At 46.0% G+C, this 57057-nt stretch overlaps 2 protein-coding genes across 2 annotated transcripts; both read right to left on the reverse strand.

Moving 5' to 3' along the window:
- Window positions 1-41418: 41418 nt before the first annotated feature.
- LOC119403544 (uncharacterized) lies at window positions 41419-42934 on the reverse strand. The gene is made up of 3 exons (XM_037670474.1): window positions 42761-42934; window positions 42038-42706; window positions 41419-41937 (listed from the first exon to the last, which is right to left on the reverse strand). The coding sequence occupies exons 1-3, from the start codon at window positions 42932-42934 to the stop codon at window positions 41419-41421; spliced, it is 1362 nt and encodes a 453-aa protein (XP_037526402.1).
- Window positions 42935-44061: 1127 nt separating this feature from the next.
- On the reverse strand, window positions 44062-56588 carry LOC119403545 (uncharacterized). Its single transcript, XM_037670475.1, has 2 exons — window positions 56568-56588; window positions 44062-45210 (listed from the first exon to the last, which is right to left on the reverse strand). The coding sequence occupies exons 1-2, from the start codon at window positions 56586-56588 to the stop codon at window positions 44062-44064; spliced, it is 1170 nt and encodes a 389-aa protein (XP_037526403.1).
- Window positions 56589-57057: the final 469 nt, after the last annotated feature.

Raw genomic sequence — 57057 nt, forward strand, 5'->3', positions numbered from 1 at the left:
GCGATCTGCCGACCTAACCACAGAACACCCACACAAAACAACCAGCGAAATAACGATGTCGGCAATGTCGACGCTGGCTTGGCTGGCTCGCTTATTGGCTAAAAAAGTTACTATGGCTTTGTCGCTCATCTCTAAATATGGCGCTAAATTGCAGACGATATCGTCTGTTTCGCAACTTTAAAACTAAACGCTTCACTTTTCTTTTATTTTTTTGTTGTTGCATTAACAATTTCAGATACAAAATACTATTTAATTGCACGTTTCTTTGCATCTTATGTCCCCTTCACGTCACGCTTCGCAAGCATTTCATGCGTTTGCGTCATCATTGTGTACACGTCACGCCTACGTCAAATTTGACAGAAAATGGCGGAAGTCCAGAATAGCACCCCAGCTGGACACCTTGTTGACGCTGTGACTGATGATGATGAAGAATTGTGGCTGATTCTTTTGTAATATTTGGGAAGCTTTAAACCACCCACTCGTTACGAAATTCATATTGACGCTATTCCGCGCCCGACATGACGCCTTTATCGGGTATTTTTGCAAAGACATTTCAAGCACCGGCATGGCTCTGTGGTAGGATACTTGCCGCGCTCTACTTATATTTAGGTGCACGTTAAAGAACCCCAGGCGGTCTGAATTTCCGGAGCCCTCCACTATAGCGGCCCTCATAATCATATCGTCATCTTGATACGTTAGACCCCAATAATATTTATTATTATTGGCTGCCGCACAGAGTACCTAAACTTAAACCCAGCTCGAACCCCGTTTTCTTTTCTTTTTTTCATCGTGCGTGATAGCAGCGACGGGCGGCAGCGGACAACTTCGCCACAAAAATGGGCTATGGTTGTGAACTCATAACAGCCTACTCTAAAAGAACTCACAAAGTCCCTTACGCATTCAACAAACATGACTCGAAGGCGAGAGCCATGCGGTGTGGGTATCGTGCCGTGCGCTTTACATCGACGTCCAACGTTCACTAATTAACTTTCACTAATTAACTCAGCACTAAGCTAATTTAACTCTATCATCATGTAAATAACTTTCACTAAAGAAATAAGCTGGTTCGCTGATCACACCTTGCTTGGCAATGCGAGTGCACAGTAAGTCATTAAAAGTGTGCCTCACAAGCAGAAGCACAAACCTACATTTTCCTTCTACACCGCGCCTCGTAAGCTCCAATACCTACCTCATTTCGCGTCCAATCACTCTGCCTCATCAGGCCAAATAATTGAAGGGCTATCACTAATCCCCTGGGTCATCCTAAGATACAAATTATGGTGTATATAACTACAAACACGAAAAGCCAAAAGCGGTTTAATCCTAGCTTACGTAAGTATTAGGAAATGAAGGAAATGAGTGTGTCCAAATGAGATTCTTTCTAGCTTCAGGATCATTTTCCCCGCACAGCAAGCAGAGAGAGGGCTATTTCAATCCTCAACAATGACCTAGCTTGTAATCCTGTGCGAAAGGATAGCTGTGTCCGTTGAATTCCGGTGGGAATCAACGCGGTGGTTTTGTAAAGACGGGGAAAATGATGCCGTCACACGGGAAGTTGAATGGTCAAAAAGACGTTGTTTTGCGCGGAGGTAGCACATATTGCCTTCAGTCATAGCGTTCACGCTTGGATGCGCGACTTCTTTATCTTTCTATTTTTGGCTCGTGTCTAGTACTGGCAAGAGAGGTGATAACACCGGCTTACGCGATAAATGATGACTTACGTACAGTGTGACCCCAGTCCTCTTCAGAAGGCAGTATATTAGTCAATAGCTGGGAATTTTAGGGAATACATTATCACGTTTGACGATATGAAATTTTGCATTCTCAACGCGGCCTCATTCATTGCGCAGTAAAAAGATATGTCATTTTAAGTTAGAAGAATAGAATATTGTGCGAGTTGGTAGGTTGTTAGAAAATAAATCGCGAAAAAACGAGCGACAAAAAAAATTTATCGCCCTTTCACTCGTTCCACGGTTTCAGCGCTTTCTTTTATAATAGTTAATTAATTTGTAATTATTATTAATCACTCACTACAAAGTGCACAAAGCGTAATCGTATGACTTTGATTGGTTACATGTGCAACATATAGAGCATTGGAGAAAAGACTGATAAAATGACAACCATTTATCGCCAGTTCCTCGTAATCCGTGACTGCAGAGGATGTATTTTAGTCTTACAACAACAATCCGAAACCACGAAAGTTACGGAGACTTAATATGAAAAGTAAATTATTAATATTATTAAACTACCTGTACTGTTGACCACTCCCGGGAGAAAAAAGCAAGTGAAAGCGATACATCTCGGTGCGGGTAACAAATCTCTTGAAATATTGTAAGAGATACGGCTTGTTGCGCACTAAAACTATGAAGTTACGATGTTTATAAGAGCCGACAGCACAATCTCACGTTGAGGTAAGTCGTAGCGAGGGACAGCGGATGTATCCAGACCCGACATTTTTTAAAATGTGCGCCTATATTTAAGCGCACGAATATTTTCGTACTTCGCTTCCACCGAAATGCAGCTTCCCTGGTGGGAACCAAACCCACGACCTCAAGAGAGAAAGAGAGAGATAAGAAGGACAAGGAGGTTAACTGGTTGAGGTCCTTAATTGGCTACCCTGTACCTTGGAAGGGGAGAGGAGACTGTTCATTTTTCTTTTTGGGTAACCACTTCATTTTTTCGCTGCAGAACTTATAGAAATATAATAGTAGAGGTGATATAAACATCAAGCTCTTTACAGAAAGCCAGTTAGAACATAACATAAACCAACACAACACAACACAACACAACACAACACAACATAATAATAATAATAATAATAATAATAATAATAATAATAATAATAATAATAATATCTGGGGTTTAACGTACAAAAACCATGATATGATTATGAGAGCCGCCGTAGTGGAGGGCTCCGGAAATTTCGACCACCTGGGGATCTTTAACGTGCACATAAATCTAAGTACACGGGACTCAAGCATCATAATCGAACATAACATAACATAACATAACATAACATAACATAACATAACATAACATAACATAACATAACATAACATAACATAACATAACATAACATACATAATATAACAAGACATGACATGACATAGCATAACATAACATAGCAGCAATGCCATAGACTCACTGGCAGGGGCTGACTGGCAGTTGTCTGACTAGGCGGAGCCAACCTTACCGCTACCGAAGTGTGATGTAACAAAGGATAATAATGATAAACGCTATAAACAGAACACGCGTATACGCACAACCACAATAAAACACTTGCACATAGATGGGCAAAACTTGCCAACCTGTAACAATACCTTGATTTGGGCGAGTTGTTCCGTCTTTAGAGGGCACTTGAAAAGCGCAGATGACGAAGACGAAAGAAGCATACATCAGGACTGGCGCTGTAACCTGGTGCTAATCTGGTTAGTTGCTAACCTGGTTAGTTAATGTCGACTGGTAATACAATTTGGCAGAACACGAAAATGGCATAACTAGCTCCACATTAGGCATGCGTGCATAAAGGCTAACACGCTGGAATAGATAGCGTGCTCGCTTAGGATTGCCACCAAAAAGGGGGGCCACAACGCATGCCGGCTCTATAGTATTACTGCATTCTGCTCCCAAAGCGAGCCACAGTTACGAATCGTGTTTTCCACGCGCTACTTCCCCGCTATTCGCCAAGCGCCGCCACGCTTACCTACAAAAAGAGCTGCGGAGAAGCCGACTCTATGGGTGCTGTGTACGCGACGCGGTTTATCTCTCGAGTCTCGCAAATTCTAGCGCTATCGCCTTTGGTTCCTGTGTTTGGGCACGCGCGACAGTTTTTGTACACACGCGTATGGTGCGCTGTGCGAGTCGCCTAACATCCTGCTGTGCTGTGTCAGTGCGTCGGTGGCCAGCACGACAGGGTGCGGTGTACAGTAGTGGCGTAAACGCATTAGGAAAAGTGGGAAGGCGTTTTAGTTAATATCGTGTACGTGTCGAGCCGTCCATTGCCGATTGCAACGGCTTTTGCGAATGGGAATCGAAAGTGTTATCTCCGAGAAATGCAACAATACGACAAGTCTGATAACCCCTGAAATATAGCGGGCTTCTTTCTGTTTGCTAAAGTATGTATTTGGTTGCAATAGTTTTTATACTAGTAATTGTATGGGTTTTACGCCCCGAAACCACGATATGATTTTGAGAGACGCCGTAGTGGAGGGCTCCAGAAATTTTGACCGCTTGGGGTTCTTTGAGGTTGGCCTAAGTCCAGGCACGCGGGACTATTGCATTTTGCGTCCATCGAAATGCGACCATGCGGCCGCAGGGGCCGGGATTCGACCTCGCGACCTTCGGGTGAAGCCGTAAAACACCATAAACACTACAACACCACGAATGTTGTTGTAATCGTTTTTAAGCTTGGCAGAAGTAGAAGAATGCAATAGAAAATCCCATATTCGACCAGCTTGCGTCTACTTCGTGGCTTGCTTTCGTTTAAGTTCACAGTGTCGTTGCCCTATATTGCGTTTGTTGCATCATATAGTTTCCTATAATGTTTACTAGAGGGAACTCTGCCGCTGCGATCGTTCAGCCACCATGGGAATGATGGGTAGTATACGGATTTGCCCAATCTTCGTGCTTACGGTTTCCAACGCACTTGTGGCTTCGTTTATTGCTGTGTTTTGGCGTTCGTTTCGCATAAAATAATGGAGAGTTGTGAACTTCATGACCCGATTTCAATTGGTCAGCATAAAAGGTAAAGGTGGTGAAGTGGAACTGCTGAACGTTTGCTGAACTTCGTCTTGCGACAAAGCGGCTGCAGGCCACGCGGAGCCAAACGGAGCCGAAAGAACGAAGCTTAGACAAATCCGTGTACTACCCATCATTCCTATGCTGGCTGAAGCGCCGTGCGTTGCAGCTCCCATAGACACTAGCGCTAGAGTTCCCTCTAGTCAGGCTCGTAGCCAGGAATTTTTTTTCGGGGGGGCTTGCTGAAAGCCTTGACCATTTGACGAAAACGCCAATTTTCATGATTTATTTTCGATAAAACACCATGTGTCAACAAAATTTCGGGGGAGGGGCGACCCCCCTGCCCCCCCCCCCCCTGGCTACGGGCCTGCCTCTAGTGCATTATTAGGAAGCTCTATGGTTGAAGTAGTTACGATTTCTGCAACGCTGCTTAGTGGCGATAAAATCAGTTTGACGGTAGCGCCGCCTTGAGTGTAGGCTCTGTGTGTATGAAGGGTAGCTTTAATGGCACTAGATGGGATCGGAAACTGTCGACTTATGCGCTACTCTGGCTCCTTTTGGGAACCATACACCGTAACTATAGCAGGTTCCATGTAGTAGCCAATATCATGCATTTACGGTAACTATAGCGGGCTCTCTATAGTAGCCAATATCATGCATTTGGTCAGTTCCTCCTGTAGTGGCCCGACATATTTTGAAGAACGTCGTCAAAACTACCTGTACGTATTCTGTGCAGTTAAGAATAACCTGTATGTACCATGTATATATTCTGGACATCCTGTATGTGTTCGGAAAGATTATCGGCAAAGCGGAATGCAAATCCAGAGGAGCACAAATGTAACAAAGCACTCAATAGCAAGACATTACATTAAATAATAATACCTTATTCATATTTGGCACAGTAACAATGTGATACAAAATTGGCCTGTATCCCTTCAAGCCTCATTGGCCTGCCCTTCAAGCCTCATTGGGCTTGAAGGGCAGAGCCGGCAGACAACAGACAACAAGAATTCATTTGTCTATAGGACCACTTAAATGCAGACACCTTTTTTTTTATCTTTTCGCGCATACATACAAACAATAGACGCGCGTGTACAGCAGTGCACGAAGAAATGAAACTAATGGTAATACATATAACGTCACCTAGCCTTACATGAGTTGACCATGAGTTGCATGAGTTGACCAAAGATAATTTAAAAATAAGATCATTTGGGAAGTTAATACCCAGCGCCAAAACATGGTCAGAGATATCAGCAAGAGAACAACGCCAAATGGTGAGAATATCAAAAAGATCGACAGAACGTTTCGGATCGCTGTTATTAGAAAATTGGACGCGATCCACGCGTGAAAAAAGTTTACTTTTTTTACGTATATCTCAGTTCCTGTCAAAAAAATTGCTTTTCATGGAACGGAACAGCATGCCGGCGCTTATCTATTCCCTTCAGAGCTGATAGCGATTCTTAACGAAGTTGCAGATTGGCTCGAGCAAGAAAAGCCATCTCCTGAGAAATTGCTTCTAGTGAGAGGATACTCCGAACGCGTTTCGTAACACGGTTAGCTTGAGAGGGCTAGGATGTTATCACTCTCGGGAATTTCTTCTTTTTTATATCTTGGTGCAATCGTGAAAAATTGGTATTCTTCATTGTTCTTGCCCTTGGCGCCAATTTCTGCCACTTCGTAGCCACGCTCGTTCACCCGCTGTACGGCTAACAAGGAAGAGTTGTGAAAGCGTACCAAAAAAAAAAATACAAGTTCGCTGGCGCAAAAAAAAAAAAAACACATATCACATAAGAATACGATCCCTCTTCGTCATGTTATTATTACAGGGAGCTCGCGGGGCTTTTGTAACAAAAAGTAAGAACCATGCAGTTTGAATTACCGAAGTGTCTGACGCAGTTATTGTGACGAGCATCGAAAATATGCAACAGCAGATTTCTCCGTTGCCCGGCTGTTGACCTCTGCACGCTGAAAGACGTTAGAAACGCTGCGCTAATGTAGACAGACCACCATCGGGCCCCAATATCCTTTCTTTATTGAGTGCATGTGTTAACGAGGTTAGGGGAAAAAAATATGCAGCCAGCTCCACGCTGTGAAAGCCGTCAAAACAGCAAAGCTGAGCCCCCTTTCATCAGGCTTCTTTCTAAGTGTTTTCTTGTTTTTTTTTATTTTGCAAGTATTTCTGTTTTGAAACTTGTTTCTAAGTGTTTGTGCGTTGTAGCATTGCTCTGCATTGGACACTCTAGCTTCAGTTACACTCTTAAAATAAGAGAGTCAAAAGGGAGTCACGTCTCCTTGACTCTCTTTGTGGCAGCCGATTACCACCTTTTTTTCTAAGGGGAGTCACAATGCTCTGGTCGACGCTCCTGAATGAAATAGATGACTCCCTTGCTCCAAGGGAGTCAGTGATGGTTCTGCATATACAGGGTGGGTTTTTTTTAAAAAGAAAGCTTCACTGGCTGCGACCAAGATACAGTTCGCTGCTTTGGCTTGTGGTATACCGAAAAATTTTGGTTGAGAATATATAACATGGATTCGTAAAATGTGGAATTACGCACGTATTGTGTTATGGCTTCAGTTACGATATTGCTGAAACGGCGCTTCGAAAACGTCTACAAGTAAACAGGGTTCTTAAAAATCTTGCCCCCAAGCGAAACATTCAGAGTTATGACAACGTTTAACAATGGCAGCGCTGACAAATTTGCGAATCTTCGCACGTTTGCAAGCGAGGTTTGTAGATTCCTACGACAGCATGTATGGCAGAAAACATACATTTATTAGTGAAATGGACGTGCATGGTGTTGAACGCACTGGCGATCGGGAACACATCTAACTCGACGGCCGTAAAAACATGTGCCGCAAAGCTGGCATGATAACCGCGCAGACCGGTTATCAAGGCGACGCTTTACCGCGTCTCCTAAAGAGCGACAATACTACCAGAATTATAGCTCGCGTGGTCATCATTTCTGCCCGCCACAGCTAAACTATATCTTCACGATAATCCGCGCGAGCCACCAAATCGCTCAGCAAACGTTGAGCACAGCTAGGCACGCACACACGGCCTCACCGCACTCTCCCTAGCCCCTAGAGCAGGGGATGCACGTTCACCTGCGCCCCCTCCCACCGTACAGCCCTTACAGACACACACAGGGCACGCTTCGCCTCCTCCACCCTGATATTATTCAATAGAGCTTTAACTATGCATGGATGTGTGTTCTATAGCACCAAAACAAAACCGAAACCATTTAGGCGTTCGTGGAGGCTACTTTAATCCAAAGCCGAAGCTCCGAAGCCATCAATACGAGACAGCCATTTTGGCCTGGCGTCGTGAGACGGCATTGTTCGTGATCCGTCTCGTTGTGGTCGTTATTTAGTCCGCCAGAATAATCTGTGTCGTCAGGCGTGATTGCAAGTGATTGTTTTGCGTGACTTTCTTCGTGCTATGCATTCGTGGCGTAGTATCGTATCGTCGGCTCGCTCTTGCCGTGTCTGGCTGATCGTTTTGCGTGACTTTCCTTCCGTGCTATGCATTCGTGGCGTAGTATCGTGTCGTCGGCTCACGCTTGCCGTGACTGGCTGAAGCAGTGTCACTCAGTGTTTGGGAAAAGCAGCCTCCGGACGGAGAAGTCCCTGCAGTAAGCTTCGTTTCGTCGTGAACTTGCCTGAGCAAGATGGCAGCGCATGACGGATCCCAGTGGCACCGACAGACGAAGCCTGTGGACGACGCTCCTACGGTCGTTATAGATTTCAGGTGAGTTCTGCCGGCTTCTGCCTACAACTCTTTTATTCGCTTCACACGTAGCTTTGCCACTTGTCTTTCTGATGTTCCAGTTGCACGGATTTTGCTATCGTGTTTCAATGCTTGGCAACGACGAAACCGCACTGGACTATCCAGTAGCGGGTAAAACGGAGTGGTGCGCGCCAATATCGTGTTTCCTTATTCCATACCTGCCAGAAAAACATGAAATTGCGAGTTGAAATCTCGGTTGCAAGTCGAGTGTGGTGACACGTAGAGCAACGTTGCACCGATATATATTTGAAGGGTAAGTAATATCAGCTGATCAAAATCAATCTAATGCACCCGGCCCGAACATGCCTGATATCCAGATCATGATTTTGGCTCGTGAAACTCTAGAATTTAGTGTTTCTTTCCTTTGCTACCCAGACGTTGAAACACGTTTAATACGTATTTATTCGCTGCATATTCGAACTTCTCGCCGCGTTTGCTTGTTTGTTTGTTTGTGTGTGTGTGTGCGTGTGTGTGTGCGTGTGTGTGCGCGTGCGTGCGCGCGCGTCCGTGCGTAACTGCTATAAAACTTTGATGCAATAGCTTTTGTAGCACGGTTTCATTTAATTGAAACAGTGGTGACTTGATCTTATGATGCTAAAAAATATCATGCAACAAAGGTAAATGTGAGTTCACTTCAAAGTTGTAGTTTTTTTTTTTTTTTTTCCACAAACTGCATACGAGCATAACCTCATCCTCCTGTGATACTTGCTTTGTCTAATGTGGTGTGGTGCTAGTACCTAATAGTAAACACAACACCGGCTAGTAATAATGGCAGTAAACATACTGCTCAAACGCTGTGTTTCGTGGATATTGGATGCCTTTGTTATACCAGCCGTGGTTCAGTTCGGTATTATTTTCAACACAAAGATACAGTCTACAGTGATGTTGTGGGCAGTGGACAAAAATCCCTTAAAATGGACTTGGAAGCGTTACGCTGCGAAGCCCAAGGACGCGGGTTCTATTCCTGACCCCGGCAGCTGCATTTAGAAGGGGGCGAGATACAGAAACTCCCATGCCCTCTGATTTGTGCACGTTGAAGAACTCCAGGTAGTTGAAATTTATCCGTGATCTCCCACTATGTAGCACTGCTTAATCGCATTGTGCTTTTCGCTCATAAATCTCTAGCAATTATTGCTTCGTCATTATACCTCGAAACACTCGCTGTATCCTATTTGAATTCTATTCGCCATAGTCTGCAATGAATATTTAGCACTTTTACAGCAGGGTACCTCATTTGACATTCTTTTACAATGCACCTTAATTGTCCCAATTTCGTGCCATAATCAGCTGTTGTTTTTAATATGTATATAAGTCACTTCAGCACTGTTCCTTTTTGTTTGACCGCTTCTCATCACCTCGATTGTTTGAGGTTTGAGGTGATGTTTGTGCTGCACAGTTTGCCCGAGTTTGCTCCCAACCCTCTATACTGGTCAACGCTGGCTGGTGGGTTGTCCTTCCAGACAAACGGAAAAACGAGACCTTTGCCTGTTGATATAGATCTGAAGAAAAAATGGCACATTAGGCCTTTAGAATAGCTGAACCTTCGTGCAGCTGTTCTGAAGCCAGGCACTAGAAGGGCACGCTCACAATGATGCGACAGATAGAAGGCAGTGAAGGCAAGCCTAGTCTTGTCGTACATTCGCCATATTTCGTGTAGCTGTATACACATTTTGCCGTTTTCTTCGTTAAACTAATAATAACATTTGGCGTTTAACATCCCAAAACCACGATATGATTGAGAGACGCCGTAGTAGAGGGCTCTGGAAATTTCGACTACCTGGGGTTCTTTAACGTGCAGCTAAATCTAAGTACACGGGCCTCAAACATTTTCGCCTCCAACGAAAATGCAGCCGCCGAGGCCGGGACTCGATCCCGCGACCTACAGGTCTTCGTTAAAATACTGCTAGTCTAGTGGTTATGGTGCTCTACTGCTGACCCGCAGGTTGCGGGATCGAATCCTGGCCGCCGCGGCCGCATTTTCGATGGAGGCGAAAATGGTTTAGACCCGTGTGCTTAGATTTAGGTGCACGTTAAAGAACTCCAGGTGGTCGAAACTTCCGAAGCCCTCCACTACGGCGTCTCTCATAATCTTATCGTGGTTTTGGGACGTCAAACCCCAACAATTATTATTATTATTAAAATACTGCTGCCATGCTATACAGGGTGATTTTTTTTCAGACAGTACATATCTTTTATAAAAAAACTCTATGACAGTCACGCTCCAGTAGTACTCTAGTTCGAGGCGGAAATATTCTGCCGCAACAAAAATGCGTTGACGGGACTAATTAACAAAAACCCGTTAACTAATTTTTATTTATTGACTTGAGGGCAGTTGTTTATATTAGAAATTTGTAGTGCGTGCCGCTTTATGGTATACCCATTTTTCAGAAATCATGAAAGTTTTACGTAACTCGAGATATTTATTGTGAAATTTTAAGGGCTAAATCAAAACTGATCGTGTCCGGCACACAGAAAACGCGGTTTTTCTGTTACGTCAGACCGGAGCTGCCCGCGACAAGGGAGTGACGAAATTTGAATGAAGGCGCGTCGTGGTCGTACCTTTTCGTGAAAACTGGCAAGTCATCTAACTTGCGTCAGCGGATCGCCTTACCTTTGCATGTGGCGTTTGGTGCTCATTTGTTTCTTTCGAGATGCGCGCATCCGAAACGGCAGTAATATCAACCTTTTCTTTCTATGTTTACAGATAAGTACCACACATCGCACCCAAATAATAAGCTGTTTACTTGTGTATTTCTGAATGCTTGCAGATTTTCCTGATCACATTCTGCTTCGGCCCACCTTCATTAAACTATCATCACCTTCTTTTCACGTGTAGCTCCGAGCTTACATAACAGAGAAGCGACGTTTCCTGCACGTCAGGCGCTATCAGTTTCGATTTCGTCCTTGAAATTCAAGCATGAATATCACGAATTACGTGTAACTTTCGCGATTAAAAAAAATGTGTATGCCATAAATTGGCACGCGATACAACTTTCTAATATAAACAACTACCTCCAGGTCAGGAATTAAAAGTTAATTAATGAGTTTTTGTTAATTAATCTCTTCATTGCCATTTTAGTTGCAGCAAACTATTTCCTTCTTGACATAGAGTGTGTGCGCGAAAACATCTTGAGCATGACTATTATACAATTTTGATAAGAAATATGCGTTCTCTAAAAAAACATCCTTCTAATTGTACGGAGGTCATGCAGCGGAAACAATTGCAGCTGGCTAAGGGAGTAACAGACCCTCAAAGTACAGCAAAGTTAATGAGTATCCCTGGTTTTGTTCATTGCCATGACACTTCATGGAATCTGGTGTGTGAGCGCTGCCCTTGTCAGATTAAAAGGTGATCGATCTGTCTGTCATCATGTGTTTATTTTTGTGCACTTGACTATTTCAGGTTGCTTCAAGACTGCACATTGAAGCTCTACAGCTGCATTTGACCAGGAAGCCTCCTTGGAAACTTCCGTGTCTCGAGGTAGTCAAGACGTGTCCAAGAATTCGGAATAGCCACGCTTAAGGTCTGGCCGTGAGTGGTCTCGAATCAGTGCAACCTGCTGTCCTTTTCGCCAGAATGCCACCTGACCCTGACATGGTCTGGGAACACGACACTGCCAAGCTCATGCACGCAAGCTGTGTCACCTATTGGGGTCCTGTATCTCAGATGACTACATGAGAATCCTGTACTACATGAGAACTACACATGTTGCATGTTTTGCGCTGTATGCCACATAAAATATGTAATGGATGTCGCAAAGAAGTGCTTGATGGCTGGCCATTGATTCCTATTCATAAAAACTGACTGCTGGCTATGCTAATGTTTATGCCAGGTCTAGTATATTGCCGCATTTGACAGTAATGAACGATGTTAGCGAAACTATTGCTTTTCATATCTCACTCATTCTGACAGTAATGTGTCTCGCTGTATTTCAAATTCAAATTCAAATTCTTTATTTTTTCCAAATACATTTGGAATGGGTTCCAGGGCTAAAAGCTGCGGTCTGCAGCTTGACAGAGGCCCGGAAACCAAAAAACACAAGGCAGGGCTTGACATCGAGGCACACGTGGCGCCCGTCCTTGGTGCACATACTAAATCTTGAACAGAAAACATGTCAGTAGCTGACATCGTTGAAGTAATATGACATCAGCATAGTTAACAGCGAAATGTGTGAATAGCGAACAAAACGTTGAGCAGCATTGTTTTTAAATAGAAAACAGCAACGTTACAGTAATAAATATAGGACTAAAGGTGATACTGAAATGTAGCTTATTTATACAAAAGAAGAAAAAAACATATTGAAAAAGGAAAAAATATCCACAGTTTGCATCTATATAAACACATGCGCATGCATACATATGCACATATACACATCTCTACAAATTTAGATACACATGTACGATACATAGGGAAAAAATATTCACTGCATGAAACATGCATGCATGCACATATATGCACACATGCACATCTGTACAAACATAGATGCACATGTACAATATATAGGAAAAAATATTCACGGCATGAAACACAACATGAAGCACAAATGAAAACTGAGCGAGTTAGCTACTAAATTTATGCCGAACATAATATATATATTTCATTAGAAATGTTTTCGCTTGTTGCTTAATAATGAAGTACTCATATTGATGATTTTAAAATTATTTGACGTAGTGAAGTTAACGTGGGTTTCCCTATATCTTTGTATCGATTAAGAATTGATGGCAGGTGTGTTTAAGGACTGCAGTTTATAAAAGGTACGGAAAAGTGGTATTAACCATAAGTCAGTGGAGCGTGTGCGAGGATTGCTGTACTGCTGAAGCGATGCAATTGAGGTGATAAAATGCTGATAGCGGGCGAAGACCAATAAAATTGAACGCATAATACGGAAATGCATACATCTGATTATTTTCATGATGTTGTACGACTCGACATAATGTTCTGTGGAAGACAAGTAATCAATATTGGCGATGTTGCGAACAGCTTTCTTTTTGTAATATGTAAATTCTCGCAATGTTTCGTTGTGTAGTGGTCAGCCATACCAGACTGCATAATTAATATGCGATGCGAAGAGTGCATGATAAATTTGCATTTTCACTTGCAGTGGAAGAATAGTGCGACAACGCGACATAGCTCCTGTGCTCACTGAAAGCTTTTTGCACAATTGTCAACGTGAGTGTCCCATGAGAGATTCGAGTTAAATGTAACGCCAAGAATTTTATATTCATTAACAACTTCAATCATGTGTCCGTCGCAGTAAATAACTTGCTCTAACTTAATTGATTTATTTTGGCACGGAAAAAGAGTACTTTGGTTTTAGTTGGATTAATTTTAAGGCAGTTAGAATGTGACCAGAATACTAGCTTTTCAAGGACGTGATTACACTTTGACGCTAGAGCCTTTTTCATCAGGGCCAGAGAGCAGGATAGTGCTGTCATCCGCATATACAATAAATTTTGAGCTTGCATCAATACTGACTATATCGTTAATATATACGTTAAAGAAAAGAGGACCCAAAATACTACCTTGCGGCACGCCGTGTTTTATAAAAAGGGGTGATGAGCGATAATTGCCAATACACACACACTGACTCCTGCTTGTGAGATATGAACGGAATAATTCGAGCTGCTTACCGCGAACCCCGTAATCTGATAGTTTTAGTAGAAGGATGTTATGGTTCAGTGAATCGAAAGCTTACATAATCAACAAAGAGACCGAGAATTAGAAGCTTATTTTCAATGTTATGTAGCACAACATCTCTTCAGCGTTAATAAAGCTGTTTCAGTGGAACGCCCTTTCCTAAAACCGAACTGTGCGTCAGAAAGCAATGTATTTTGTCAAAGAAGTTAGTCAGTCGAGAAAACATATTTTTTCTAAGCCTTTCGAAAAAACCTGGAATCACAGATATCGGTCTATATTTTTCGCGTCATTCTTATTACCACCTTTGTCATTCGTTATTACCACCTACTGGACGGTGTTTCTGTATTTCAGTTCTGTACAGAACTCTCCATACCACCGCTAAATATATATATTTTATATATATCATACCTTATATATATAAGGTACTTGACACACGACGTACGTTTTAGCATTAGCATAGTGCTAAAACGTACGTCGTGTGTCAAATGCCTTCTACAGTATCAGGACCTCGTGATCTTTCCTGTAGCTCTTATATTTTAAGGGTCATTCCATGACAAGTGTCCCAGACGTGGCGCTCGCACATCGCAGCTTTTGCTGATAAAATTTGTGCCTTTTCCTGTGCCACATGGAGTATTGTTGGCAAAACATTCTTGCTCGAAAAAATTTTTGACGGTCCTGGCACCCCCTCGAATTTCGCTTCTGTTTATTAAACTGTACCTAATAGAAAAATGTGTATAAAATCTACTTTTGTGTGTTGAGCTTCTAAACTGCGCTTGCGCTATCGCAGAGGTTCTGTTTAGTTGTCCCATTCATTATTTCCGAATTTTTGTGTTTCACTACCAGCTACGTAGCTTCAAAAACTACAAAAATCTTCAAAGTTCGTGAATTTTTCTTGAGCTATCTGGAACTCACCCTAACCAATATTAATAATGCCTGATTTCCAGGAAAGTGTATTTTAGTACAGAAATGTTTAGGGGTAAAATAGACTTCAGATCTTTCCGAAAAAAAATTGTGAAATTAGAGAAATGTACGATTTGTTGCATGTTTGCACCATATTTTTCATACTGATGCGGTCAAAGTAAAAATCCTCGTCATACGGCGTTTGATAAAAGACTTCATCGTTAAGTAATGAAAAAAGTCTTATCAAATCATTTTTTTCTTTTAAGGAAGAAAATAATTTTGAATTTGGCCCTCCGAACGCGCAGTGCATTTCATTTTGTTGCCACTTCGCCGCAAAGCACGTGGTAGCCCTTGCAGCTGACACTCATCACAGGCAACGGCCAGATGCGAGATGTATGTCAGTGGCTCGTGAGTGGTCGAAAGTCTTGTCACGTTGATGTCAGGGCGACGAGTAATGAATTCGCGTTACAATGTAGCTTGCCTTGGCGGCCCAATGGAAGTATGGACGCCCGAGAGCAGCCTATGGCGTCGTTGGCACATTGTGCTAGAGGCCGTCTGTACAACATGTATACCCTGAGAAAGAAGTGTGTACAGTGTGAATTATTTCTTTCAGTATGTGTATGCTAGTTGTGCAGACGTCCCTCGAGGACATTGTGCCACGACTCCACATGCTGCTCTCGGGCGTCCATATTTCCCATTGGGCCCGCCTAGCAAATGCTCATTGTAACGCAAAATTCATTACTCGTCGCCCTGACAGCGCGACAAGACTTTCGACCACTCACGAGCCAGCTGACATACATCTCGCATCTGGCCGCTGCCTGTGGACGAGTGTCAGCTGTAAGGGCGACCACGTGCTTTGCGGCGAGCAGTGGCAGCAAAAATGAAATGCACTGCGCGATCGGAGGGCCAAATTCAAAAATTATTTTCTTCCTTAAAACAAAAAAAATGATTTGATTAGACTTTCTTCGTTACTTAACGATGAAGTCTTCTATCAAACGCCACATGACGAGGATTTTTACTTTGACCGCATCAGTATGAAAAATACGGTCAAACATGTACCAAATCGTACATTTTCTCAAATATCACAATTTTTTTCGGAAAGATTTGAAGCTCTATTTTTACCACTAAAGATTTCTGTACTAAAATACACTTTCCTGGAAATCAGGCTATGATTAATATTGGTTAGGGTGAGTTGCAAATAGCTCAAGAAAATTCACGAACATTGAAGATTTTTGTAGTTTTTGAAAGCTACGTAGCTGGTAGTGAAACACAAAAAAAATCGGAAATAATGAATGGGAACAACTAAACAAGAACCTCTGTGATAGCGCAAGCGCGGTTTCGTAGCTCAACACACAAAATAGATTTATACACATTTTTCTATTAGGTACAGTTTAATAAATAGAAGCGAATTTCGAAGGGGGTGCCATGATTGTCAAAATTTTTTTCGACCAAAAGTGTTTTGCCACAATACTCCATGTGGCACAGGAAAAAGGCACAAATTTTATCAGCAAAAATCTGTGATGTGCGAGCGCCACGTCTGGGACACTTGGCATCGGAATGACACACACACACACACACACACACACACACACACCACACACACACACACACACACCACACACACACACAACACACACACACACACCACACCACACATATATATATATATATATATATTGAGAGAGCGTAGGCATCGGCAAGTTGGTAATTATGTTTGACTTTTTGAGCGCGCAAAAGAACAGGGACGAAAAACGACGCAGACACAGCGCTGACTTCCAACATATGCTTTATTTTCTACAGTGGTACATATCATATAGACAACAAAAAGCAACGCACGCAGGCGCATTGTGCAGGAAGGCTTCATGTAAAACCACAAATAAGTATGCATGATAAGCAATCAAACAACCTGATACCGGATTTTTTTCTTCTTTAAGAGATCAAGCGGTCATTCCTGACTACCACTATCGTCTAGTCCCCCTGTGGGCCTTGCTTAGAAAGTCTAGTTCTTTTTGGATAGGTCAATTGAAGGTGCACTAATGCACATGTCTCCCAACTTGAAATCTTCGCCGCTTCAATTATCTCACGTGTTGTTTGTGCCTGGCTCCTTCCTGTCGCAGTGCACTGCGAATACATGGGATCGCACCCACACTTCCTGCAGTGGAAAGCCAAATGTCCCACACCTCCAGTTCGCACGTTATTTGCGTGCTCACGCAGCCTGTCATTGGCACACCGTCCGTCTGCCCTATGTATTTCTTGCCACAGGACAGCAGTAACTCATAAACGATGTTGTTCTCACATTTAACAAAGCTTTCTTTGTGCTTTTTTTGGCACCTGGGTTTTTCAGAACCACTGTAGGAGGCCTTGCACAGATTATAAAGCTTGTTTGGTGCTGAAAGGACGACTCTTACGTTGGCGTTGTTTCCTATATTTTTCAGCCTATGTGAGACATCGTGAAGGTACGGTATGACGGCGCATTTCTGCTTGACAGGCGCCGTTTCTGGTGAAGCCTGCTCCTCGCCCTCGCGAGCATGTTGACAGTCTTGAGAAGGCCCCTCCGCCACAGATGTGACGACATACTGAGGAAACCCCGCCTTTTTCAGGCAGTCAGCTTGCGCCTGGAAACTACACGAACACTTGTGAGGACATGAGCGGCGAAGCGCATTCATTAGGGTTAATTTTGCAATACCCCTTTTAACTAGCTTGGAGTGGCCCGAAGAAAACGGCAGAAGCGGCTTATTGGCCCTAGGCTCGTACGACCAGCAGACCTGGTCTCGCTCGAAGAACATTCGTAAGTCAAGAAAACGCAAGGCGTTGTTTTGCGGCATTTCATGCGTGACTGCGAGCGGTTGCAGGAAACGCGTGAACAGATCAAGTACGTTTGAAGAATCATTGCCAAATTCGCCTGGACTTGATTCTAGAAAGACAACGTAGTCGTCTACATATCTAAACACCTTCTTTACATTTGTGCCTGTTACTAGAAACTAGAAACAGAGCTAACAGGCACAAATGTAAAGAAGGTGTTTAGATATGTAGACGACTACGTTGTCTTTCTAGAATCAAGTCCAGGCGAATTTGGCACCTTCTTTACATTTGTGCCTGTTACTAGAAACTAGAAACAGAGCTAACAGGCACAAATCTAAAGAAGGTGTTTAGATATGTAGACGACTACGTTGTCTTTCTAGAATCAAGTCCAGGCGAATTTGGCAATGATTCTTCAAACGTACTTGATCTGTTCACGCGTTTCCTGCAACCGCTCGCAGTCACGCATGAAATGCCGCAAAACAACGCCTTGCGTTTTCTTGACTTACGAATGTTCTTCGAGCGAGACCAGGTCTGCTGGTCGTACGAGCTAGGGCCAATAAGCCGCTTCTGCCGTTTTCTTCGGGCCACTCCAAGCTAGTTAAAAGGGGTATTGCAAATTAACCCTAATGAATGCGCTTCGCCGCTCATGTCCTCACAAGTGTTCGTGTAGTTTCCAGGCGCAAGCTGACTGCCTGAAAAAGGCGGGGTTTCCTCAGTATGTCCGTCACGTCTGTGGCGGAGGGTCTTCTCAAAACTGTCAAACATGCTCGCGAGGGTGAGGAGCAGGCTTCACCAGAAACGGAGCCTGTCAAGCAGAAATGCGCCGTCATACCGTACCTTCACGATGTCTCACATAGGCTGAAAAAGATAGGAAACAACGCCAACGTAAGAGTCGTCCTTTCAGCACCAAACAAGCTTTATAATCTGTGCAAGGCCTCCTACAGTGGTTCTGAAAAACCCAGGTGCCAAAAAAGCACAAAGAAAGCTTTGTTAAATGTGAGAACAACATCGTTTATGAGTTACTGCTGTCCTGTGGCAAGAAATACATAGGGCAGACGGGACGGTGTGCCAATGACAGGCTGCGTGAGCACGCAAATAACGTGCGAACTGGAGGTGTGGGACATGTGGCTTTCCACTGCAGGAAGTGTGGGTGCGATCACATGTATTCGCAGTGCACTGCGACAGGAAGGAGCCAGGCACAAACAACACGCGAGATAATTGAAGCGGCGAAGATTGCAAGTTTGGGAGACGTGCACATAGGTCGGCAAACTCACTCATGAGTCGACTCACTCAGACTCACTCAGACTCGGTTGGGAAAAATTTTGGTGAGTCTGAGTCCGAGTGAGTCCAGTTGAGGAAAATTTTGGTGAGTCTGAGTCCGAGTGAGCCCTAAGGCAAAATATATTGCATGAGTGAGCCTGAGTGAGCTCCACATTTCTTGCCGACCTATGGTCCTGTCTACTCAACTTCAGCATTACTATCAGCCTTATGTCGGCTCACATTTATACTCCCGTGTAGTCCCGCATACGTCAACGCGCTACCGTTCATACGTCAGCTCATTATTTATTGATCAGAGGCGTGAGATGAGGAGGGAGAGGGGGAGGAGGTGCCTTGGCCTCCCCCCGCAAACTTCTTCATGGGAAGTTACTGATAAAAATATCTCGTGTGAGTCATCTCTTTTCAATAAAACGGTCCTTATTGAACTACAAAGTCAGATAACTCGTATTTGAAGGTACGAGATCAAAAGGTGCTAAGTAGCGCACCGATTATGCGAAATATTGGCGTTAAAGAGCATTGACATTATGGTAGAAAAAGGCTAATTATAGGTTAGCGGACTCATGAGTCGACTCACTCAGACTCACTCAGACTCAGATCGAGCCGTGAGTCTGAGTCTGAGTGAGTTCGAGTGAATTATATTTTGGTGAGTCTGAGTCCGAGTGAGCTCTAAGGGTAAGATATGTTTCGTGAGTGAGTCTGAGTGAGCTCCACATTTTTTGCCGACCTATGCATGTGCATTAGTGCACCTTCAATTGACCTATCCAAAAGAACTAGACTTTCTAAGCAAGGCCCACAGGGTGACTAGACGATAGTGGTAGTCAGGAATGACCGCTTGATCTCTTAAAGAAGAAAAAAATCCGGTATCAGGTTGTTTGATTGCTTATCATGCATACTTATTTGTGGTTTTACATGAAGCCTTCCTGTACAATGCACCTGCGTGCGTTGCTTTTTGTTGTCTATATATATATGTACCACTGTAGAAAATAAAGCACATGTTGGAAGTCAGCGCTGTGTCCGCGTCGTTTTTCGTCCCTGTTCTTTTGCGCGCTCAAAAATGTCAAACACACACACACACACAGATATATATATATATATATATATATATATATATATATATATATATATATATGTATATAATATATATATATATATATATATATATATATATATATATATATATATATATAAAATGCTTAACAATTGTGGTGACGTGGCTAAGGACTACGCATTATTCCCAGGATGTTGTGCCTATAGTTTAGGTGCTTACTGATAAAACAGTAGGTTGTCATTACAATGTGAACATGTATGAAATGGCATGAAGTGTTTAAAACCGATTCAAAGAATAATTTACGAATCGCAGAAATTTCAGTTTGTTTATAGGATGAAGGCATGCAGACGTGAAAGAGAAGACACAGACAAACCAAACGCTAGCGTTTGAGCTGTCCGCATCTCTTCTGTTTCCGTGTTGCATGGCTTACTTTCTTCTAGAATCAACATTTTTTGTTGTTTTATGCGAGCGGAAATTGTTCTGAGACTCATCTATATAAACTTCGAGTAGTATTTTATTTCCCCCAGAGAAATCGAGTGCAGCACTGTAAAGTTGCTACAAAAACTTGTTGCGGCTGTCATGCATCCACCACAGTGTTCCTGTTTGAGTAAACCCGGTGGAAGTGCCTTGTTGAGTAACAAGAGGTAGCGGCACCAACTTTCCGTCGATTGTCAGATAAAAACCCTAATGGTGTTCGCTCTGATTTGAAGTTCTTTTGAAATTCTTGATCAATCTCTATAAAACTTGTTTAGTTTATGTGTATTTGTACGCTGATTTTGAAAATGCAAATATTTTTCTACTATTATATGTCGTGTTAAGTATATCAAACATTTCATGTGCCATGTTAGGCCTGCACGAGTTACAAAGTAAGCATATCACAATAATATGAAATGGGAACTGTATGCAACATAACCAGAATGCATGTCCTAAACCCACTTAACAATAGTCATAGTATGCTGAACATTGACCAGTAAGTGTATGTCTAGCTGGTGATTCGCTCACGAGAGTTCAATATTACGTAACTTTTAACTCAAATGGGTTTAAAACGCGAGTTCGTATGTGGGCTAGTGGGTTCATGAACATTATGCCAGAGCAGCGCAGTAAACTCCTTTAAACTATTGCATACAGTTTTTATCCCCTAACTATAGCGATATGTCGATTTACTTTGTAACTCCAAGTTTGGAAAGGCTTGGCTCATCAAGACACATGAAATTTTTATGTGTAAAAACTGCGTTTTCTTCCAGATAATTGCATATTTGAAATCGCCACATAAGTAAACCTAAACTAAGCAAGTTTCATCAATATCGACCAAGAAGAAAAATAAACGCATTATTTGTTGCAGAGTGTCTCATTTAGTACCACGAAGTGGTCACACTGACTCTTGCCAGGGGAGTCATGTACACCACTGTCCTTAAGGACAACGGAGTCAAAGGAACGCTCCAGTGGGGGTCAGCGTTACCATGGCAAAGGGGTCACCCTGACTACCTAGAGGTACTAGCGGGAAATAAAAGGTAGTCACGTAGACTCCTGCGTTGGGAGTAACGTAGACTCTCTGCTTGTGAAGAAGGGAGTCGTTGGTCTGAAGAACGAAGGGAGTCGTTTGACACCCCAAATTGTGAAGAAGGGAGTCGTTGGTCTGAAGAACGAAGGGAGTCGTTTGACACCCCAAAAGGTCATCATATGTGTAGCGAGGCGATTACCACCCAAAGGTAGTCAGTACAGACACCCTTTTTTTTAAGAGTGTAATAAGGACTGTATATTCCAGATGGAAGGGTTATCTGGTGGACCTGGTGGACCCATTCTGGACGATGTGAAATTACCACATACATTGTAGCGAGGAGAATCTCACCGGCTTGTTGAACACCTTAAAGAATAATATTTGTTGGGGTTTCACGGCCCAAAACCACATTATGATCATGAGAGACGCCGTAGCGAAGAGCTTCTCAAATATTGACCACGTGGCGTTCTTTACAGTGAACCTATATCAAGACATAGAGGTCTCTAGCATTCTAACTCTATGAAAATGCGGCCGCCGCGGCCGAAATTCGATCCAGCGACTTTCGGGCCAGCAGTCAAGCACCACAACCTGTAGCCAACGGTGGTGGCGGAACACTTTAAAGAATGAGGACGCGTGATTAAATCCTGGTGTAAATGCAAAGACCGTGTTTTATAGTGTCAGATTCAAGCAATCATTTTGCGATCTCAGTAGGATTTTTATCTTTAAGCGGGTTTTAAAAGTAACTTAACACCTGAGGTCACGCAGCTAGCCTAGCAGAAGAGCCTTGAATCTGGATTGTAGAGTCGTTCACTTTGCTCTGAAAACACGAGAAGGTTTACAGTGATGGGTCTCCGCTCTATTCTGTGTTGATTACGAGTTAAAGGACCCCTCACCACCCCGCGTTCAAAGGCGAGCGAGTGGTTTCCTCCTCGACTTCGCTACCATTCCTACAGGCTGTACCTCCCCCTGGCCACTTATTTCTTGAAAGCACGTGCGTCATTCAGCGCTAAGCGCTAGCCCTATCAAGATTTCGCTCTTGTCGGCTACACGCCGTTATCTCCGTGTGCGCAGTCGCAAACACAAGAAATGACGTCAGTTGATCTCGCACGATAGTCATGCGAGGCAAGGAAGAACAGATGGGCGGCTGCATTGCAAAGCACTACAGGAGACAATTCACATCTGATATTTCGTGTATATGGACCAATCAAAATTATGTACTATATAGAACTCACGGGAATCACTGTTCTGCGTCACGAAGTGTGCCAAAAAGACGAGAAACACTGGGAGAGAATATTACGCTCGTTTTTTTTTGTAAATTCAGAAGCTGCTGAGGGGCCCTTTAAGAGCCGTTGCCCGATGGCAAGCGGCGCTACCCTCGCGGCAATTAGGGTAGGGCGGGGCAAAATGCGACAAAAATGTGAAAATAGCGAATATTTTATTTCATTTTACTTGTTATCATAAAACATCCATGCAGGAACTTTCTTTTGGGTACAAGGTATGCGCTACATAAATATGGCGACGTTGCGACTGTTAAAAAGTTTATTTTGAAAAGAAACAAAAAATGCATCAGATATCTCATTTTGCCCCAACCTGCGGGGAAGAACGAGACGCTGCGTCAGGCAAAACGAGACAGTGTGAAAAAATTATATCCTTTGAGCTCTTGCACTAGAAGCACTTCAAATTCACTCCGTGGGCCCCTACGCAGTCTTCATGAGCCCAGCCTTTGCACTCCACGCATTGAATCGAAACAGAACCCGACGTTGTGTTGCTCCAAAACTCCTGAAAAAATATTCAGTGAATCTTCATGTCGTTTTCCTCCCAGGAAACTCTAGATGATATTCTCTTGTACGTCCTTACCATACGAAAAGAATGTTATATCTAATGAGCGTAAAAAAATGGCTCACCTAATAAGACACTCTCTAAGGCAATTCAATGCCTTTTTGTCGCGTTTTGCCCCTCTCACATGCCCGAATTCAAAAAAAAAAAATTTGCCTTTGGCCGACGGCACCAAATGAACTAAACTTTCGGTGGAATGTAGCTGTAGCTAGCAGTATAAAGTAACAATATATACTTACGTTGTTGTACTGACGCCGAGTACTGACGAGTAGCTTCATGCACGGATCCAAAAATATGGACGAGCAGAATTTCGCCCCTTTTTGGCGGGTCACGAACACACTGATATCATCCGCCCAATATTTCCCGCGCGAACGCTGTGAGAAATCATCAACTTTTACACAAAAAACGTCGAAAACTACCGGCACCTATCGCTGAAATAGAGAAACAAAGAAAATGTACTTTTTGCATTAGCTGTAGAGGGTAGCAAAGTCAAAATGTCGCGTTTTGCCCCACGTCTCATTTTGCCCCACCTTATCCTAGTGGGACATGTCGAGCCGCGGCGTGTGCGCTGCAGACCGTCGCGAACGAACACGAACCGCTGTTCCACGCACCCCCCACCATTTGGAGCATGTGTTGTTTGTATAGGACATCATAGTCGTCGCAAAATGGCACAAAAGCCTTTGTTATGATCTGTCTGTGTCAATTTATGCACGGCGAAGCGCTCGACCAACAGATCTTATGGATACAAAAATTGATCTGTGGCACGTCCGTGTAATGTTAGTTATCATAGCGCAGCGGTAATGAATACTCGGCCGGCCGAACAACAAAACACTTGCACTGGGCACGGCAGCTGCTCGCACGCGAAGCTTGTTCAGAAAAAAAAAACTGCGAACTCGCGGTAACAAAATAAACGAGCGATGCGAAGCAAAAGTGCATACCTCTTTTGGACATCGTGCAAGTTTGCCGATCGCCGTTGAATGCACCACGCGGATGTAACGCTGGTTTAGTCCCACTGAGAGTTTCAGTCGGGCAAGGAATAATAGAATAAACGAGCAATTAAAACACCACAAACCACTACAGTGCCGAGCCAATACATTCAACCTATGCAAACACCGCACGCGAAATCGGGCACACGGATGGCCCGATGCGTGTGCACTGATACGTACTTATCGTCCGGACGCGTCAACATATATTAAATAGGTATAATAAATGAATAAATATTCGTATTGCTTGCACAAAGGGACACAGTGAAAACGCTTGAATACTTAATTCAAGCGCCAAACAGAATGCCAAAATGTCGTATGCCGCGCAGCCAGAGAATAGGTAACATAGGCGAGACGCGGCGTGTTTTCCTTCACTATGGCACGCCGCTGGTGACCGCCCCAATGTTGCCATAGAGGCACACCCTGTTCCTAGGCTTTCTGCAAGGGGTCTACAGTACTGTGGAAGAGTCAGAATCGAAACGCATGCACGCTATCGCGCCAAAAAATAGTATTTAAGTTTACTGATAATTTTGCCATTTGCCTTGCTGAAATAAGTACTACTTTATTTATTTTCAGACTCGAACAGCTGTGAGAAATTTTAGGTAAAATACAATTATTGTTCACTTAGCAAGAATGCTGTCCTTTTCTTTCCATGTCTTAGACGGCACCACCTTTTCAAAAAGCACGCCCGTCTTCTGAAGCAAACATGGCGTCCGTGACGTAGTGGGTCAGTGTGCGGCCGCAAACACGCTTTACCTCTCCAATAAAATGTACTCGTAATATGACACAAAAATGTACACTGACCAATCGAACTGTTTCTCCCATTTACATTTTTCGTGTATATAATTTTCTAAGCACGTTAACGATGCCAGCGAGCAAAACCGAAATCAGCCGCAAGCTGCCGCTCTACTTGCGGAGCAACCCGAATGTGCAGAAGCCCCGCCTCCGTAGCCTTCGCCCCACTGTCAAGATAAGTTGTCGCCGAGTGCAGAAAAATCATAACATGTCAATCAAAGTAGTCACGTGACATTTTCCGCGAAAACCATGTGAAACGTGTTTATTGTTTGGACTTCACCAACACCGGAGAGGAATAGCCAGTCTAACCACACTCAGAAAAAATTTAGCAAAAAGTTAGCAAAATCTTAGCATCTCTAGCAAAGCCTGCATTACTAGCAAAACATACCTAGGTCGAACACTAGCTCCGCTGATAGTTTCAGCCTTGTGTCACTACTGCAAGCTGCGCACTTTTTTCTCAACGTTCCATTTCTAATATTTTGTATTTACTTATCCTATTTATGTATTTATTTGGCTTTATTACTCTAATTACGTTTTGAATGTGTAAATATTTAGAATTTTTCCTCTCATCCTTCTTTTATGATTTGAATGTATCCATTTTCATTAATCGCCGGCTTCTAGGGACAACCCCCCCCCCCCCCCCCCGCAGTGGGTAGACAACAGAGGTCAAACTAACGTGTGAAGTAAAAAAGACGACGCTGGCAAAGACAGAAACGTCCTCGGGCCCTGTGCTAATTTCTAGGTGAAACATGGAGATTACCTTGCTAATTCATTGATCAGCATTATTTTTCCCCAAACAAAAATTAGAACCATTGTTTCATATTTATTCAGCATTATTTTCGCTAACCAAAAACGAAAAGAAAGTAAAACGTCATATGTTAGAAATCATCCTTTTTAGGTCATTTAAAAATCCTATTTATTTATTCAATTTTTTTCATATCACGAAAATTACCGAATTCCATTTAAAAGAAACTAACTTTTCTTTTTTCCTGCTTTTGTTTTAATGTTGCCATTTACATTAACCACCTGCTTCTTGGCCAACCCCCATAGTGGGTAACAGGCAGCAGCAAAAGGAGTCGACGGAATTCGGAACGAGTAAGACTTCTTATTCGTTCTAAATTTATTCTTGTGCGTTCTATGTTCCTGACTCATTGGATGGAATCCCACGCTCTATTAACTGGAATTATAGCAGGACTGGGTGGACGGCGATTGAGACAAGCGAAAAGATCCACACTAATCTCGTATGGCGGGCGACAGTGTCGGGTGCCGTCGGCCTGGAGTCTTCAACCTATCTAGCGCTTGTGAGCTCTTAAACGACCGCATGGGAAGGGAATGCGGGATCATAGAGGCGTGTTTCGCATCATCTTTATCAAGCATGCAAAAACAAAAACAGAAAAAGAAATAATAGAGGCAGCTCACATTAGGAAATCCGGTATGAAGTGTGTAAGTACGCCAAGTGTGTATCTAACTGATAAAGAGATGCAGGTTTTGTATGCTCCCCCGCGATGCGTTTGAGGTGTTTATAGCATGTGCGCATGTATAAAAGCGGGCTTCATGTTTTTCACTAAACCAGTTGTAAGTCAGCGCCAGTCTATGTCGTTTATGTCTCTTCTCTTCGTTTCATTGCGCTGCACATACTCAGGATATATCAAGACCTGCATCTAGTATGACGCTCGCCGTCGGATCATGGGGGCCTAGGTTCGAAACCAGCCTCAACAAGGAAATTGATTTTATTTATTTATTTGTTTATTTATGGCAATGGTTGTCTTACGTGACTGGCGAAGGAAGAACAACTGTTTCCTCGAGTTAACGTAAAACTGGTTAGACGTAGTTGACTAGATGGATGAAGGAAGCGGAAAAGCTTTTATTAATTAAGAAATGCTTCGTATTTTAATTCGAAATTTAGAAAACAGCCTGCGCACTTTAAATCGTCGAGTTGGGGCCGACGTGAGGTATTTCACGTCGCATGTGATTGAATTTGCAGGTCTATAAAGATGGACATCCGTTACGCCATGGAGATACGTTGGACGTAAGTTGGGTTAAGCATATAACACTTTAAGGATGACAATTGTCGCCCATTTCTTCCTAAGTATCATATTCAAAAAAAAATAACGAGCTGCCTCATACAAGCATAAACTTTTGAATCAAATAAATAAAGCATTATCGACGAAAAAGCGACTGTTTACGTCAGCTCACCAGTATTCGTCCTTCCACGCAATTGCGAGTGACATTTTCATTGGCAGCGGCGCATCCCCATAACAATAATTCGAGGTGTACAGAACTCAAGAAATTTCGACAATTTAGTCGGAGGTTCAGCAATACGCTGCTGGACAGGTACAGTCGGCTTGCGTTGATTCGACTTTGAAGGGATGGAACAAAATATTCAAGTAGCAATGCAATAAAATTAATCTACAGATTCACTTGGCAAGTATTTCATGCAGCATGTCCTAAATATACCACGCACCCGCATTTTTCAATGTCGAAGGCAAAAAATCATTAATGATTTAACGCCTTCGCGTGCACGTTCGCCTCGCATCGTGTGCGCGTTGGCCGGGCCCACCATAAGAGTCCGGTAGTGCTTACACTCGAATGATTTGAAGAAACACGTGCGAAACACGAACCGCCCCACAGGAGCGTTCTGCACTTCACGACGTGTTGACTGCTACTGGGCTCCGCCCACCTTTCGCCGATCGGTGATATAAACTAATGAGTATGACCATCCCGTTACGTCATGGTGACGTCAGAAATGTTGTGATCGGTGGTGTCATGTCACGTCGTGGTCCGCTCAGAGGAGGCCATGCGGGTTTTCAGTTCGTGGATGGACGCGCAAAGGCGATGGGATGTCAAGCAGATGTGCCAGATACAGCTCCAGTGTAAAAACGTTGACTCATTAGAATAAATAGCTAGCTTGCTATTTTGTATTTATCGAACAGAGTCCTCAATAACTACAAGCGGGACGGTGGACAGTTCATGTACCGCTGATTCACTAGTGCGCATTTGCTAGTGCCTGCTGTTAGGCGTGCAACTTCTGGAACACCGAGAACACGTGATGCGACTTATTGCTGCAGTTCAACTAGAAATGTAGCTAATTGCTTTAATTCGCATTGGTAGACAGTCTAAAAAACATGGCTGATCCCTCTGTCACAGGAATCGGTATAACACAAAAGTGAAACGTGTCTTCACAGACGTAGTTGAGCGTTTGTTGTGCATTCTTTTGCCCCAAGCGTGAAGGAATGAATGCTGAAGCATCAACTTGTACTGTTGCACGAAGAACGGCAAGCCGCTCGAAACTTTCAATGCGCTGCTCAAGCAGAGAGGACGCGCGGAACGAACATAAACAGATTGAGCGCGAACTGTCACAGTTGTAACTTATTTCTGTGTGAGCAGCGCGCTCCTTTCGCAAAAGCGGCCGCTGCAGTGAGCGAGGTGACCTTCGTGCTCTCAGCGGAAACTTGCAGGCAGAGCGCAGGACGTACAAACCACCGAGATCACGAGATAAGCGCCCGCACGAGCGACCACGACCTGCCGAGGCGCGCGCTAATCCGCGTGGGGGACGACTTTTAAAGCGCGCTACTCTCTTCGAGCCCTTCGCGCCATCTCGCTAGTGATAACGAAAACACGCTGTACCGCCGATCTCTGAGTAGCGCCACCAAATGGTGTACATAAATAGCTCGCCGTTAGCAAAGCAGAGAACATGCCGTCTGTGGCGGAGTCGTTTCGCGCTGCGCGCTGGCGATCTCAGAGGTCGTAAGTTAGACTCCCGGTGACGGAACTTTTTCTTATAGTTTTTTTCTTTGCCATGTGTTAGTCTTTATATTTTAGAACGTCATATCCGTGACGGAAATGCGTCAGTGGAGCCGTGGTGGACCCCGGCATAAAACACTTTCGCGTTAAAAGGCGCGTAGAGTTGTCTAGCTTTGTGAGCTCTTTGTGATATTGGAAGCTTAAAAGTCAGTTTACTTGGATAATACAACAGAAAAATGTACACCTTTTATTCATAAAGGGCGACTTTAATTTAGCACGCCAACGCCTATTACTTTAATTTAGCGCGCCAACGCCTATGTGTGCCTATGACTCAAGAACTAATAGTCGTGCGTTGTTCGTCTTCTGAGGAATACTCCAACAAGTGCTGCTCGCACTTCGATTCGATGAAGGAACTTCTGTGCTCTAACGTCAATGTCGTTGTTATGTGAGAAAGTGATCTAGCCTTTTGATGTCCATGTATTCAACGTGCCCGTTACGTCAGCTATGTTCACAAACGTGCCATAATTACCAAAAGACGTCGATTCACCGAGAAAGGCTCGGCTCAAAACTTGGCATAGGTAGTTACTGGTTAACTGAAATCGCGTGAAATTGGTTGCCACAATGCGTGGGATCTGCTGGAATTTGCTCAGCCGTATCTACACTGCCTTTTCTGTTTTCTTTTTGTTGTCAGATTCAACGTCTTCGATGTCCTCATGGTCACCGTGAAATTATGTAAGCATTGAGCTGTGCTGTGCATTTTGTTCGGCAAATGAATATGTTACTTGGCAGAGAAAACGTTTGCCAAGAATTAACTAGCTCGACGTTAAAATTCTATAATGCATAGTTGCGATCAATTGACACTGATTTTTCAAGTGTACCAATTACAAGTTGTAAAACCCCGGAGGAGAAATAATATTGACTAAAGATTTTAGAACAACCAATAAACGAAAAATTAGCCCAGCTTTATTAACTTAACGCCACACGGACTGATGAAATAGCGAAGCGTTCTTTGTCTCACTGAGAAATCATCACTAACTAGACGAGCATTCAAGAATTTCAAATCCAGTGCATCGGTTTATACTAGCTAACCTGGTTAAGTGGTTTCTTTTTTTTTTTTGTAGCAATAGAGTGCTTTTGAAAGTCATTTTCAATACTCAGTTTTTGTGCTTGTCACAACTAATGAAGACAATGTTTAGAAACCATTGCAGGCTTTGGAAATATCAAATTCTTCTTTATGTTCTTCACCGTGCATGTCTGTCACAAGATGCTGGATCAGAACAACGGCGCCATTGGCATTCACGCGCCAATTGCCAGCGACGCTCCCGACGGGCGACTTTTTTCGGAGAGCCCTGATCTCCATTACGCAGCACATGCACTTGGCACATGCTCTTTCTCATCTCTACTCAGCTGCACAATCGCTTGACACTTGCTCTCCTCCTCTCCCTAATTACACTCTCTCCACACCGCGAGCCACGTTGGGGTGATTGTCCCGGGAAGACCTCGACCAAGAACAACTTCCCTTCGCTGTTAACGCTCTTAGATCGTAATAGCGGAAACTTATGTGCACATACGCGCTACCATCCGCGTAACTCCGATAGTTTCAGGAAGACTTCGAGAAGAATAGATTCCCTTCGCTGTAAATACTCCAACACCGTGGTAGTGGCAATTTCTGTGAGACATATGCGTTAGGTGCTGCGTTACGCCGATTGTTCCACGATAAACTGAACCAAGCACAGTTTCGCTGAAAAAAACACATGTTACTGTCACCAGCTTGATTAATTGTAACTGATGAGAAGCTTTTGTTAAGTCGTTGCCAGAGTAAATGCTTTAAAAGTGAACGCTGCAGGTGTGCAATTTTTTGAACTATTTAATTTTCAATTGGTTCTATCATGTTATTTTTCGGTATTGACCCCTCACGTAGACATATCAATCGCCTGCAAAATTTAAGAGGAGTTGTGCAGCTGAATGCCTGTTCGGAGTGTAAACTAAGCCTGACTGAAAAACTGCCTGTAACGCGAATGGTGCACAGTCACGAGGGAAAAAAAGGATTTTATGAAGTTTGTTTGAGGAACAATTAGGGTGTAAACTGCATATCAGTAAAAGTGGGACCCATAATCAAATATATTATTCATTCAAGACCACATTTCCTGCCTTGGTGAAGCATTTGCTAAATAATGTGACAATGAATCAACCGTTGATTGATAGATAGAAATCATGTATAGCCACTTTGTAAGTGAATCCTCCATATTGGCTGTCTGATGAGTGCACGGTACAGCTTTTTGTCAGAGTGCAGGTGGCGATATATAGGAGCATGGGCGCTTAGAACCGTTCATGCACCGAATATTTTAAATTCATGTGCGCATTTAACTGTGCTATGCAGCTCTAATTTCATGGATATTCTTGCTGCCGTTATTGAGCATATTGTGCAATTGTGATATTGCCGTACAAGCTCGATAGCGGAGAGATCAATTAGGAAAAGCGCCGAAGTACGAAATCGTTGTCTCAGTAATGACGAACGAAGTCCAATCTTCTGAATTAATTTCCCGTGACACTGTTTTCGCAGATCTGGTATATGAAGCCTACCATGCCCCGCAAAACACATTGGAGTCACTCGGCTTCTTTGGGCACGGACTCTTGCCCAACAGCTGGGCTGTTGGGATCTTGGGACAATACGGTCCCTTCTCCCGGAGGCACATCTTCTCAACAGCTCAGCGTTATGGACTTGAGGTGGTGCCAAGAGGATGGAAGATTGTTTCTGCTTTCCTCGCCATCTTGATCATCAAGGTGTGCTTGCCTTGAGTGAAGGGCGTGCACGGTTCTGTAGGTCCAACGGCAGGATCCCATGCCAAAATTTCTTATGAACAAAACAGAAGCCAGCCATGTGTATTCGTGTCAGGTATTTCTTTTATCGTCGTCATCGCTGACGTTTCTGATGTCATCACTGACATCACTGAAGGCAATAATTGTTTCGAAGGCAATAATTGTGCGTGGAAAATAAAATTATTTGTTTGTATCCTGGTCAGACAACAGACATGTGCGGCATTGTTTGCAAGCAGTATGCGGCTACTATGAAAACGTGGAATATGTCCCGTGTGATTCTTCTTCTTTGTCTCTTATAGGCAATCCTCAAAAGAAACAAATCTACCTTACTTCACAGAAAAATAGCACCATATTGTTCCCAAAAGCTCTAAACATTGTGCATAAGTTTTTTTATGGTTAGCCCAGGTTTCGCATTTTTCGGGACAGAGGAACAGCCATAAATATTGACTCACTAACGCCTAACCTATGTATAAGAAATGAATAATATTTGGTCACATAAAGGTGTCTTCACAGTTAGAGTGGTGCAGAAAACTGATGTAGTAAATCAGACTCATCATCAACTCCACATCCCACGTATGTTCCGTGCTGCACCCAACACGAGCTCTCGTATTGTGCCACCACTTTACTATCTTATTTTTATTTTATTTTATTTTTTATTTTTACATACTGCAGCCTAATTTGGGCTATCGCAGCAGTGGGTTTTCTTTACATCGACACACAATAGAAATGCAGTGCAACAATGCAAGGTAAAGAGAGAAATAAAAGAGAACACTACAACTTTTAAGAAACAAAGCACGAATCAAAGCATTCAGGTAAGAAACCTTCTAAAGGCAACAATCTAGTTGAACCAGGCCATACATTTCATTTTTGAGTAGTGTCCGGAAAGAAGCTGAATTTAAATAGGTTAGCACGTGGTTGGCAGGGTGTGAGGTTAAGTTTGTAGCTATTCCTTGTTGGTTTCAGTTTATCGGGGGACAGATATTCGTTAGGTAATGTGTGGTGGTGAGTATTAACGAGAATATGCAGCAATGTTAGGCATTCGAGATCGCGTCGCTCGGATATGGGTTGTAGACCTAGCGTAGCAAGGTGAGATGAGGGTGAGATTTTCCAGTCGTAACAGCGGAAAATGAAACGGATGACTTTCTCTTGAACGTATTCCAGTGTGTTAATGTCCAATACTTTATGAGGGTTCCACATGGGGCAGGCATATTCGAGGATCAGACGGATTAGTGATTTATATGTTAGCAATGTTGTTTTGACTAGAGAATCTTTCAACGCATGATTTAGATAGCCCAGTTTCTTCAAGGCATTATTACAAGTGTTTTCGATATGTTTGGGCCAAGACATGTTGGGTGTGAAGATGAAGCCTAGGTACTTGCAATCGGACACACGTTTCTGAGAGGAGCCATTGAAAGAGCAATTCAACATAAAAACATAGGTGCGTTTACAGAAGGAAAGAGTGCCTGTTTTTAACAAAGTTTATATTCATTTGCCTTTTGTCGCACCATCTGCGAAATTGTGCAAAAGAATCATTAAGCAACATGTGGTCATCATTCGAATTATTACACTATACAGTACACAGTCATCCCGCGTATATACGAATTTTTGGCGGACACAAAATTCGGCAAATCATTTATGAACTAGAAAAATAAAAGTGGACCCAGGACTGATCCCTGGTGGACTCCGGATGACAGATTTACTACATACAAGTTTGAGTAATTGAAGGAAACATGCTGAAAACGGTTGTTTAAAAAGCTAGCTGTCCAATCAACTAAGGAAACATTGTTAAGAATCGCGAAATTTATGTAAAAGTATTGAATGTGTAACAGTGCCAAATACCTTTGAAAAGTCGATGAAAACTGCATCAATTTGGCATCCAGAGACAAGAGCGTGTGAAATGTCATGCGAGAATTCTACAAGCTGAGTTGTACTAAAACCTTGGTGAAAACCATGCTGAGCATCACTCAGGATGTTATTATTTTCAAGAAACCCCATGATATGCTTAAAGATTAGGTGCTTTAACAGTTTGCATGATTGAGACGTTAGTGAAATCTGGTGACAGTTTAATGGCGACAGCTTGCTGGCAACGCGGTTCTTTTAACAAACATTTTTTAACGTGCTTCTTTTAACACACTTCATCGTCTGAGGGGAGGATTCAAGGGAATACAGTCGTTGAAAAGGCCAGACAACGTCTCATTTCTTTTTAAAACATATTTTCCAGGCATGAACCGCCCCATCTCCACCCTTCATAGATTCCCTGAATGTTACTGTTTTTTAAAACATTCTAGGGACGTTGTAATTTTGGACAATCACTGCATCTCCATGTTCAATACCGTGGTTACTTCCTACCTATCTGGAATTAAGACTATGACGTAGAAGTAAATATTCACGCAGCCACAACTTCCATAAGTGATACGGTACAAGCTGCCTGTCAACCCACGAAACGAGAAATGTTATGTGTCCTGGGGTCTTCCAGACTTTCAGGTGCAGACACGTACATAGCCTCCTCTGAGAATCGCAAATACTAGAAGTTGTCTGAAGCACAATTCTCATGGATATCTTCCTTATGTTGAAGAAAAATTAGAGTGGACTAAATGTTCAGTCGAACTCTGGCGCTATTCATGTGCCGCAAGAGGCCAAGGAGTTTTGTAAAACCAGCTTCCAAATGTGTCACTAAACCTTATTTGTTTACTTCTTCTAGCAAACTGCGCGGCAGACGGGACACAAGGAAGGAACGAAAAAGACAGACGAGCGCAGACTCACAACTGATTTTATTGTAAACGTAGTCAACCTATATTGTGTCCAGCAAAAGACAACGTGTCACATTGCCTATTTGATTATTTGTTGCATGGTGTCGTCATAAGTAGACCCTTCGAGCAGTTTCATTCCAGCGCTGATAATGGTAGTATTTGCTTCTTATAATATTCGAAAAGCTTCTTCTGACGATGACATCCCAGTGACAAGATCATCGACACAGAAGTTATCCATGAGGCATGGAGCAGAACTTGCCGGCTGGATCGTTTTTCTAAAGGACTTCTTTCGACACGTCCGGTCGATTCCACGAAAGATTAAAAAAGGGTGTATATTTGATGTTTCCGATTTTCCTGATAATTTTGTATGTTGTGCACATATGACTGCACAGCCCGAAATTGCAGTTCGTTTTCAAATAAAAAAATTTCTTCAACACAGCAAAATTCGACAAGTGTCGCTGGTTGACGACGACCATTTTACGAAGAGTGCGTTTTCGTAACTTCGGAACCATGCTGGCAGCTACTCAAGTTATATATTACAAATATCTTCATTTTAGCGGAAGTAGAAGTAAAGAGGAAATAGAATTCTGAGCAAATTATGTATTTTTAAAAATGCAAGAAAAACGCTGCGTTTTTGAAAATCAGTCAAGTTTGGGACGCTATGGCTACTTCTGTGAACATCTTAGCTTGTTCATATTTGCAGTATAAATAGGGCTTTATGTGAATAATGAACCTCTGCATTTGTATTTCTCTAATAATTTTCAAAGTAGTAAATTTTCATGCTCGAAACACCAAAAAGAGAAAAGTGCTCCTCGATTCAAAAATCTATAATAAAGAAAACCCAATCTCAATTTTGTTCAAAGTCCCCCAAAATGTTCTCAAAATGGCTGCAGAATGATATTATGAAAAAACATGTTGCATCATTTTTATTAGAACCAAAGCAGAAAATGTCAAACATTGTGTTTCCACAGCGTGGTGGCTACTGCGTAAGGTAGTAGTAACAAGAAAATACAGTAACACGTCTTTTTTCTGCTTTGAGCTTCGCTAAACAACAGTAATGATCTATTGTCGGAAAGTGGGAACTGTTTCGTAAAGAAAAAAAGATCGTTCCAAATAAATGCATTTGCGACATCACTTATATTCCTCGTCGACGGGCAGCACAGACATTTTCATTCCTCTGGATAATTTTTTTTAGTAAATGCGCTTATATAAAAGCAACGAAGCTAAACGCGAAATTTGTGTAGCCGAGTCGATCATGCATTGTAAGAATGTGAGAAATCGCAAATGGCGACAGTGGTGAACGGCGAGTACCGCAGTGCAACCTACGCACAGCAGCCACACATTGTTTGGCAGGTTTTGTCGCTCTGCACGAGAAAATGCTGGGGTGTCGTTTGCGTTGGTTACACGATACATTTTTCACCGCTCGTCGCTGTCCCACCCGGTCTCTGGATCCGCACCGTGCGGATCGTGTGGCGGATCGACTGCCCCACGCTACATGCCTTCGTGTAAGCGGAGTAGCATGCGTTAGGCGGACAGGTGCAAAGGGCGGCACGATAGATGCCCGCCTGAGCAGACGACAGCAACGAGCACGGCTGTGCCAGTCAGCCAAACACCACCTGAGATAGAAGGTAAGGATCCAAATTGTGCTTCACTTTGATGCGATCACTGTCCTACGCTCTGAAGGTGGCTATGGGTGGGCGTTATAGCCATGACCGAGATTTTGTACGGACTGCCTCATGGTGCACAAAAAGAAAGTTCCGCTGCAGCGGAATTTTTGTTATGTAGAAGATATCAGATCGAGTCTCTTTTGCGGAGGGTCATGAAGTAGGATGCGCGCTCAATTCAAGAGGGAAACCTGATCTGCCAGCACTGCTTCAAGAGATGCAAGGAGATGCAAAACAAAGCAGATGCAATGCAAACAAAACGTGTTTTGTCTGTGGCCAGAACTGCTGCCACCAATCTTCACGTAATCGATTCTTTTTAAACTCTGCATTGATCACATAAGGTTTGACAACGTACACATTTGGGCCAACAAAAACAACACCTCTTGGTGACCGCTCTCCAGAAATTCATTTCCATTCATGAAGAGTCCTTGGCTTTTATACCAACCTCTCAATTCTGGCACAGCACATCATCATAAGAGACGCATGGAGGGAATGCGTTCTTTAGCACTCAGGATAATAATTATACTCAACTGAAGTAGATGAAAGAAAAGGAGTCTACAACTGAAAGTGCATACTGTGGACTGAGGGATGTCTAACACTGGCGTGAAGTCGCAAACCGCGCGAATGCATTTAATTGGAACGGTCTTTTTCTTTACAAAGCAGTTCCCAATTTCCGACCATAGATCATTACTGTTCTTTAGCGAAGCTCAGAGAGGAAAAAAGACGTGTTACTGTATTTTCTTGTTACTAGAGATGTCCTTTACGCAGTAGCCACCACGCTCTGGAAACACAATGTTTGACATTTTCTGCTTTTGTTGTAATAAAAATGATGCAACATGCTTTTTCATAATATCATTCTGCAGTTCTTTAAGAACACTTTGGGGGACATTGAACAAGATTGAGATTGGGGTTTTTTTATTATAGATTTTCGAATTGAGGAGCACTTTTCTCTTTTTGGTGTTTCGAGCATGAAAATTTACTACTTTGAAAATTATTAGAGAAATACAAATGCAGAGGTTCATTATTCACCTAAAGGCCTATTCATACTGCAAATATGAACAAGCTAAGATGTTTACAGAAGTAGCCATAGCGTCCCAAATTTGACTGATTTCAAAAACGCAGTGTTTTTCGTGAATTTTTAAAAATACAAAATGTGTTCATAATTCCATGAAATGACAAGAACTATTTCCTCTTTACTTATACTGCCGCCAAAAAGAAAGATATTTGTGATATATAGCTTCAGTAGCTGCCAGCATGATTGCGAGTTTACGAAAACGCACTCTTCGTAAAATGGTCGTTGTCAACCGCCGACACTTTTCAATTTTTCCTGTGTTGAAAAAAAATTTTATTTGAAAACGAACTGCGATTTCGTGCTGTGCAGTCATATGTGCACAACATACAAAATTATCAGGAAAATCGGAAACATCAAATATACACCGTTTTTTTATCTTTCGTGGAATCGACCGTCCGCCAGCTTCGTCTTGCCTGATCGCATTGTCGTATTTTTCCATTCGCTCGGGCACCATAGTAAACTCGGCGTTAAGCAACTGCTCGGTTGTTCGCTGGCTTCGTAGTAAGCGGCAGCCAAGATGTGGAACTTCTTATCTCCCTTTCTTGTAGCGGACTTCTTAGATGAATCGCTTCTGAATAACGTCGTCCTAGCCACCTATTGTAGGTACCAATGCTGTCGAGATCCCAGGATCTTTTTATACAGCGAGACACCTCTGCGCCAACGCAGCTTGTCCGAACTTCACAGGTGTGAGCAGCAGCACGCTTCAATTTCTGTCCTTCGCATTGTATGGATCGTTCAAATGTCCGCACAAACTGTGTTTTTGACATCCAGGCTTTGATTATGCTCGTGCGAGAAAACTTCCTTCAACAGAAATTTTCACATTTTCTAAAAAGCAAGTTTACGCTCTCTTTGGTTTTTAGTCTTGGGATTTGAAACACAATGGCGATGCGGCTTTTTTCTTATAGCGAGTTTTGTATAAACTGCCATTGCTCGGAATCTCTCCGAGCCATGGCAATATTCTCTTGCGAACGAACTAATAGTGCGAAGAGGTAAAACCCAGCCCTCAGCGCGCGCCGCATTCCATTGGTTACGATGGAAGGCGGAATCGCGTGAAAGGTGCTTGACAAAGTTGAGTTGGTGACCTCGGACCCGGGGCCTCTTTCATTTGTTTGTCGTTACACTTAGTGCAGAAGTTCACCCATGCAAGAAAAGTGTAAGAAATTCTTATTACCGATAATTTTTAGAAGTACGGGCTGCTTAATTCCATTTTCAAACGTCAATATATTCACAAAATATTCAATAAAATAATTAGTACTGTGGCCTTTAAGATTAGCTCCGGCCGAGCGCCTCGCAACAGCGCGCGTCGCACAGCCATGTCGTCCAGCAAATGTAGAACAGCCAACGCACCGGCACTTTTATTGCGATAGTAACTATATAGACACTCTCGGCCGATTTTGCCGTCGCCATCACCGTCGCCGTCATGCCCCGGATATATATATATGTATGTATACATATAAAAAGGCACAAAGAAAAATAACGCGAAAGAAAAAAATTCGGAAGCAACCGACGGATTTGAACCATCGACCCCTCGCTCCTCAGCCTGCTGCATTAGACAACTGAACCATGCCCAATGGATGCGCCGACAAAACATCATCTCCCTCTACGGGCAACCATGGTGGGATGCGAAAGCATCGCGGGGGTTGTGCATCGAGTTTTCGTTTCTCTTATGTGACTTATGAGACGGTAGTTGTCGAGCAGTTTGAATTACCGCTTGCCGACGCTGACGTTTACGTTCGGATTCCCGAGCCTTCCTCTGCTCCGCGGCGGTGGTGCTGCCTCTGCAACTAGCGCCGACGTTGACGTTGTTCATGGCGTTTCGCACACAGTTGCACAGAGAGAGAAGGACGGAAGCACAGCGAACGCGCGCTTTCGCAGCCTCGCGACTTCGACATTCGCTTGCCGACATTGCTGTTTACGTTCAGCTTCGCGAGCGTCCATAGAGCCGTTGTGAAGGAAAGTGCAACGCTTGCCGGCGTTGCCGTTTACATTGAGCTTCGCGAGCGTCCATAGCGCCGTTGTCGAGGAGAGTGCAACGCTTTCTGGCGTTGCCGTTTACGTTCAGCTTCGCGAGCGTCCATAGCACCGTTGCGAAAGAGAGTGCAACAGGAGCGAGCGCGCCGCATTATATACGAGCGCACAGCTGTGGCTGAGAGAGAGAAACGAGAGAGGAGAAACGAAGAGGAGGCAGCGCTCACGCCACCTCGTCTGACCTCCTCGTGCTCACGCGAGGAGAGGGGAAGAGTTGGCGCACGCGCTTTATGGGTGCGGACGCCGCAGAACGGACACTGCCCAGAGCATAAGATGCTTTCGGATCTAATAACGACGAGCTATTTATATACACCATTTACCACTGGTGGTAACCAAACGTCGCAGGAGCTTCAGCATATTTTCTATCAGCAACGCTCCTAATTTTCTTTCAATTTGAAAAATGCCCTTGAGACGCGCACGACAATGTGGCCCTTTTCTGTACCCACTCGTGATGTGGAAGAAAAAGAAGAAAACACCGGGTACACCAGCACACCAGGCACACCTTGCATCAGACGCCCCCGTGTGGCAGGAAACGCAGGGGGTCACTCCAACCGCCGAAGTTTAAAAGAAAAGAAATATGTAAGAGCATCTGACTCTCCATTACAGTTTGAGAATTGGGGACCCAAGGCACTGGGTGAGAGAGAGTGGTTCGTGAAGGAAATGAAAAGGGGCGCTATTTTCTGTCTCCCATCGTGGGGGCACGGCTCAGCGCCCTTAGGAATGGGGAAGGGGAAGTAAAGATGATAGAAGAAAGGAAGATGGAAGGAGTGATTAGCGTGGCAAGAGTGTCTTCTCCACGGAGGCTGGAGCACGAAGCCAAAGGGCTCGTCTATAAGATGGCGAGGTCCGCAGGAGCCGCAAACTCGAGGAAGGCTCGCAGGGCTTGTAGCTTTGACTAGCTTTGACCGTGCGGGAAAGAGAAAGTCATCCACCGTTGTCGCAGGGAGACCGAGCAGGCGATAGCGGCGCGCCATCAAGCGTCGTTCAGCGGCCAGGGCAGGGCAGGCGCAATTTATATGGTCCAAAGTTTCGTCGTCACCGCATCTGAGCAGCGACCCTTCGAAAACATGCGTGCCGCAGGCCAAGCGCTGCCGGTCCGCAGGCGAAGCAGTAGCCACCGCTCGCGTCTCTCCAGGCCGGTCTCTGGTAGGGGTGGCGGTGGTTTGCGGCTTGCCACCCGCGTGTCAGGGTGGGCCGCTGGAAGCAGCTGCCGCAGTCGTTGCCGGGAGTAGTCCGACAGGGCTACCGCCTTGGTGACTGGGGTGTCGCCGTGGAGTGCTGCCTTAGCGGCGGCGTCGGCCTCCTCGTTACCGGCTATCCCAACGTGCGAGGGAAGCCAGTGAAGGGACAGAGGCACACCGCTAGTTTCGATGGCGGTTAGCTTGGCGTGCAGTAACGCCACGGTAATGCCGGCTTGGTCTGGCTGCAGCAGCGCTTGTAGGGCTGGGCGGGAGTCGCACAGGATCGCCACGGGCAGCTGGGGTGGCATAGCAGCGAGGTAGTCAGCTGCCAAGTGAAGGCCAGCCAATTCTGCTGCGGTGGAGCTGGCGTGGAAGGGAAGGCGACACCGGATGGTCGTCCCAGTCGTTGGTATGACACAGGCAGCCGCTGCCGAGCAGGGGCTGTCCCGGACTGACCCGTCCGTGAACACCAGGAGGTGCCCCCGCAGCCTGTTGTGGAGCTTCGCCACGGCTGACTGGTGGAGCTCGCACACCGGTGTTCGCCTTTTGCTGAGGTTGCCCAGCTCCAAATGCACGTCCAGAGGCTGCTGGTGTGGTGGAGGGGGCTGGATAGGACAGGGAGCCGCGGGCACCAGTTCTTCATAGAGTGTGCAGATTTGTCCCATTCGTGAAGCTGGTCGGCTCCGCAGTCTCCGTAGGAGGGCATCGCCCCCTGGGGCCCTGTGGAGACGGTCCACATGATGCAGCGCCTGTCGCAGCATAAGGAGAGACAGCGGCCACGTCTGGGCCTCTGCCAATGAAGCAGCCACGGGCGAATGGCGCGGGAGTCCCATGAAGCGCCGAATCGCCATGTGGTGTTACCGCTCCAACTGCTCCTTGCGGTGTTGCGCCAGCTGCACCAGAGGCAGTGCGTAGGTTTGCACTGCCGTTGCAGCCCCCTGGTAGAGCTGAAGTGCCAGTCGCGGGGTGCACCCTTGGCCCCTGCTCAACAGCTTGCCCACAGCAGTCTGAACCCTGGTGGCCTTGAAGTTCGCGAGTTTGACGGCTGGTATCCAAGTGAGGCGGTGATCGATCTTTAGCCCCAGGCACGTCACCGCCTTGCTCCACGGGATTGGCCGGTCTCCCAACACAAGCCTTCGGATGGCCCTCCGCGCAGCGACTCTGGGGTGAACCAGCAGCGCCTCCGTCTTCATGGGGGACACGATCAGCCCGATCGTTCTGAAGAAAGAGGTCACAGCATCCAGGGAGCGTTGCAGGGAGCGCCTGATGGCAGTGAGGTTCCGCCTTCGGCCCCCTAATCCACAGTGCCACGTCGTCTGCGTACAAGGAGCACTGCGTGGGGTAGCGCTTGTCAACCGGTAGCATTCCAGGTAGCCCTGCCAGCACCAAGTTGAACAAAAAGGGGCTCAGGACAGAACCTTGTGGGACGCTGGCTGTCACTGGCCTTGGATCGCTGACCGCGCGTCCAACTCTAACCCGGAGGGTCCGTCCGGCTAGGAAAGCACGGATGAAAGCACGCAGAAAGCCCGTGATGCCGAGTGCGTCCAGAGCACTTTCTATGATCATATGTGGCAGGCCGTCGAAAGCGCTTTGGACATCCAGCAGTACAAGGAGGGCCACCTCGCCCTTACTCCTGGCCTCCTCCAGGGTGGAGACGACGTCCGCAATTGAGTCTGCTGTGCAGCGGTGGCGCCAGAAGCCTGTCTGCTGCTCTGATAGGAACTCCGTTGCCCCAGCAATCCAGCTCAAGCGTGCCAGAGCTATGGCTTCCATGAGCTTGCAGGCAGCAGAGGTAAGAGAGACGGGCCTGTAGGATGCAATGGCTGCACCAGGGCGGCCATGTTTCCGGACGGGCACCACCACAGCAGTCAGCCAGGCCTCAGGTAGGGTGCGGCTATGCCAAACGTCACTGAAAGCCCTCAACAGGCGTTGTCGTGCAGCCACATCCAGGTTACGCAGCATCTGGTATGTGATGCCGTCGGCGCCTGAGGCACTTCGGCGCTTGGTTCTGGCCAGAGCAGCATTCTGCTCGTGCTTGAAAATCGGATCCTGGCACAGAGCTGGAATTTTGGCTGGCAGTCCAAGCAGGGTGGTGGCCTTGCGGCTGCTTGGGGGTAGGCGTGGTGGTGATGGGCGCAGGTCGGGCTAATGGCAGTGCCGCGAAGCGATCGGCCAGCCGTTCTGCCAGTTCTTGCTCACTGATGCCCAAGCGGATGGCCACTGCAAGTACGGGTTGCCGCGCCATTGGTCCGATGACGAGAGACCGTAAAAGCCGCCATGCTTTTGCGCCACCTCTCGCCTGGCTAAGAGAGTGGCAGATGCCCTGCCAACTCTGCCGTCTGCGACGGTTGGCATGTCGCCGGCATACCGCATCGACACGGTTGAAAAGTGTTCGATGATCTGGGCACTGGGCCTTTAGGTACTTTCTCTCAGCCCTGCGTCTGGCAGCCCGTAAGTTCAGGTGGCGGAGGTCTGGCACAGGATGGTTCTCGGGCACTCAGGACTGGATTTTGGCTGCTTGCGCTGCTGCTGCCACCAGATCCAGGAAGTCCTAGTTCTTCGGGGCCTCTTTGAGCTGCTGCCGGAAAGCTCGCCAATCGACTGTTCTGCACTGCCTGGTCCTTGGGATCTTCCCTCCCGCCGGTGTGATGACGATCGGCAGGTGGTCCGAACCCCAGGAGTCAGGCTGCGTTGCCCAGTCGTACCGGTCTCCCTCGCTAGCCAGGCTGACGTCGATGGCGGTGCACGAGGGTCGACCTGTTTTGCGTAAGAAGGTGAAGGACCCGGTGTTCAGGACTTGCAGGCCCAGTTGATGGATAACGTCCACCAGATCCCTTCCTCGTGACGAGCAGGTGCGACTCCCCCACATGGTGTGATGAGCATTCATGTCACCACATAGAAGGTAGTTGTGTCCGAGTCGAGCCGTCAGCTGTAGCAGATCGGCGGCGTTCCACCGCTGTCCCGGACGCACATACACAGAGGCCACTGTCGTATCAACACCACGTAGGCGCACTGTCACAGCACAACACTCGAGGGCACCCCCAGTGACATCGGCCACGTTAATGTTCGCGTGTGGTAGTTCACGTCGCACGTACACCGCACATCGTGGTCGACCCTGGGGATGTGCACTCACCATGCACGGCGCGGCTTGGCACGAGTCGAGGATACATGACGTGGCGCTATGGTAGCCGATGTATCCGGGGAGTCGCAGACGGCCGTTGCTACGTACACCTCCTGCAAAGCAAGCGCGTCATACTCGCTCTGCGAGCGGTGCAAGGAGAGGTCTGCATGCCGCCGCCGCAACGAGTTAGCGTTCCACTGAAGCACACACGGGCGGCGGCGGCGGTGGTTCCCTGCTGGTTGCAGATGATTGTTAGCCATGGTGGCTGTTAGGAGGGTGCACGCCACCTGCCTGAAGGCAGATGGAGCGCAGCTGGTTCTCAGGAGGCAGCAGGTCCGCAACCGCCCTTAAGAGGAGCCTCAGGTTTGCGTTCTCCTGATCAGCATGAGGCTGCGAGGTTGCCTTCGTGGGTGGGCGAGGCTTGGCTGAGCCCTGCTTCCTGGGACCAGCAGGCGGCTCCCGCTGTTGTGCGCGGATCCTGCGATGGAGCTCCCACCGCTGCAGCGTAGCTCTTGCCTGTGGTCTGGTTTAGTTGAGGACCACTCGTCCCACTAGAGCTTGACCGCAAGGCTGCTTGAGCCTCGCGATGAGGCAGGTACGTGGGAGATGACGCCTTGATGGTGGCAAGGCGCCGCTCTCTTTGCCACAGCTGGCATTCCGCGGAGTCAGCTGAATGTGGCCTACCGCAGTGCAGGCACTTAACCTTGCTGGTGCAGCTGGCGTCCTTCCCATGGTGGTCACCGCAACGAAGGCACCGCTCTAGTCTCCGGCAAGCTGCAGTGATGTGTCCATAGCGTCCACACAGCAGGCACTGAAGTGGACGAGGCCGGGATGGCCTCACTTCGAACGCCATGCGAAAAAGGTGGACACGGGCGGGAGGGAAGGGGGAAGCGAACCGCAGGATCAGTGATGTCCCTTGTCGCCTGGCTGCAAACACCGGCACCTCGGACGTCACTGCAGCCAGCAGGGCCTCGTCAGTGTAGTCACCGTCGACGCCCTGCACCACACCGCTGCTTTGTGAGCGGTCAGCAGGAGGGCGGGCAGTCACGGGTATTCCCGCGAGCTCCGACGTGGCCAGTAGGCGACCCATCCATTCTGCTGTAGATGCGTCGGCTGCCACGATGTTCTTTTTCGTGTTTACCCGCACCTCCTTGACGCCGGGCAGCGCAGAGAGAGCTTGCGCAATGGCAAGGCGGGAGGTGCGGTGAAAGGAAGCACCGGCGTTGGCCGGTCGGAAAAGAACTGTGCCGGAATCCAGCGGCGACAAGGCAGAGCGCAGCATGGTGTCTGCAGCTGCAAGCACTCCTGTAGAAGCGGCCTGAGTCCCAGTGGGCGGTTTGGCAGGCTCATGGACAACGCGGGCAGTAGACGGGTGCGCGGCAGGAGTGGCCGCAGGTGCGGTGGGAGGGCCGATGTTCCCAACTGGTCGCGGAGCCGTCGAGGAGCGCTGGCGACGCTTCTGCGATTTTGAGAACACGGTCTGAAACTCGTTCTCGTTGGTGCCATCGGCGTCGGGGGTGTCGAGTTGCTAGGAGGCGATGCGGGTGTTTGCGATGTGGAGGCTTCACGAATGTGACGTCAGCGCCTCTCCTTATTTTTCCTTCCTCCATGCCTGCAACGCGTTACACGTTCGTCCCATTCGGCGCGTTTTCAATAGAAGTGCAATTGTCAATGCCTTAACACACCGCGAGGTGGCGACCTTAACGCAAGCGTCGTAAAAGCGTCGGCCTCTCTCATAGCATCACGCTAATCAAACCAAAAAATTACACCATCTCCCGTTAAAGGGGACCATGAGGCGATGCGAAGCCGGAGCACTTGCACGATCGCGTTCCGTTGGCGTTCGTTGGGCATGCTACCGACCTCGCGTCGTGGAACGCGAAGAGGGACGCTACGCGCGTTATATCTTCCATCTAGTCTGGCCCTTAATTCTCACAGGGCGAGCGGGGAACGCGGTCGACAGGCGGGCGAGAGGGGGGAGCGTAGGAGTGGGGAGAGAAGGGGAGGGGACGCGCATGCGCTCGAGCTCATCGCGGCGTTACGCAGGAGAGAATTTCGGCATGTCTAGCCCGCGTTTCAGAGGAAGAGTGAAAAGGGGGAGGGGAGAGGGGAAGTGGAGAGGGGGAGGGGAGAGGGGGAGGGGAAGTGGAGAGGGAAAGGGGAGAGGGTGAGTGGAGAGTGGAAGTGGAGAGGAGGTGTGTGGAGAGGGTATGCGGATGCGCAGTAAGGGTGGTCACGCCGCACACCACCACCACCGGATTGAGCTCCGCCTTAAGATACTTCGCATCTAAAATAGCTCCGCGACGCGCGCCTGCCTCACCTGGCTGTAACACCGCGTTTCCCGGATACGCGCTCGCCCCGAGAAAAATTGCGGCCGGGCTCCGGGGCGGCACGACGCGCTTTGCGTTTCCCTCTAGTGCGGCTGTGGTCAATCGCATTTTAACATGCCGCAGGATGGCGACCAAGTTCTGCGTTCAATATGCGACGCTCTTCTGCCTATCACAACTCGTTCTCTGATTACGCTTTCACTGCTAACTACTACAGCTACCACAAGAGTTTGTTTCATTGAACATGGCCGTTAGTCGTCGGGATGGAGATGTATCACCAATCACCAAAGTGGGTGCATACACGTTAAACGGTGCCATAGCTGCCAGGCATCAATATACATTGGGCAAACTATCTTATATCAATATCTTATATCAATGTACAGTAAAGATTCAGTTACTTCTATAAGGGCACGTTTTACTTTCGTGGTATTCCGATTCCTATGACGGAGGGAGCAACCATGTTTTTTAGCGCTATTTTTCACTCGTAATTATCAACGAACCAGCCCAAATGCGTACCCCACTACAAAGCAATCATTATTACAATATTATTCTCACTCACCGTGGTGGTCTAGCAGTTATGATGCTGCACTGCTGCCCCAAAGGCCACGGGATGGAATCCCGGCCGCGGCGGCCGCATTTCGATGGAGGTGAAATGCTAAAGTATTGCGTGCTTAGACTTAGCAGCCCGTTAACGAACCTCAGGTGGTCGACATTTCTGAAGCGCTCGACAACGGCGACTGCCATAATCACATCGTGGTTTCGGGGCGTAAATCCCCAACAATTAGGAATTATTATTGTCATGTTTCCGTGACTGTGATGTACAGAGCACTCAAGCTGAAAATAATTTACCGCTTATCGGGGGACCTTGTGCCCAGTAAAAGAATAAACACCTTAAGCGTAACGATATTGTCGATCACAATTGTCTGTCGTCCAAGACCTGCCGCGTTTAAGGCGCGTCGGCAATTATACGGCATCGAATATCGCAGCATTATTTTCGGTTGCCGCGGTAGTTCTCGAATAACATCCACTGTTCTCGTTGCGCGCGCAGCCATATCACAAGGGCCTAAAATAATCGGAAAGGTTCCCAGACATTCAAGCAGGGTCTGCGTAGAGCAGTCCCACGTGTAACAGATCGGTTACACAAACATAGAAAGATGCACGCGTAGAGGTGTTATGATTCACATCAAGGGAAAACAGTACGAGTACTTTCAGACTTCGCCTGGGCCTTTCGATTGCGATAACAATTATATGGGCACTATCGGCTGGTTTTTGCCGTCGTTATTGCCGTCATGTAATGTATATATATATATATATATATATATATATATATATATATATATATATATATATATATATATATATATATATATATCTACCTATGTATTTATGTATGTATCAACAAAGAAAAATAATCCCGAAAAATTTTCACCGAAGCGCGGAATCGAACAGGCGACCTCTCGCTACGCAGCGCGCGGAGTTAGGCGGACAGGCCACGAGCCGTACGTCTTCCATCATGCTAACGGCGAGGTATTTAGATACACCATTTACTTCAGCGTGCTTTCTTGGTCACCAGCAAGATGGCGCGAGGGGTGCGCTTCAAATGTCGTCACCCCTGCTTCGCCAGGTGAACTTTGCCCTACCCTTACAAAAATGGATTTAGACACTCCATAGAGTGTCTGTAGACTTCTTGTAGACGAGTTCGCCTTTATGTAGATTTATTATTTTGTCTAACGAAAATATTTTGATACTCTATAGACAAACATTTATAAATGGCGTGTCATCGTTTGTCTAATTGCGTTCTATAGATTGTCTATAAACAAAAGTTGACAAATTCGTGTTATTTCTATTTGTCAAATGCCAGTCTGTAGACTGCCTAAATACAGAAGCTAAAGTGAAGTTATTTAATTTTTTGCTGAATTAGAAGGTTTTAATTGAAATTTTATCACACGTGTGTACTTTATGCAATTTTGCTACCTTTTCGTTTATATAACATCTAAGCATGCACTCCTTATTGCCCCATTGGGCCCTAGCTGTAAGGTATGTTCAAAAATAACTGAGGGGGCTCGTTAACTAATTGAACCACCATGTGAAATTAAGCAGGAATGCGTTTTTGTATATCTCTATAACACATTCTGGCGCACATGGCACGTATATATTTCCCCTCGTAACTCGCATGCTCACATTAGAACTAAAGATGCCTCCAGTAAGTGTGTCGCACTGTATAGCACACCGACTGGTTGTACTGCAAGGACTGTGTGGTTCCTTCTGCCTTCGTTGCTACAATGCAAAGGGCAATGTAATTCGTGGAATACTGGAAAGCGCCGCTTTGAAGCGGGACGATGGGAAAACAGTGAACAGAGTACAGCAGCTCTTTTTCAAGACACAAATAGCAGGGCCCACTGCAGTGCTTCCATTTTTGTTACTATTCAATATACTGTATTTCGCCATTCTTTTCCTATACGAACAATCTTGACAAGAAACGAATTTTGTTGAAACTATTTTGTGAAATAGCTGTGGCCCTTTCGCTAGCTCATTATATTTGTTCATTTTCACGACATTCTCAGAAGGTAATATGTTAATTAAGATGTTCTTCAACAAATAAGCATTTTCTGTTTTCATTACGACTACGCGCAATGTAATTTTAAATCGTCTTTCAGTAAGCGATTTCAAATTGCTAATGTGTGTATGCACTTGCTTACATCTCCCGCTTAGGATAAATTATTTTAAATCAACAGGGAACATCAATAAGAAAGAAGTTGCAGCTGACTCGCCCTAAGGGCGAGGCATCGATGGTGACATTGGCTCTGTGCAAATTCCAAAGAGCACTTGGCAGCGCGGACACTTGCTGTCGAAGGCTCAAGTTTTCCACATGCTTGTGATCATACACACGGACACAGCCGTGAGGGCAACAGCTGTTACAGATAGTAGTAAAAACGGACCGTTCGTGTACATATCCTGTACACGAACGGTCTACGAACGGTATGTTTAAACAGCAAGCACTGGAAATAGGATTGAAGAATCGCTCAGACGCGGCCTCCCCACTAAAGGCCGTTTCACATGACACAAAGCAGAGCGATTTTCAGGCTGCGAATTCGCTCGCCGCGAAAAAAACGGCCGATCGCTCTCCCCACAGCGGTCAGCGGCGGGCGACCAACATGTTGGAAATTTTTCGCTCTGTTCGCAGCGGCGGAACGATTTTTCAGTCGAGACCCGTCGAAATTGCGCCAACCCTGCTGTGCCGTCGAAACTGCGCCAGGGAGTTTGTTTTAGTTATGGCCGTAGTGGCGTATTCTCAAGTGAATTTAGATTTCAAAGTGTTTTAAAATGAACGAAAGAAATAGGAATAAACAGATGCAAGAAAGACATAGAACAAGAGATATGAGATCAAAAGAAAGAAAGAGAGGGAGAAAGAAGGAGAGAAATAAAGAGAAACAAACAAGGCTGCCCAGCTTCGCACTTCAGGCTGAGCACCACTAGTGCGAGGCTGCCTTATCGTTTCGGAAAAGTAGATGAAAAAAAATTCAAAATTTCACTCTTTTGTGTTGAATTATAAATAAAAACAAGGTTAAACTATTTTTTTCTTGCCGAAAAGCGCAGCTTTTTTTTTGATAAAAGCGTTGCAAGTCAATACCTGCCGAGACGCAGCACCATGCATTCACGGAACGCACTTCGACCGGAATATACTCTTGTGCAAGTGACACTCTGCTTGCGCGGTTTTGATTTGGTAAAGCGCACTTTAACGAAAGTGTACTACTTCCGGTGAGTATACTTAACTTGCCCGCTTGACACGGGTGTACAGGTCCCTTATGCACTCTACTAAGGGGACACAAGGCGAAAGCCATCTGTATATTACTTTTCTTCTCATGCGATTTAGTGATTCTATGAGTCGATGAACGACACTATGACGTCACGATGACCATCTGTGACCATTTGTGACCTCACGACGGCTTCACAGGGTGACATCGTTGAGCCGTGAAGTTACATTGGGATTATATAACATTTGGTGCGCCGACTGCACAGACACATTCACTATAGTATCCCGCGATTTTTGAATGGCTTTTATTACTTAATTCTTTTTTGTACGATTCATGTTCACACCGACGCCGGTTTCGCGAAGTGTCGTCAGGTCTTGCCAAATCTCGAAGTCGCCGATGGTCAATGAGGCATCTAAGGCTTTCGCCTTAATAAGGACTGTATATTGCAGATTGGAGGGTTATCTGGTGGACCTGGTGGACCTATTCTGGACGATGTGAGATTACCACCTACATTGTAGTGAGGAGAATCTCGCCGGCTTGTGGAACACCTTCAATATTAATAATTGTTGAGGTTTCACGTCCTAAAACCAGAATATGATCATGAGAGACGCCCTAGTGAAGAGCTCCTCAAATGTTGACCACGAGGCTTTCTTTACAGCGCACCTATATCTAGGCATAGGGGTCTCTAGCAGTCTAACTCTATCAAAATGCAGCCGCCGCGGCCGAGGTTCGATACCGCGACTTTCGTGCCAGCAGTCAAGCACTAAATCCAGTAGCCAGTGGCGGTGGCGGAACACTTTAAAGACTGAATACGCGTGAATAAATCCTGATGTAAATGAACAGACCGTGAATAATAGTGGCAGATTCAAGCAACCATTTTGCGATCTCAGTAGGATTTGCATTTTTAAGCCCGTTTAGAAGTAACCTAAAACCGGTAGGTCGTGCAGCTAGCTTAGCAGAAGAGCCTTGAAGCTGAATTGAAGAGTCGTTCGCTTTGCTCTCAAAATACGAGTAGGTTTACAGTGATGGGTCTCCGCTCTATTCTGTGTTGATTGCGAGTTAAAGGGCCCCTCACCACCCCGCGTTCAAAGGCGAGCGAGTGGTTTCCTCCTCGCCTTCGCTACCATTCCTACAGGCCATATCTCCCCCTGGCCACTTATTTCTTGAAAGCGCGTGCGTCATTCAGCGCTAAGCGCTGACCCTATTAAAGATTTCGCGCTTGTTGGCTACACGCTGTCATCTCCGTTTGCGCAGTCGCAAACACAGAGAATGAAGTCAGTTGATTGAGCACGATAGTCATGCGAGGAAAGGACGAACAGATGGGCGGCTGCATGGCAAACACTGCAGGAGACAATTCACATCTGATATTTCGTGTATATGGACCAATCAAAATTATGCACTATATAGACCTCACGGGAATCACTATTCTGCGTCACGAAGTGTGCCAAAAAGACGAGAAACACCAGGAGAGAATGTTACGCTCGTTTTTTGTAAATTCAGAAGCAGCTGAGGGACCCTGTAAGAGCCGTTTGCCCGATGGCAAGCGGCGCTACCCTCGCGGCAATTAGGGTAGGGGGGGCAAAATGCGACAAAAATGTGAAAATAGCGACTATTTTATTTCATTTTACTTGTTACCATAAAACATCAATGCAGGAACTTTCTTTTGAGTACAAGGTATGTGCTACATAAATATGGCCAGGTTGCGACTGTTAAAAAGTTTATTTTAAAAAGAAACAAAAAATGCATCAGATATCTCATTTTGCCCCAACCGTGCGGGGCAAAACGAGACGCTGCGTCAGGCAAAACGAGACAGTGTGAAAAAATTATATCCTTTGAGCTCCTGCAGTAGAAGCACTTCAAATTTACTCCGTGGGCCCCCACGCAGTCTTTATGAGCCCAGTCTTTGCACTCCACGCATTGAATCCAAACAGAACCCGACGTTGTGTTGCTCCAAAACTCCTGAAAAGCATTCAGTGAATCATCATGTCGTTTTCCTCCCAGGAAACTCTAGATGATATTCTCTTGTACGTCCTTACCATACTAAAAGTGTTATATCTAATGAGCGTAAAAAAATGGCTCACCTAATAAGACACTCTCTAAGGCAATTCAATGCATTTTTGTCGCGTTTTGCCCCTCTCACATGCCCGAATTCAAAACAAAATTGCCTTTGGCCCACAGCACCAAATGAACTAAACTTTAAACTTTCGGTGGAATGTAGCTGTAGCTAGTAGTATAAAGTAACAATATAAATACTTACGTTGTTGTACTGACGCCGGAGTAGCTTCATACACGGATCCGAAAATTTGGACGAGCAGAATTTCGCCCCTTTTTGGCGGCTCACGAACACACTGATATCAGCCGCGCAATTTTTCCCGCGCGAACGCTGTGAGCAATCATCAACTTTTACACAAAAAACGTCGAAAACTACCGGTACCTATCGCTGAATTAGAGAAACAAAGAAAAGGTACTTTTTGCATTAGCTGTAGAGGGCAGCAAAATCAAAATGTCGCGTTTTGCCCCGCGTTTCATTTTGCCCCGCCTTATCCTATTGGGACATGTCGAGCCGCGGCGTGTGCACTGCAGACCGTCGCGAACGAACACGAACCGCTGTTCCACGCACCTCCCACCATTTGGAGCGTGTGTTGTGTGTATAGGACACCATAGTCGTCGCAAAATGGCACAAAAGCCTTTGTTATGATCTGTCTGTGTCAATTTATGCACGGCTAAGCGCTCGACCAACAAATCTTATGGATAAAAAAATTGACCTGTGGCACGTCCGTGTAATGTTAGTTTATCATAAAGCAGCGGTAATGAATGCTTGGCCGGCCGAACAACAAAACACTTGCACTGTGCACGGCAGCGGCTCGCACGCGAAGCTTGTTCGGAAAAAGAAACGTTTGCTATAGATTAACATGCAATCGCGACGCTCGTCTGCAGAACAGCGCTAAACTGCGAACTCGCGGTGACAAAATAAACGAGCGATGCGAAGCAAAAGTGCATACCTCTTTGGGACATCGTGCAAGTTTGCCGATCGCCGTTGAATGCACCCCGCGGATGTAACGCTGGTTTAGTCCCACTGAGAGTTTCAGTCGGGCAAGGAACAATAAAATAAGCGAGCAATTAAGACACCACAAACCACTACAGTGCCGTGCTAATACATTCAACCTATGCAAAAACCGCACGCGAAATCGGGGACACGGATGGCCCGATGCGTGTGCACTGATACGTATTTATCGTCCGGACTCGTCAACATATAATAAATAGGTATATTAAATAAATAAATATTCGTATTGCTTGCACAAAGGGACACAGTGAAAACGCTTCAATACTTAATTCAAGCGCCAGGCAGAATGCCAAAAGGTCGTATGCCGCGCAGCCAGACAATAGGTAACATAGGCCAGACGCGGCGTGTTTTCCTTCACTATGGCACGCCGCTGGTGACCGCAATGTTGCCATAGAGGCACACACTGTTGCTAGGCTTTCTGCAAGGGGTCTACAATACTGTGGAAGCTGCAGAATCGAAACGCATGCACGCTACCGCGCCAAAAAATTAGTATTTAAGTTTACTGATAATTTTGCCATTTGGCTTGCTGAAATAAGTGCTACATTATTTATTTTCAGACTCGAACATTTGTGAGAAATTGTGGGTAAAATACAATTATTGTTCACTTGGCAAGAATGCCTTCCTTTTGTTTCCATGTCTTAGACGGCACCACCTTTTCAAAAAGCATGCCCGTCTTACGAAGCAAACATGGCGTCCGTGACGTAGCGGGTCAGTGTGGGCCGCAGACGCGCCTTACCTCTCCAATAAAATATACTCGTAATATGACACAAAAATGTAGACTGACCAATCGAACTGTTACTCCCATTTAGATTTTTCGTGTATATAATTTTCTAAGCACGTTAATGATGCCAGCGAGCAAAACCGAAATCAGCCGCAAGCTGCCGCTCTACTTGCGGAGCAACCCGAATGTGCGGAAGCCCCGCCTCCGTAGCCTTCGCCCCACTGTCAAGATAAGTTGTCGCCGAGTGTAGAAAGATCATAACATGTCAATCAAACTAGTCACGTGACATTTTCCGCGAAAACCACGTGAAACTTGTTTATTGTTTGGACTTCACCAACACCGGAGAGGAATAGCCAGTCTAACCACACTTAGCAAAAACATAGCAAAAAGTTAGCAAGAGCACAGCATCTCTAGCAAAGCCTGCATTACTAGCAAAGCTTACCTAGGTCGAACACTAGCTCCGCTGATAGTTTCAGCCTTGTGTCACTACTGCAAGCTGCGCACATTTTTCACAACGTTTCATTTCAAATATTTTGTATTTACTTATCCTATTTATATATTTATTTGGCCTTATTACTTTAATTACGTTTTGAATGTGTAAATATTTAGAATTTTTCCTCTCATCCTTCTTTTATGATTTGAATGTATTCATTTTCATTAATCGCCGGCTTCTAGGACAATCCGCCCCTCCCCCCCCCCCTCGCAGTGGGTAGACAACACAAGTCAAACAAAAAGACGACGCTGGCAAAGACAAAAACGTCCTCGGGGCCCTGTGCTAATTTCTAGGTAACACAGGGAGATTACCTTGCTAATTCATTGACCAGCATTTTTTTTCCCCAAACAAAAATTAGAACCATTGTTTCATATTTAATCAGCATTATTTTCGCTAACCAAATACGAAAAGAAAGTAAAAAATCATATGTTAGAAATCATCCTTTTTAGGTCATTTAAAAATCCTATTTATTTATTCATTTTTTTTTTCATATCACGAAAAATATCGTATTTGTGGCGACACAGTGCGCACAAACCGGCGCAGCCTCCGCCTCGTCACTATCTAGGCCGGCATGACACGGCTACATGCTACCTGCTGCAACACGTTTCCGATAAAAGACAGCGCCACGCAGTTCCGTCGGAGGCTTACGTCACCACCGCTGGCTATATAACCCAAGCTACCAAGCTTGGTTTCATGTGTTTTTCTAACCTTCCGAAGCGCAGCATCGGCATGCTTGCCCTGCTGCTGCTACTACGTTATTAAACATCGTTTTTGTTTTATGTTGGGATCCGTCCTTTCACCGACTCCGCATCCCACATCTGGTGACCCGGAAATCGAACAAACCGCACCGCCATGACCCGGACCTTGCAATGACCTTCCAGAAGATTCCACGGGACCTTCACGCCGAGTCAACCGACCTCTGACACGCCTATCACGATGGCGCTGCGACCGGATGAAACCACGGCGCACTGCATCTTGCTGCCGCCGGACTTTCCCGAATTCTGGCCGCAATGTCCAGCCATCTGGCTTATCAAGATGGAGGCTGGCTTCTCCCTGCGTAACATCGTCTCGCAGCAGGACAAGTACGCCATCACGGTAGCTATGCTTCCCCCTGCTCTGCGACGCGTTGTGCCTCCTCCTGGGCCGCAGGCATACGACCAACTTCGAGGGTTCGTGCTAGCCCCCACCGCAACCGGCAGCGCCACGTCACATACTCCCCGCCGCAGCAGCCGTGCCCGCACCCGCCGCAGCAACCGTGCCCGCACCCGCCGCAGCAACCGTGCCCGCACCCGCCGCAGCAGCCGTGCCCGCACCCGCCGCAGCAGCCGTGCCCGCATCCGCCGCAGCAGCCGTGCCCGCAGCAGCCGTGCCCGCAGCAGCCGTGCCCGCACCCGCTTCGGCGGACGAGCCCTCGGCACCCGCTTCGGCGGACGAGCCCTCGGCACCCGCTTCGGCGGACGAGCCCTCGGCACCCGCTTCGGCGGACGAGCCCTCGGCACCCGCTTCGGCGGACGAGCCCTCGGCACCCGCTTCGGCGGACGAACCCTCGGCACCCGCGACGGCGGACGAGCCCCCGGCACCCGCAGACGCGCCCCCGGCACCCGCGACGGCAGCACAAGGCCACACCTGGCACCCTGTCGGTGCCCCTCATCTCGACGGGCGGCAGTATGGTGTCCTCTGTGCCCGTCGCGCCCGCACCAGTCAAAGAGAGCGTGCAGATTGTGGTGAGCAAGGTTCCGCAGACTCCGGCAGGGACTCCCCAGCAGCGCATACAGGTTTTGCCGGCGCACGATGGCAGCGTCGTACTGCACCCTCACGGCAGCACCCTGTCATCCATGACTGCACCGGCACCCTCCCCGGTACTGGTGGCCACGACGGTCCCGCCTTCGTCGACGAGCGCGCCCGGTGCGACCTCTCTCTCGCGGACCCACTCGGCCCTCCTGGAGCGTCTCTCCGCAGCGCCGCCCGTCAGCGGAACGGCTCGCAGAATCCACGCGGTTTCTCCATCAGTCCTCTGCGCTGCTCTCAGCCCCGACCCCCCGAAAAAAAAATTCAGCACCCGTGCCCCTGTCCCATCGCCGTGGGCTTTTCAACCAGCTCCCTGAGCTATAGACCCTCAGGGTTCTGCACTCCGCGGGGGGGGGGGGGTGATGTGGCGACACAGTGCGCACAAACCGGCGCAGCCTCCGCCTCGTCCCTATCTAGGCCGGCGTGACACGGCTACATGCTACCTGCTGCAACACGTTTCCGATAAAAGACAGCGCCACGCAGTTCCGTCGGAGGCTTACGTCACCACCGCTGGCTATATAACCCAAGCTACCAAGCTTGGTTTCATGTGTTTTTCTAACCTTCCGAAGCGCAGCATCGGCATGCTTGCCCTGCTGCTGCTACTACGTTATTAAACATCGTTTTGTTTTATGTTGGGATCCGTCCTTTCACCGACTCCGCATCCCACATATTTTATTTAAAAGAAACTCACTTCTCTTTTTCCCTGTTTTTGTTTTAATGTTTCGATTTAAATTAACCACCTGCTTCTTGGCAACCCCCATAGTGGGTACCAGGCAGCAGCAAAAGGAGTCGACGGAATTCGGAACGAGTAAGACTTCTTATTCATTGTACATTTAATCTTGCGCGTTCTAAGTTCTTTACTCATTTGATGGAATCACACGCTCTATTAACTAGACTTATAGCAGAATTGGATGGACGGCGATTGAGACAAGCGAAAAGATCCACACTTAATCTCGTATGGCGGGCGACAGTGTCGGGTGCCGTCGGCCTGGAGTCTTTCAACCTATCTAGCGCTTGTGAGCTTCTTAAACGGCCGCATGGGAAGGGAATGCGGGATCATAGAGGCGTGTTTCGCATCATCTTTATCAAGCATGCAAAAACAAAAACAGAAAAAGAAATAATAGATGCAGCTCGCATTAGGAAATCCGGTATGAAGTGTGTAAGTACGCCAAGTGTGTATAGACGTCAGACTCTGGAGTTTCCAAGATGTGTGGCGCCACCTGTCGGAGA

The sequence above is a fragment of the Rhipicephalus sanguineus genome, chromosome 8, assembly GCF_013339695.2.
Source record: "Rhipicephalus sanguineus isolate Rsan-2018 chromosome 8, BIME_Rsan_1.4, whole genome shotgun sequence".
Taxonomy (NCBI): Eukaryota; Metazoa; Arthropoda; class Arachnida; order Ixodida; family Ixodidae; genus Rhipicephalus; species Rhipicephalus sanguineus.

Coding starts and splice junctions, on each gene's coding strand:
- LOC119403544 (XM_037670474.1), bottom strand. CDS start 42,934: ATGCGGTATGCCGGCGACATGCCAACCGTCGCAGACGGCAGAGTTGGC. Junction 42,707..42,760: donor GGCCATCCGCTTGGGCATCA/GTGAGCAAGAAC, acceptor CACTGCCATTAG/CCCGACCTGCGCCCATCACC. Junction 41,938..42,037: donor TAGCCGGACGGACCCTCCGG/GTTAGAGTTGGA, acceptor TGGTGCTGGCAG/GGCTACCTGGAATGCTACCG.
- LOC119403545 (XM_037670475.1), bottom strand. CDS start 56,588: ATGGGGGTTGCCAAGAAGCAG. Junction 45,211..56,567: donor TGGGGGTTGCCAAGAAGCAG/GTGGTTAATTTA, acceptor ATCGCCTCCTAG/CAACTCGACACCCCCGACGC.